The sequence below is a fragment of the Diadema setosum genome, chromosome 18 (genome assembly GCF_964275005.1).
Source record: "Diadema setosum chromosome 18, eeDiaSeto1, whole genome shotgun sequence".
In the NCBI taxonomy this organism is placed as follows: domain Eukaryota; kingdom Metazoa; phylum Echinodermata; class Echinoidea; order Diadematoida; family Diadematidae; genus Diadema; species Diadema setosum.
Window position 1 is genome coordinate 21,508,595 of NC_092702.1, and position 72,089 is coordinate 21,580,683.

A 72,089-nucleotide genomic window follows, 5' to 3' on the forward strand; every position below is an offset into this window, starting at 1 on the left:
CAGGCCAGAGGTGTCGATTTATGAAATTAATATTGAAATAATCCTCCCCAGTAAAATGGAACAAGGAATATAATGTTACAGGAAGTACTCTTGTGGTTCAAAAATTAGCAGGCATTTTGGGACAGCTGCACCAAACTTGGAAGTAAAATATTTTGGAATAGAAAATCTGTGTATTTCACTGTTCAACATGGCTTAAAAGCCCTAATTGGTGGCATTGCGTGCAACTGTGGGTCTTGCATGGCAGACTACACAAGTACTACATCCATGTGTGATATTTGCTTGTATCCCTCGGGGGCGCTGTTCGTCATACAGGTGTGCACACACTCCGCATTGGCTCTGCTTCAATTAAAGGGGTCGCCGCCGCTGTCCGGAAAGTGGGGAGATATTTGGGAAGGGGGGGGGGGGTTGGGTAATGAAGAAGGAGAGGAGAGCAACATAGGAAGGGTTTGATTGCCAACTGGGATTATTACAGAAGAGATGTTAAGAAAACCCAAAATATCACTTTTGATGCTTCCTTTCTGGATGTCCTGATGGTGTCTGTATAATCTTGTATAAATTAACAGTAGAATGGAAACAAACACAAAAACTTGTCCCTTTCATTCATAATATTACATCCATTCAGTGTCCCTCAGAATACTGTAAAACCAGTAATATTCGTGGCATTAATTTTTTGTGAATTGCCACTGGCATGCAATGCATACTCTGGTAATGTAGACAAGAACTTTTGTGTGCATTCTGACTTTGTGAATCTTTGCTTACTAAATTTGTGAAAATTTTGTGCATACCAAAATTTCTGGTTTTGAAATAAGAGGCTGATGCTAAGAAAGTTGGACGAGTTTCAACCTTGCAGAATTTGTTGTAATTATGTTCCTGGAACATCACGTATTTGGAGCTATGGATTGTTCAGACATTGATGGGACTCTTGACATGAACGTATTGCATATGACATACCATAAAAGAGCTGTGTCACAAATTCCACTGTCTGTCAATCAATTATGCAAATCTGTATATTTTCTTCTTCCATACGAGAGCATTTATATGCACACACACATCCGATCGCATAAGTGAGCACATGGTCAAGTTATATAAGCTCCACCCCCTTGATCTTGTTTTTTAGGTCAGATCATTCGGATAACTAAGTGTTGAGCCAGAAACAAGCAGCACTCAAGTGGAAAAAACGACTGTAGACTGCAACGGACCAGTCTTGATCTATGAAACATGATTCAAGCTTGCTTTTAGCCTAACTGAAGATGGATTAGATTGGTATGAAATGCATCTCTGATGAACACATTTACCATCGAGCTTGTTTTTGTTTTTTGTGTGTGTGTGTTTGGTTTGGTTTGGTTTGGGTCTTTTTTTTTTTTTTTGAAGTCTGAAACTTTTCTGTGATAACAATATGGCTGCTGGCTGTTCCTTTTCACTCCAACCTGTAGCTTTCAAAAGCTAGATCAATGTGTCCACTTTGCCGAACACACATCGCATTACGCAGGTTGGGCATGAAGTTGTGTTCGTAACCTTTTGTGAGCGACTTCTTTGGGCCGACTGGATGCATTCATTCCACCCCAGTAATGCCTTCCAATAATCGGAAGAAACCAACATGGTCAGTCCTCGATCGGCCTTTTTCCAATTTGAGTCCGATGTCCTCTCGCATCGCTGAACCCAATCTTTTCATTTAGTGGAGAGAAATGTCGGTCAGTAATCAACTGAACGGGGAAACTCGAGTATGAAGGAATGCTGTGTCAATCATGGATGTGTTGGAGGTGATAGTTCCATCACTCGGCTTCCTCCTGGCGGGCGGTTAACTGTGAGGAGGCATCCATGCGGGACTAATGCGAGTGCTAACTGTGGACTTGATGTTGCATTTGTTTGCATTTTCTTTTTGTACCTATGCCTGAGCGCACATGTGTTGAGAGAGGCTTGTTTCTCTTTCTCTCCTCTCTCTGCTTCTTTATTTTCATTTCCTGTTTCTTAAAAAAAGGCCAAACATTCGTCGCTTTTGACTGACGCAATGAATGACAACATTTACATGTCGCATATATCCTCCCCCCCCCCCAACAATTCTCAAAGGGGTGTAATGTGCTGAATTTGTCCAAAGTCAGTTCATTAGACAACTCTTGTGATTCTTTATCTTGAGGGGTACAAATTACATAGTAATGTTTGTGTTTAAGTTAAATCCTTTTTTTTTCTAGTGCTGGCTTATCAAGCAGGACTACAATGCCATTATGATTCACAGTGTTCCATAGGCATCAGTTTTCATAAATACCTAGATATGCCCTTGATTTCTTTTGTGTGTATTATGTCATTATGGTACTGAGTACTGTGAGGTTGTCCTATTACATAATAGCAGGCACTTTATAAGTTCACTATTGTTGCTGCAGTCAAACAGAAACAATTAAATGAGACATCTCACAATCAATATAATGTGTGAAAGAAGCAAGAGGAAAAATTTTCAAAGCATGCTTATTCATTGTTGTCATTTTTTCTTTAATGGATTGTAGTGAGCTTGGGTAAATGGGCCTCAGTAAAGAAGTGCTCTAAGAAAATAATGATAATTATCATTCTTACGACTGATTAACAAATCATCCTACATTTTAAACGTAGATAAATACTGAATTGATCAGTGTTTTAGTAGTAGCCAAGACAAAAGAATTCATGGGCATACACATACTCGGGCAGGATTCGAACCTATGACCTCCTGATCTCCGAACAGGCATCTTATCCACTGGACCACGGAGCGTCCGCCTGACAGCCAGTGCTGGTTCTAGTCCTTGTGGTTTGCCGCGGGTACTATGTACTGAGTTTGAATTATCATTCTGTCCCATTATGTCAAGTCTGATGAAGAGAAAGAGTCCAATATGTCCCTCCAAGTTCTTACCACTAAGAGTAACACAGGTACATCTTCCCCTCTCCCGCGTCTGTTATCTTTCAGAACTTAAAGGGTGTGTACAGTTCTGGTTGAGGTGAGGATTTAGCTCGTAACATTTTGCGAGATATTCAGAAACCACTCTATGAGATGTCAAAGAGCATGCAATTCTAAGGGGTATCAAAAGTTTATTTGACAAAAAACGTTTTGAAATGGCTGAGATATCCAAAAACAAGGTGAAACAAAGAGATCCTAATAAAAGGCGTGGTCTGTAGTCTTTTATTATTATCACTTTTTTGGATATCTCAGCCATTTGAAAACCAATTTTCATCAAATAAATGTAGAATCCTTCTTAAAATTACATGCTCTTTCATATTTCATAAGAGGTTTCTCAGTATCTCACTTAGGAATGTTCAAAACATGAATCCCTACCTAAACCAGTACTGTACAGCCCCTTTAAGGTGTACCATCTTGTTTGTCAGTCCCACTTTCTGTCCATTCTATCCTCTCCACCTTCTCCTCCTCCTCATTATTCTCCTTCCTTCCTTGCTTCCTTTAATCCTTCTCCTCCTTTTCCCTCTCCATTTCTTTACAGAAGAAAAAAATCACATGAAATTACAGTGAGAAATGAAGAGTTTGGTGTAAGAAATCAACGGAGTTTTTATATTTCATTCCATTTTATGCTCTCCCTCTCCCCCTCTCTTCCTCTCTTTTCCTCCCTGCATTAGTATCCCCCCCCCCTTTTTTTTTTTTTCATTCCAGGAGAATGTTGGATTTCAAAATTAGCCCAGGGTGCAGGAAGTGCCCTTTGCGAGTGTGATGTTGGGCATGAAATCGTAAAATGTTAATGAGAAAGTGGCGTGTTTAGATAACACTTTTGTTCGACTGAGTGTGCCCCGTTGCCATCACTCACTGGAAACACCTGACCATGAGCAAGGGAAGTAGGATCTGAATATATATATATAAAAGAGACAATAGAACACCAGAAAGCAAAGTGTTGTGTCATTGAAGTGGCTTGTTATATTTCAAGCAGTATTATGTGGCTGAATGTATGGTCTGTCTATTTTTCTTCACTCATCACAGGCTTTTTTTTCTCTCTCTCTTTTTCCCTTCCTCACTCTCTCCCTCCCTCTCTCTCTCTCTCTCTATCTCTATGATTTACATATCTGTCTATAGCTATTTATCCATCTAGACTACATAATATCTCCCCATCTCCATCTGCAGTCCTATCTATCTCTCTCTTGAGTTTAGATATATACACTATCTTTATCTGTGTATCTCTATCTGTCTGTCTAGATGTCTGTCTAGATATTTATCTATCTATCTCTCTATCCATTTTCTATCTACATTTCTACCTACCTGTCTATCTATCTATCTCCGTATTTGTATCTGTCTATCCATCTATCTATCTATCTATCTGTCTGTCTATTTATCTATCTATCTATCTATCTATCTATCTATCTATCTATCTATCTATCTATCTAGATGATCTGTTCTTTCTCGAGTCTTATGCCTTGCGTGCTCTATAAGGTCATGAACTCAAGGCTCTTTGGCCCTATTGGTTTCACACCTGTATATGAAACGGACTAGCTCAAGCACTATCACATATTTTATACCTAAGATACTGAAATGAATCTGAAAAATGATATGAAGAAAAAAAAAATACATATGCTTGTTTAAACTGTTGAGGTGTGTTCAAAAAGGGGAAATCCCTTTCTCACAGTATACCTCATTTGTTCGGTATAGATTCAGAAAAACCATGAAATTTTTGAGTGGTAAAACTGTAGTCTTTTTGTAGAGACTTTTGAGTGGAGTTTGAGCTGAGAAACCTGTCTTGCAAAGTTCAGATCTGGAGCGAAATTTAAGCTCATCTACATGGATATGAAACACAAGAAACATTAAATATCTTGTATCTTTTATATGATCTTTTGATTTTTTTGTCTGTTTATTGGCAATTTATTTACAAGTGTGAGACCTACAGTGTCCCACCACCTTGCTAGATGCATCTAAAAGCCCTCTTGTGTTCAATGTGATACAGGTTATGGCAGCATCTGGTACCACCAATTGTGTGCCAAGCAAACAGTGGACCCTGTTGCGAAGATTGGAATAGTTTGCTTGGATGAACAATAGGCAAGAACTGTAGAGGTAAGATACTAATTATTGTTAACACAAAACAGTATAGGATGGAACAGATATCAGCTGACAAGAGAGTACTGAAAAGTTGATGGTCTTTGTGAAGGCCTATCTTAGTGATACTTTGTGTTGCCTTTTATTTTTACCCTTACTAACTTCACCACTGACTTGTTGCTGCTAGGTCAGGCAAGGCCCATCTCGTCCAGCCTTGGGCATGTCCCCATGAGAGAACTCCAGGTTGAATAATTGCCAGAGGCTATTTCTTCCTTTCTTCCTTGAGGGCTCAGTTTCATAAAGCTGTTTGTAAAGTTAGGCATGACTTTACAAACAACCTGCGTATGGCAAGCCAAGTGGCTTTCCTAATCATTGTTAATTTCAAATCTGAAATTGAAATTTGCAGATGATAATGATTACTCTTATATTTATACACACGTTTTAAGTTGAAAGTGTATTTTTGCCCCAACGTCAATGCAATATTAACATACAGTTGTCCTTTATCAAAACGTAAGAAAAAAATGGGCACTCATATTGGTACTCCATATTCCAGTTGTTTGTAAAAATCATGCATAACTTTACGAACAGCTTTATGAAACGGGGCCTAGATGTAATTCTAAAGTTGTGCCAGATACAGTTGATAGCATGGTTTCCATGCCGACTGTCTTGTGTGACATTTTGTATGCCACACATTTATGTTACAGAAGAGATCTGGGGGGTATTTCATTAAGTTTTTTGTCAGTTTTTTTTTTTTTCTGACAAACAGTTTTAAGCTACTGATATTCTTGCATCTAATTGGCTGAGAGCCAATTTGTCAGAGAAAAAAAAATAAGTGACAAAATGCTTGAGGAAATGCCCCCTGATGTAGCAACCAACCATGTCAATGATGAGCAAATACAATGTATAGGCATGGCCCAACCTCTGAATGTTTAGTAGCAAATTTTGGACAGGTGCAAACATAGTTTGAATTGCACTCAAATCCACAAGTTATTATTGGGGAAAGAGGGTTTAAATACATTTACAGGAAGTTGATGTTTTCCTTGAACTATTGTCAAAAAGGTAAGGTTGAAGGAATAATAAAAAAAAAAATGGGTTTCCTGGTTAAATGTAAAATCCTTGCTGTACATTTCATTCCACTGCCTCCGCAATTCTGCTCATTTTTAAAGCAAGCCTTTTTATAATCCATTGCTCTTTTTTTCCTCCCTTCTGCCAGTAAGCAAGAAGTATAAATGCCAATCAAAAGGAGGAAAGGTGTTAACTTCCATAGAAAGTGACATTTTTGCTCAAGGCCCTGTATAAGTCCCGCCTTAGAAAAGAATAGAAGAAAAGCATAGAAAAGAAGAAGGAAAATCCCCACCCTTACTAACTTGGTATCCCATTCTTTGGGGCATGTCAATAAAGCTATTTTTCATTCATTCTAATTTGTTAGATCTGTCATTTTTTCAGCCCAAACAGGAATGGAAGTTTTTCTCCTTTCTCAGCATTCTGGAAGTGTACAGTTTGTATAACCAGAGAAAACATAGAAATAGAGAGAGAGGGGGGGGGGGGGGGGTTGGAGAGAATACCATCGCTTGTTATTTTGTTTGAACATGAAAAGGCCTTTTGTGTACATTTCAGGCAGAAATGAACAATGTAATGGCATGCAGTCTGTCTCGGAGACTTATTTTTTTCTTCCTCTCGAGTCAAAACCAACAGTTTAATGTGGGAGGGCTACTCGAGTAAACTTTATGATGGAATCAATGGCCAGGCCTCATATGTGTGCAAGAAGGCATGTTGTAATCACACAGCCAAGCGGAATTCCAGATGAATGAATGAATAGAAAGCATCCCGTTCTTCAATCCATGCACCCACGGCACATGATGTTTTACAGTGACAAAGAAATTATGCAAGGATGCCAACACAGTGTGAATGGCCATGAAGAGAAAAATCTGAGACTACCATCCAAAGCTATGGATGACAAAACATTTACCCCCAAGAGAGTTTACAAAGGTGTTCAATTACATGCAATAACTGTACTTGAATGCTATTCCTTCAAAGTTTATCACAGCTGTTGGAGAAGAGTTTGAGAGAAAAGCAGAAAAGGAAAATCAGGTGTCTACCTAGTGAATTGTTTTGTTTATCCTTACCAGCACTTTACTTTGCAAAATGTTCTAGAACAACACTGACAGAATCAAGGCATCCCAGACCCTATTCAACTAGTAGGCAGTAGTTAAGAATATACATTCTCTTGCTGGAGCACTGAAGTGTAGTGGACAAGCCTATGGACTTGTAACACAGGAAGTCAGGGTAAAAACTCATGCTGTGTCATATATTATCATCTAATTTATCCAGGGTAGCCTCGTCATTGTTAACACTGCTATCCAAGACCCCTATTCAACTAGTAGGCAGTAGTTAAGAATATACATTCTCTTGTTGGAGCACTGAAGTGTAGTGGACAAGCCTATGGACTTGTAACACAGGAAGTCAGGGTAAAAACTCATGCTGTGTCATATATTATCATCTAATTTATCCAGGGTAGCCTCGTCATTGTTAACACTGCTATCCAAGACCCCGTTTACAGTGCGGGGCTGGGCCGCGGCTGGGCCGTGGCCGAGCGCTCCTTCAATTCGGTGTAAACGCGCAAAAGGCCAAATGCGGGGCCAAAATTGGCCACGCATTTGGCCACGCTCTGGAGGTGGTCTCGGCCACGGCCGAGCCGCGGCCGGGCCCGGCCTTTTCTCATTGTAAACTCAAACTGCGCCAAATGCACGGCCAATTTTAGTCTGGCTTCCAGACCCTCTGCCCGTACTATTTCGCTATTCAGGATATTAACCCCTTCAACGTCGAAAACTAGTATAGTTTAAGGTGGTTTTGTCCTGCAAATGATTTTTTCTGCGGCAAAGGCCTTTGCCCGAACGGAGACTTCTTCACCAGGGAATCCAGTTGGCAAAGGATCTGAAAATCAGACTATGCCAAATTGCGTTTGTTTACAAGCAGAGTGCCACTGCGACAAAATATTGATAGGTTTGAATTAAACGCGCGGCCGAGCCCGGCAGTGTTAACGGATAAAATTGCGGGGCTCGGCCCCGCAATTGAAGCTGGGCTCGGCCATGGCTCGGCCCAGCCCCGCACTGTAAACGGGGTCTTAGAGGACCCTGCTATTATCTGATCATTACCCAAGCATTGCCTGGTACCCATGATATTCATGTGTACACCTGGATCAAAAAGGACATTGTGGGCAAAACATCTTGTTACAAGATGAACATGATGAGGGGGGGGGGGGGAGATTTGAACCCCAAGACCACCTGCCAGAGCATTGCTCACTATACCACAGTGCTCCTACTTGGACAAGATGTTTTAGCCATTACTGTAAAATGAGGAATGTTCGCATGCATTTTAATTCCGCGAATTTCGCAAGAGCCAAGATTCGTGAAATTAATATGCATGTGAGAGTTCTTGTCTACGCTATACGCATTGAATGTACGAGGCAACTCACAAACATTTCATGCCGTGAAAAAGGCCGTCAGCTCCAATTTGCAAAAATTTCATGCCCCTAAAATATTGTGTGTTACAGTATACTACCTTTCTCCACCAGGGGGGCGTTTCATGAAGGAACTTGTCGGATAAAATATCTGACAAGTCAATTATATCCGACAAGTTTTGAGAAATTCTTTAGTGTGATTGGCTGATTTCTCTGAACTTGTCGGATATAATTGACTTGTCGGACATTTTATCCGACAAGTTCCTTCGTGAAACGCCCCCCAGGTGTAAGAGTTTCAACAATTCTGGGATGATGAAAATTGCAGGGCCCACAGGACAAACTGTGCTAACATGTGAGGTTACCATGGGTAAATAAGGCTGTGTTGTTTTTGCATATTGTGTGTCAATTTCTCAGAATTCCATGAATGTGTTCATGTTGGCATAGAATAAATACTGTTCTTTGATTCATTAGGTATAGGTGTGACATTTGAACCATGAATGCTAAATGCCCCACTGTGGTATGGGTATGGCATGAATGCTCAAGTCACTCACTCTTCTGGTGACAAGAAGTCTACTTCTGTTTAAACGGTAGTGCCATCTATGTATATGTCTTGCCAATATTCTGTGCATCTCTGTGTATTCATGTGATTCCAAGAATACATATCCTGTTGCTTTCCACTCCTCTGTAGAGGAAAAAGACACTGGTTCTGCCAGTAGACATATGTACATTGTAGCTTGAAAATAAAAGTATGTTGCTCCACGTGCTTGTATTGGCGAGCAGGTGGAGATCTGTACACTTTTTCCTCCCTCCTGCGATATGTTGTCATGGAAATGCTAATCATGTGAAGGCAATCATGGCGAATTGCACAATTGAAATCTGCAAGAGTGCGTCCGACACCACTGCATGCTGCTTATGCTTTCCTGTGTGCCATCTCACACATTGCAAGCATTTTGGTTGAAAAGTCCACACATCATGCTCTGTAATACGTTAGTTGTGAATTCCTTGTCCAAAATTGCACTGAGTCTTGAATAAGTCCGACGCCAGAATTCATTGATGTACCTCATTGTTTCCTTAGGACCAAATTTAACTTTAAATTGATCATAATATGAAATATCTCATCGCCAATTCACACTTTAAACATTGTCTAGTAGTATCCATGGAAACTCTGCATTACCCAAGGTTCTTGTGATCCCTAAATATACCATCTCCTCCATCGTGGCAAGAAAAGCAAAATCAGACTCCAATATAAACCATTCGACGGCGACATGCAGCCACTTTATTTGTGTCTGATTTGATCATAAATAGATTTTAGAAAAATCGTGATTTTTCCAAGCAAGTGTAAATGGGCCTAATGAGATGATTTCAATCACAGCGCAGATACACCAGTCCTCAAACCTAATCACTGTAAACATGCGACCAAGTATTTCTGCAAATCACTGTGCAGATGGAAAATCACAAAACAGTCATTCATGCTTGATTATTGATAAAAGACTCCCAAAGGAAGGGTTTTTTTTTTTTTTTTTAAGGTGAATGCTAAAACCTTAATAGTAAAAATTCAACTCTTCTGTTCTGAACTGAAACTATCTCTTTATGTAATTCCTATTTTGACACCAGTGATTTGTCTCTTTTCCTACTCATTTTCTATTCTTTTCCTTTTTGCCCAATGAACTTTTTCTCCTGATAAACTTTTTCTCTTCCTCCCAGATCAGCACCAGTCACTGTCAGTGATATCATGTGCACATGGGTATGGGCTGTTCTCACCTGTTTTGAAACCAAACAGTTTCCCTGGTATGATATGCTGGCCATGTTCATGGGTGTTCCTCGACGAAAGCCAAATCTCACGTACGCCCAAATAACCTGAATATCTGTCCGCATCAGATGCTTGGCCGAACGTGCAAAACCCTGTTTGACAGTTAAAGGTATCGTTTACCATTGAGAGCAGTGCTTTCAAAAGTGTTGGAGTTATCACATTTGATGCATATGTGTAGGTCAGTTGTATCACAAAACGTCCTACCATGGAAAAATTTTGCAATAAAGCCTCAATTATATGGAGATATAACTATTTTTCTCAATAAGCCATAACTGTAGATGGTTTATTCTAGAAACAATTTTATTATACCTATTGTTCAAATTTGATATATTCAACAATACTTAAAGGTAGGGGATACCTTTTACAGACCTCCCAAAATGCAGCAAAACATTAAATATGAACCTCAGGGGACTTGTTTAGGCCACTGCTTAGAAATTTGGAAGTCAACAGTTATCTACAATTTGAATAATGCACAAAACTCAACTACTCAGTAGTTCTGTGTGTCAGCCACACTTAAGCCTTTTTGTTGCAGTCTTCTGTATTTTTTATCTATAAACACAAATCTAAAAGTATAAGAGCTGATGTAATAACATATAGAGTGTGTGGCAAGAATGTATATAGAAATGTTTGTAAGTTTTGATGAACTTTATTCACAAAATATACATGATGGACACACATGCAGTGCATGGGTCTGCAAAGGTAGCCTAGTAATGTACTCGAATTTACGGTGAGCCCCGAAAAGAATTAAATTCAAAATCTAACGGTCAATAAAAGTGTACTAAATGTTACCTTCCACTTTCAATACTTTATGGGAGTTTCTGAAATGATACTCTCTTCAACATACCACTGTGTTTATACAACTCTTCATTTAAGGCACGCAAATGGGATTCCCTACCTTTAATATTGATATACTGATCAACATTTTTTTCACTGGCTGTTTATATCCCTGATTCACATTTCAGAGCTATTTTGAAGCACTAACAGTGGGTATTTGTTTCATCTGCAAATGGTAAATAATGCCTGTAAATGCAATGTGTCACCCTCCTGGAGAAGTTTTGATTTGAATTGATTCACTTTAATTTGATTCAGTTACAATTCAATTCAATTCTCCAATTCAAATCAGTTCAATTCAATCAAATTCAGTTCAATTCAATTCAGTTCAGTCCAATTCAATTCAATTCAATTCAATTCAATTCAATTCAATTCAATTCAGTTCAGTTCAATTCAGTTCAATTCAATTCAATTCAATTCAATTCAGTTATATCTCATTTAAAACGGGAAGGACATTTGGTTTCAGCGGAACATTATTTTTTTTTTCAAGCAGCAACAGCAGTAACAGCAGCATCAGTGGTAAACAAAGGAACAGATAGATGTAATGTAGCAAAAGTCAAAATAACTGAAATGAAGTTACTTTGAATGAGAGCAAAAACACAGAGAGCTACGAATCAAAGAAAGATGGACTAAAATGATCCATGACTTGGAGTTGTGATGTTTTCATGTCATGATGCCATTCCATTGATCACATTTATTCATCAACATCGAAGAAGTAGGTAGGTGAAGTACTTGTGTATAGATTATTATTTTCCTTCAGTGGGTTCTTAAAGGGCATTGCTCACAGAAGGATGGAAAAACTTCGACAAAGTTGTAGTGTAGCATCACTGAGGTTTGTTTATAGGGGCTGAAGACAAAAAAAAAAAGAGAAGAAAACTGCAAACAAACAGGAGCAGAATCATCACAACATTGCTCTGTAAACTATGCACAACCCCCTTGCAGGGTCTCTTAGGAGGTTGTAGAATGCCCCCCCCCCCCCCCTACACACACACACACACACATTCTCACTGTGTATGAATTTTTTTTTTTTTAAAGACCAAATAAAAGTAATTTTACTGCATATGATGTCAAACAAATGCCTGTGCTGTATTAGTACTGCACGTCTTGTTGAAGGAATGATGAGGGTGGGGTGGAGAGTGGAATTAAAGACATTGACATTCATTTTTATCTCTCATTACACCAGGGGGTGGATTGGTGTTTAGACTGGATAGAAGTGATGAATCAAAACTTGTTCACCTCTAGGTCAGGGCCATGTCTACAGTTGAAATAGTTTCATGTTTGGGGGTACTGCCTCACGTGGCCTATATGTGGAGAAAGTCATTATTATTATTCATGGGGAATTTAAAGAGAATCCATGTTCAATGCATGATGTGAATATGCCCTCAGATACAATTTTTGTGTTGTCCATCACATCATTTAGTTTATATCATGCCACAAAGTCCCTAATGTCAAATTTCCAATACATTTTCTTTTATTTCATGATAGATACAGTTCTAACTTGATTTTTTTTTTTTTTTTTTTTTTTTTTTACAGCATAGGGGCTTCAAACTTTTTTGTTTGTTTATTGATCCCAACAGGCCACTGTTGCTTAATTTTCTTTTCAGAGCTGTCAACATGACTGTTAAAAGAATAGTTTTTAACTTTTTTCTTTGATATGGAGCAGGGCGAGTAAGACACAGTAGGCCTATATCAAATTGCAATTCGTCCCACCAACTTGATATGGGTTGAGCTGTGGCGGATCCAGAGGGGGGCACACCGGGCGCGTGCCCCCTCTTTATTTTTGGTTAAAACAAAAGAAATAAAAAGAAAAAAATGGGGGGTGCATGTGCCCCCTTTAATTTTGCAAAGACACCTCCCCTTACATACAGAATTCCTGGATCCACCCCTGCTAAGGTTTCTTTTTCCCCAAGCCAGTAAAGATATATTTAAAAAAGAGTGGGTGTCAATGTGTGGTGGCAAAGTAAATGTACTGTCATCTACTCAGTCATATGAATGTATACATGTATATAGAAAAAAAAAATAGATACTAACATTATTTATCACAGGCTTGCTGAATTTGGAGTCAATTACCTCCCCATTGGGCAGTGCATTAGAAAAGTAACAACAATGCCAATTTCTTCAATTGGTGCCCTTTAAAGTGAATAGCTTCAGCACATTTAGAAATTTATTGCTGTGAATGACGGGGAAAGATTTAAAAGTTTGACCTCTCCGTTTACAGCACTGAGACTGATACTTATGGAAAATGTTGCCAAATTTATCAGTAAGGTGTACGTGCAAAATTATATGAGGCCGAGTATTTTAATCTTGTAGCAGCAATAGAATAGTGGATAGAATTTCATGGCACAAGTAGGACATACATAACCACTGGATTTGTATTTCATATCTTTATGTTTGATGTGTTTTTATTTGGTTGTTGTAATATTGTTGTTGTTTTTGTTGTTGTTGGTGGGGTTTTTTGTGTTTTTTTTTTTGGGGGGGGGGGATTCAAGACTTTATAATTTGCCTGGATCTGTAGAAAATCACCTTTCATCAATCTTTGTATAATGCCAGTTTCTAAGGCTTGAATAACCAATCTTTCATTTCTTTTTATCATATTTATTTTTCCATATCCAGGAAGTACAAAATCAATTACAGAGTAACAGTAATCATTTGTACAAACAGGTGAATATATTTGTGCATCGAACATTAAATCTGAGTGCGGTAAAAATATCACAAAGACTTTTGCAATCCTTTCACAACTTGTCCTATCTTCATCATCCCCTACTTACAGAAATTCCCAAAGCATAGACTTTGAGTGCATTTCCATGTTGCCCATTAAACACAATCATATACACCTAACATAAGCAGATATGACTTTGTGGCTCTTGAAACTGAATGCAAACAGTCAAACAAACAAACAAACAAATAAAAAAAGAGACAGATTTAGACAACATTACATTGATTTGATTGTTTTGGTTTGTTTTTCCTTCCTTTTTTTGACAGGTATAACCTAAATGATTATGATGAAGAAGTTATCGACCTTTCTTCATAAAGCATAGTTATTGTGATGTCTTGCTAATGGGGAGTTGAGTATCACTAATGCCATTTTTTCCCTACTTGACCTCCACAATCAATGTTGATTTTAGTCGTGAAAGCAGAGCATTCCTCACTTACGGATTTATGACACGTCACAAGATCATTTTCTCTCGCTGCACTTGATTGATTATTCCTCGCAGATGCCGACAATAATTGCCGCTTTGTTTCCACGGCACAGCTTACGCAGGTGAGGACGAGTTTGAAACATTAGCAAACATGGTTACCTGGGTTTACGATGTTGAGGTCGTGCCATGTTGTGAAGGAATGCATTTCTGTGAAGAAGATCATTGTCGCTGATGAAGTTGGCCATTGTTCGGAGGTAAACTTGTTCATCGCTTTTTATAGAGGTGTCAATTTAACATCTTCTTAAGTTCAATGGCCATTACAGGTTTAATGGACCGTCGCCTGTTTTCTCTCAAGCATAATTGTGGTATGCTTGCAAACCCAAGTTGTATAATTTTATCCTTTTTGCCCCTTATTACAATTTCTACAGCTCTTTATGTCCTTCCTGATTTTAGTATTTCACTCATTTGTGTGACAATATTCACTTTAGATGATTGCAGTGTCCACACCTGTCTTTATTCAATATTTTTGTATCTTTCATGCCTGTATGATAATTGCTTTCATAATTTGGAATGATTTTGTAACTGATATTCAACAAAAAGGGTTTTGCATAGAGCAGGTGGCACGGCATTATTGTGTGATGAGGAAGGAGAGGTAAGGGGGGGGGGGGGGGAGTTATTGAGCAAAGATGCATGGCAGTCTGTACTTTAGGGACAGATGGATGAATCCCTCAGTACATTCCTCCTCGGGTATGCAGGGGGTTGATTAAAATTAAGAGTGGAATCAAACAAATTTTATTGAAAATTAAGATTTCAATTTAGCTTTATTCGATATCATACATCCACCAAAGGAAAGCAACAGCATACGGTGCAGAAATCATAACCAAGTCATTAACGCCTTACAAGTGGAAAAAAGGGGGAGGGCTATGGTAGGTCATCAAGATGATCATTGAGGTCATGTGATTTTAAGGTCATGTGACAGTGTTGTCAGGTGGGCAATTACACAACTAATTTATTTTGTAAGAGTTAATTATTGCACAATTTTGTTATCAATATCAAATCAAAGGAACTTTTCTGCCTGACTGAGGGAGCAGTACAGTGGGCTTTATGTATTCTCTACATCTGCCAAAATAACTCCTTTCCCTTCAAACAAATAAAAAGAAAGAAAAAAAAAGTCAGAGAAATAAATTTCCAGTTAGTTTGTATGTAATATAAATAAGGAGTTATCATTCTCAAGGGACAGGATGGTCATGTGACCAAGGGGAGGAATGCTGTCATGTGACTGTTCAATGACTTTTGTGCTGTTTCACTGACCTGCAAAAGGTCACGACTCCTTCTCATATTGGCATGTAAGATCTGATTTCATATCACCACCGCTGCTCATGTCAACAATTCCTCTTCTGTTCTGGGATAAATCTCTCCTTCCCTCTGTAGAGTTGTGCCAGGTATAGTGGCAAACACTGAAAATCATCACACCCCGTGCCACTTACCTTTGGGAACAGTGATTTAAAAAATTTTCAAGATATGACATTGAATGCATATTAGGTCTGTTGTACCACAAAACATCCTATCATATAAAATTTTCGCGATAAAACCAAAAATATAAGGAGATATCTGTAGTTTTCTCAATAAACCGTAACTGTTTACGGTTTAGTCTGGAAACATTTTATTATAATTATTGTTCACATTTTGTATATCTAACAATACTTGACATCGATTTTACCTATTCAGATTTTTACAGTGGTTGTTTCTATCCCTAACTCACATTTTAGAACTATTTTAATGCACTAATGCTGGGGTTTTGTTTCATCTGAAAATGGTAAATTTTGCCTTTAAAGAAGAAATCTGGACCAGTTAAAAAAAAAAAAAAAACTTTCTGAAAAGAAAGAGTAAAATTTTCTCAGCAAATCAGTGATAATTTGATCAAAATTAGATGAACATAAAGGAAGTTGTGAAATTGAGCAGTTTTGATCATTTTCACAAAGACAGTTCTTGAACAGTCAATGTGAATCGCCAATGTTACTTTTCAATAATTTTGTATTGTTTGGATATGGAATATGAATAAAATAAAATGAAAATGAAAAAAAAAATATGCAAATAGTGAATCAATGATGTCATTCCCTCACAACTTGCCATACAGTTTGTACATAAACTTTGGACATTTCCAGTTTTTTGTTCCAATGCAATTATGCCCCAGTCTCTAATCCTGATATTTCTGACTGAGCATTATTTTAAAGTTATGCAACCAGGAATAAGTTGAATTTTTGATTTTTTTTTTTTTACACAACCAGTGAAAAATTGTGAGGTGATGAGATCAGTAGCTCCCTCATTTACATATTCATATCAACTGTTTACAAAGATTAGTGAATCTATGAAATTTCATAATTTCTTTATTTTTAATCCAATATGGACCAAATTTTCACTGTTGTGCTTGTCATATTTTACTCTTTCTTTTCAGACTAACGTTCTTATGGACTGTAATTCCCCTTTACGATGCCTCACTGGTAAAATGTTGCTCAAAACACTGTATTGCAATGTGACATTGGTTGTATTAAAGGCATAATTTACAATGTACCATTTGCAGATGAAACAAAAGCCCAGCATTAGTGCTTTAAAATATTCTGAAATGGGAGTTAGGGATAGAAACAACCACCTTAAAAAATCTGAATCTGTAAAATCAATGTTAAAGGACAAGTTCACCTTCATAAACATAAGGATTGAGAGAATGCAGCAATATTAGTAGAACGCATTAGTGAAAGTTTGAGGAAAATTGGACAATCAATGCAAAAGTTATGAATTTTTAATTTTTTTTTTGTTGGAACCACTGGATGAGGAGACTACTAAGGCTCGTGATGTCATATGAGTACAACAGTATAAAGAAAATGTAAAGAAAATTCAACATATTTTCACTTTTTTTCACATAATAAAAGAGCACTTGACTTGCCTCTTTCTAAAGGCAATGGGAATAACATTACCCATAACATATGTCAGTAACGAGTCAAGGGAATGTGTTCTTTTTTCAAAAGATGAAATTTTGTTAAATTCTCCTTATATTTTCCTATATTGTTGTACGCATGTGACATCATACACTGCAGTAGTCTTCTCATCCAACGGTGACTGCACAAAAACTTAAAAAATTCATAACTTTTGAACGGATTGTCAGATTTTCCTCAAACTTTCAATGATGTGTTCTACAAATATTGCTACATTCTCTCAATCCTTATGTTAATGAAGGTGAACTCGTCCTTTAAGTATTGTTGAATATACAAAATTTGAACAATAGTTATGATAAAAATGTTTCCAGACTAAACCGTCTACAGATACAGTTTATTGAGAAAAATACAGATATCTCCTTATGTTTTAGGCTTTATCGCTAAAATCTTATGCGATAGGATGTTCTGTGATACAACAGACCTACACATATGCATTAAATATCATATCTTGAAAATTTTTTACGTCACTGTTCCAAAAGGTTAACAGGACCTTTAAGACTCTGTTTTACATTCTGGTGGTTCAGTTTAATGACTTCGCTGTAGGCTACTGACTGAGCAGTGTAGTAATGTCCAACTGCATTTCAAAAAATATTTTTAAAAATGCTCAAGCATGCATTATTTTTTGAAAAGTATGCTGTCATGTCCCAGATTATATGAATAAAATCAGGATGCTGATAAGCCATTTAAAAAATTTTTCCGTGTGCTGCGTATATTTTGCAGGGTTTTTATTTTCATAAATTTCACAAGTCGGGTGCTCTTTGTGAATTTAATGACACACAAAAATATTGATTCTGATCTCAACATCAATGCGACATGCACACATACATATCTATGTTCATTACTGTACTCGACGATCGCAAATTTAATCACTCCCGGAATTGTCGCGAAGTTCCGATTCGTTAAAATTTAGACTCACTAAATGTATGGCAAATTCAGTATTCCAATACTCTTGTTTAGGGATGTAATCCAGAAAAATCAAATCCAGCCACTCACAGATGTTTACTTCCCTACAAGCATTGAGCCATCATTTTTTCAATTTTTCACAGCTTCATGTCTGCACAATATTCTTACACAAGTTTGCTATAGGAGACTGTTGGCGTGTAGGACCATATAACTCATTATTTTCCAAACTAGAAGCATTTTTATGAAATGTCTTTGAAGCAAATTTTAGAGATAAAGAGTTTCACAAATGTGAAAACTCAGTGATGTTACAGACATTTTTCCTTCAAGCCCACTTGTTGCAGGTGGTACTTGAAAAGTTGTTTTTTTTTTTTTTTTACATTTCTTTCTTTCTTTTATATGGTTGTTGAACCGACAACATGCAAGAACACCTGGCAGATTTTTCTCCCTCCTTGCAAAACTCTTGCTTTCTTGCTTATAAGAGTTTGCAGAGCAGTTCTGCTTTTCTGTGGTGTTTACTAAGAAAGACACAGTTTTGGTTCATTTTTTTTTTTTCGATAGCGTACATGCTACCCCAGCTGATTAGCAGCAATTCATAATGGGCTTTGCACGATTGTTGGAAAAATATTTGCTTTTTTAGCTCATTACCGTTACAGCTTTCCCTGGACAGAGTTGCTTTTGTTCGGATTTTTGCGAGGGGAATGGGGACAGAGGAAGAGGCAAAAAACAACTCTCAAGAGCTGCTCTCCCTACAGGACACCTGACTAAATACCTCAATATTTGGTGGCTGCAAAAAAAAAAAGGGGGGGGGGGGCAAAAAAAAGAGAGAAAAATCTGGAGTGATAATTGGTTCTCGTTGGTGGAGTTGTGTTTGTCTGTACCCCAAGCCTATTTGTCTGTTTTTGTCCCGTTTTGTCAGGTTGTGCGAAGTGTGATTGATCTAGTATTTACAGTAGTTTCTTCCAGCAGCGAAGAACAAACTTGAACTCCCTGGCTCTCATCATGGCCTTGCTCTCCTTTGCTTCCTTAGCCCGATTTGCCAGTTCTAATTTTTGCATGTATGTGTTTTTTCTCTCTTCTCTCTCTCTCTCTCTCTTTCTCTCTCTCTCTCTCTCTCTCTCTCTCTTTCCTCTGGAGTTTATATTTCCCATATTTCTCCTAACAATTTCCCTTCCTGTCCTTTCTGAACCTTTTCCCAGCATTTTATTCCCGTTCCCCCCCCCCCTCATTTATTTGTTAACAAACATGGTGTTCTTCCTTCCTTCTACCCTTTATATCCTTTAGGGTATCTTTATCTCCATAATAAACCTGGAATAATATTATGGTCTTCATGGTTTCTTTCTTATACAGCAGAGAAGAAATGCATAGATTGTGCTCAGAGTTTATTGTTTTGTCAAGTTTAATTCTTTTTCCTGTCTTCTCTTCTCTTCTCTCTATCTATTTCTCTCCATTTTGAGGTTTGTTGCTTTGTTGTTTGTTGTTTTTGTTGTTGTTTTATGGTCTCATTTGTTTTATCATAACTTGCATTTTGTACCACTCTCTTCTGTAAGAAATTAATGCATAATTTTTGCTCTGTCTGCATAGACCTTCTTTTTTCCCCCCAGTAATCTACATTTCTGTTTCCATGGAAATAATATTGACACAAATATCACTTCAAGTGTACCAACAAAATAAACAGAGCAGTTATGCAAGATATTTTTTTTTATGTACAAATCAAATAATTACAGTGAAAATAGCTGAGAATATTTTACATATAATTCTGATAAGCCTATTACTGTAAAAGTGGAAATTTTCATGATGTGGAAATTTTCACGCATTTCGTGCAACCAGAAAATAGCACGAAAATAAAAGCACTTAGATATTTTAGCTTGCCATACATTAGAATAGTTAACGCCTTGATTCCGCAGAATCAAAGACATGCGAAATTCACACTACCTGGCCGAGCGTGAAAATATCCACTTTTACAGTAAATTACTGTGATAAGGTATGACTTTTATTATCTAACACAGTGAGCAAATGATTTTGCATAATCTATTATATATATACAAATACAAATACAAATATATTGACAAAGATCATCCCTGCCCACATGTACCCCAACTCTAAATCATACCCATTCCCACATACACATGTTAATCTATCTGAACACAGACAGACATGCTCACACATAACACACACATACACACACACACACACACACACACACACACACACACACACACACACACACGAGTATCGAGGCTTGTGTGTGCAAATGGACATAAAATAGCTCTGTGGATTATGTTGAAATGAAATGAATTTAGACAATATCTAGACATGAAAAAAAAAATCACATTAATGCCCAGCTGTAATAGATGGTTGGGATGAAAGACTGTTGAACAAGATTTCAAACCATGTCTTGTCCGAGCTACTACACAGTAATTCAACATATCTCAAGCCATGTTATGAGGGAGTTCACAGTTAGCATGGTTAGTGTATGTCTCATTTGACCCGGCCCTAAAATGCACACTTTTAAGTGAACATGGAGAGGTCTTGTGATGAACCATTTTTTGTTGAAGCATGCCATCTTTGTGATCAATGTAAATGAAATGCATGAAGAGCTTTTGTTAAAGGAAACCAAAACATAAAGGGCAATGTGGATTGAGTAAAAGCAGCAAAACTAGTAGAACACATCAGTGAAAGTTTGAGGAAAATTGGGCAATTGATGCGAAAGCTATGAATTTTAAAGTTTTGGTGTTTGAACCACTGGATCAGGAGACTACTAGAGTTCATGATGTCATGTGTGGACAACAATGTAAAGAAAATATAAAAAGAATTCCACAAAAATTTTTCATGAAAATTACACATTCCATCAACTTGATACTGACTTATGTTAAGGTTAGTAATTATTCCCCCTGCTTTCTGAAAGTGGTTAGTCAAGTGCTGTTTTAATAGGGGGGGTTCACACGTACACCAATTAGCGGGATACAAATCTTGAGATTTGCATCGCGATCGGTATCTCGAGTTTTTTGCACATGTGGACAGAAAAAACCCGAAAATTAGCGGGATAAGCATCGCGATGCTAATCCCAAGAAATCTTGCACTAGTTCCTCAATTAGCGGGATAAATCGCCCCGCGCTGGTACATGTGAAGGGTCGGGATTAGAATCTCGAGTTTTTATATCCCATCATGCAATGCGCACATCACAACAGCGAAGCCTCTGCGAAGAGGTCCTTCACCTCATTAGCACACCACAACAACCGCGCGCGAACCACACTAACGCGCAAAACACAATGGACAAAGGGAAGTGCGCGCAGGCAGTGATAGAGAAGGGCACTGTATGACCCAGTTTGCAGGTTTGGCTGTTATCTCAATCGGCAATTAGCGGGATAACTCTGTACGTGTGAACGGTTGCAAAAAACTCGAGATTCTGAGCGCGATCACTATCCCGCTAATTTGGAGCATGTGAACCAAAAAAAACTCGAGATATGGAGCGCGATCGTCATCCCGCTATTTTGTACGTGTGTACCCGGCTATTATGATAGAAAAGTGAAAACATTGCTGATGAATCATTTTCACCTGTACATTCTAGTAAGTGTAAAACACATAACTTAATATTACAGATCCATTTTTGCCTGAGGATTCATTTTGTTTTAAAAATCAATGGAGAATACACAAACATTTTCATGTGACCTTTATTTTGCTCATCTGTCAATCACAACAGTCAACTCCCTTATTGTTCTTGATACTCATGATGATGCCCTTGGTATCTACAGGACAATTTTGAACACAGCAGGAATGAAGTCACCGGACTATTAGTCCGTCCGAGCATGCAATGCATCGGCTCCTCACCGAGAGACGAATTAGAGACGCTTTATGTGCGCCAATGGATGGGGCAGATTTGAAATTCAACTTGACTCTGATTGCATGAGTGTGCTTGACGCTGACGATGACGTGAAGCGGACGATGTCCACCTCCCTAACAGCCACACACACCGGTAGCCCAGACACTTAAGCTCTAATGACTGCTGCTTGCTAACATTCATCATCACTCATTGAGTGGAGGTGTAAATAAAAGAATTGTGCAGCAGAAGGAGATATGAACCATGTCTCTCATTTTAGGGTGTTTTGGGGTTCTTTTATGTATCCTTGTTCCTCGCATGAGGCTGTGATGATTGGAAGTGTAGTGAAGACAATGCCACAATCGAATGCACCCACACAATTCAGGTTATGAAGTTTCTGTGCTAAAGAATCTGCCCAAACATATATTTTGGATGGTTTACTTTACAAATTCCCATTATTATCAATTGCATTGAAAGGCAGAACCAAAGCAAATCTAAAAATAGTGCTAAAACAATCAAATTTGCTGATGCTTATGCATACATTGTTATGTGCGACGAGGGTTATCATTACCATTATTTTGTAATGGTGATTGCTCTTTAATCCAACTTTTCCCAGAGAAGTATTATTATTAAGCAAGAATTTTATACTTGTTTCCATCTTGATAGACTTCTTACATCATATCATCAGATAAGAAAACAAAGGAACATTTGTGATTGTTATTTCTTGTGGTTTTTCAAGCAGTGGACTTGAAATGCACAACTATGAAATAGAACTGACTAAAGGCTCTCAAGAGTGGAGGAGACATCGGTCCACAATGATTTCTTACATTGCTTCTTATCTGGCAGGTAGCAGTATTTCCTGTTCTTACTTGTTTTGGTCTTGTTTTCCAATATGAAAAGAAGACAATGTCAGAAGCTTGATGTACAGTTCTCATTTTCATTTTTGTTTAATTAATTATTCATTTTTTAATGATTTTTTTTTTTTTTTGTAAGGAAAAAGTCCTGTGAGTCTGCATGTATATATGAAATGGTTCCTGTATGGAGCTGTCTGCTCTAAATAATGATATATGTGCTCAATGCTACCCCTTTTTTTCTCAGAATGAATGAAGTGGGAGATGCGCCCTTCTGCAGGTCAGAGGAGCCTGCCGTCAAATACACTAGGTGTCCACAATCAGGAGATGAGGGCATTTGTAATTGTCGGCTCATTTGTCACTGGGGCGCTGCTCTACGCCTCTCCAAAGGCAATCGCAGATCAAATCATGTACCAGTAGAGTCGCTGTGGACCACGCAGCTCGTTTGGATGGGATTGGGGTTGGAGGGGTAGGGGGTGAGGGTGGGGGGTGGGGATATAGATAGGGGTTGGTAAGGATGAGCTGTGGAGTGGGATTGATTGAACGTGGCATGATGCTGGACCTCAGTCACGGGGAAAGAGTTAAAGGCACTAATCATGTTTCCATTTGAGAAAAAGTTGGCCTATTCTTGCTGTATGATACCGTACCAGCATTTCTGATATTGTGTTAACCCATTGAGGACTAGATGATTTTGCTATAACACATGTTTCTCATAGACACCTGCCCGAGAATACTTGGGACTAGTCTTCAACGGGTTAAGGTAATAAAGGTTCACAAAAGAAAAATTCCAGTTGAAAATTACACGAACTGCTTCGAAAGATCGTTGTTCATGATACGCAGCCCATCCCATCTATTCATTGACACGGGCTTGGTCTTTTGTTTCAGAGAGAGTAATCCCCCCATCCTCCCATCTCTCTGCACCTGATTGAGTTGGTCTCGGTTGACACCTTTGCACCCCAGGAGACCTGTTGGGTGAGGATGGAACAGGGAGGGGATGACCCCAGGAGCTCCACATGTGGAAGATGTCAGCCAACACACAACAGAGTCCTTCAGTGGCATGGTACACAGGCTCATGCCCCCTAGTCCCACCAACAGCAATTTATGAAGAGGTCAGTTTCACCCTAAATACTGAGGTACTTTTCTTTCTCCTTATGAAGGCAGTTTTTCCCTTGTCAACTTATGTGAATGTACATATATTTGTAAGTATCCCCATTCTTCTGAAAGAAAGTTAAAGTAGTAAAGTTTTTATTCTTAGTTTGTGTAATTTGTTTTGTAATTCCAGTTTTAGGTACAAAAAATAGTAGACCAATGTCTACTATGTTTGTGGGGAATGCACCCTATGAGCATTTTTCTTAAGCATTTCTCCCCATCTCCTGCATTTTTCAAAACTTCAGAATGCCTTTTGGGTTTTTCCTTTTTTACTCTGTCCATGGTGTATCCATAAATTTCATTTATTATACTTTATAATGTTGGCATAATGTATGCACTTATATCCTATGTAAAAAAAAAGAAATGTATTTTCAGGTTTTGTTGCAGATGGGAAAAATGAATGAATGAATGAATGAATGAATGAATGAATGAATGAATGAATGAATTAAAGAATGAATGGATGAATGAATGAAAATGTTTAGGGTGAGAGCACAGTTACAGGAGAGCGGCAGTCAAAATGCCCATCATATTTTACGAGAAGGGTATGCGGGGGAGATGGGATGGGGTAATTGCTAAGGGGGTTGGTTGCTTTAACGACACAGCTCCTTACTGCGTGATGAATGACAGGCTGTTAAAGTCTGCCAGGGTACATCCTCACCAGTTCTCTTCAAACTTTATTGTTGAAGTAACACACTCTTGTCACGCTGGAGCATCTGAAATAAAGTGGTCTCCACTTCATGGGGGCAGGTAAAGTGGGGATTAAAACCTTGCTTTAGTAAAGAGTTTTGTCTAATCAGCTGTTCACTTGAAATGAAGTCTGTAATGCTTCTAACAAATACAAGATCGTAGTTTCCTTAAAAGCAATTTGTAAACATGCTTATGAACTGCTCATGTTAAAAGAATGCAGTATAATCTACCTTTCACACATCTGTTAGCTCCTTTTCCAACATACCTTCATTCTCTGCCCCTCCCGTTCTCCTCCTCGCAACCCTCCCCTCCCCCTCCCCTTCCCCCTGCCCTTGTGGCTTGTAGTTTCTGTCTATTTTGTAATAATTATCTGTTACATTTTCAATATGCATTTTATTAATTCTTCAGTTAAGAGTTTCGTCCATTGACAACCTCCACAGCACCCTGCAATATGTGAACAGATAGATCGATAGCTAGCTAGCTAGATAGATGGGTAGATAGATTGATAGATAGATAGATAGATAGATTGATAGATAGATAGATTGATGGATAGATAGATGGATAGATAGATTGATAGATAGATAGATGGATAGATAGATTGATAGATAGATAGATGGGTAGATAGATAGATGGGTAGATAGATTGATAGATAGATAGATAGATAGATAGATGGATAGATAGATAGATAAATAGATGGATTTGTCTCTTCTCTATCTATCTACAGTATCTCTTTATTTTTCTGCCTGATTCTTTCTCCATCTTTGTTTCTTTTTTCCTGGAAACTTCTTTCAGTCCTTACATCTATCTTCTATCTTGTATATGACTGTAATTGATAGAAGTTTCTTCTCTCTACTCATTATTTCATCTCTGCCCTTGTTATCTATTTTTTTAGACTCCCCCCCCCCTTTCAGCATTTTCACCATCATTCTGTGCCTGTCTGCCTTTCTTCCATCCATCCATTCACGTGTATTTCTTTCCTCTACCCCTCACACTCCATCATCTGAAGGTGTATTCTCACTGTGTAAATCTTTCTATCTGTCAATCTGTCTATGATATATCTTTCATATCATCTTCATGTCTGTCTTCCCTCCTATCTTCCTTTCTATCTTTCTTCTCTTGAATGTACCAGTGTGCCTTTTTTTTCTCTCTCCTTCGGTCTCTTTGTCTGGTTTTATGTCTGTCTGTCTCTATTCCTTTCTCTCTTCCATCTCTCTCTCTCTGTTTCTTTCTATCTTTCCATCTATCTCTCTATTTATCTATCTATCTATCTATCTATCTATCTATCTATCTATCTATCTATCTATCTATCTATACATCCATACATCTATATGATTCCCCCTCTCAGGCCCCCGTGGGAGATAAGCTAGCCCCTGCTGTAACCTCGTCTGTTCCAACTGTGAAGCTCAGATGTGCCTAGCGGCTGTTCAAATAGCAGCCAATTATCAGTCTCTTGAGTTCTTTTCTTGTGCCGCTTCTCTGCAAGAGAGGAAGAAAAAAAGAGGGGTAATCCCTGACAAGAGAAAAAAGAACATGAACATGAGAGAGAGAAAAAAAAATGATGGCCCAGCAGCCATCGTTTTTGTCCAACAGTTTTCTGGGGAATATGATGCTTTCTTAATAATTTGTCATGCTGGTTCAAAAATCTGCTTGTGCAGCAGGAGACAAATTTGATGAAAAATTGTCATCTCTGGTACCATCAATGATCTCTCCAATTGATTCCATGCCAAATAGACCTCCCCATCTCTCTCTCTCTCTCTCCCTCTCTCCCTCTCTCTCTCTCTTTTCTGCCCCACCATTTCATCAAAAATGTTTGACAACAGACCATTTCATAATTCCACTATGCGAATGAACAGAAAAAAATGTCTTTTGTACCAACAGGCATTTTGGGTTTGTGAATTCACTGAGATAAGCATCTGTGATGTGATGATTATTCATGTGATTCTTATCTTAATGGTGCTTGCCAGCACATCCACCTGATCACAGCAAGCCTGGTATTTGGCAATATCAAAAAAAAAAAAAAAGTTGTTATTGTATTTAGTACAAAACAATGAAATGGTGCGGGCTAAAACATCAACTGACGGACTGTTCTGGTCACCTGGTCTAAATGCAAGTTCACTCTTTGTTTGAACACGAATTCCATAAAGTCGGGCAAGCTTATGCATTATGCCGCTTTGACGAGTGAAGTGCCTAACCAATTGAGAAAAACAGAAAGGTCATTTGTATCAATGTAGGCCTATACGTGAGCTAATTACAAACTGGCTTGTTGTACCTGCATCTCGGCACCTCCTTGGAGGCTACTTAAAGGGAACACAAACCCAAGAGCAACGTGGATTGAGTGAAAGCAGAAACATTAGTAGAACACATCAGTGAAAGTTTGAGGAAAATCCGGCAATCGATGCAAAAGTTATGAATTTTTTTAAATTTTGGTGTTGGAACCGCTTGATGAGGAGACTACTAGAGGCTATGACGTATGAGTGGACAACAATTTAAAGAAAATATGAAGATAATTCAACAAAGATTCACTTTTCTAGCATTATGAAAGAGCACTTGACTAACCGCTTTCAGAAAGCAGGGGGAATAATTGCTACCCTTAACATATGTCAGTATCAAGTTGATGGAATTTGTAATTTTCGTGAAAAAGGATTTTTTGTGGAATTTTCTTTATATCTTTATAGTAAATATTATAAATGGTACTGATAGTGAATGACAAGTAGCAGTATTAGTGGTAAAACTGATCACAATCTCTTTCACAAAAAAAAAACTCTCCCCCCCCCTTCCTCTCTTTATCTTCATCTTCACCATCATTCTCCACCCTGTTGCACTCTCTATACATGTAAACCCATTTCCCCAGAGTAGAAAGCACATCACAGCCCAGACTTCCAAAATTGCCTCTATATCTAAGGCAAGCCTCTTGTGCGCCCGTCGCGTCTCGTTCAGTGCACCCCCCTCTGGAGTACTTGACGATCTTACCCGTGTTTCCAACCCTCCAGCCCTAACCATGAAATCTTCACCGAATCCACTTCTCCTCATCATATCCAAGCAAATGAGAGAAAAAGAGAGGGGGAAAAAGCAAACAAACAAACAACAGAAATGAACGACGAGAAGAAAGATGATTTTAATACCCTCGATGTGATGATGATGTTCGCCAAGCGGCAATTAACCGCCGCACAATCATTTTGCAAAGCGTATTGCTGACAGCATTTAGAGCGAATTCTCCCTCGAGAGTTGGCTTGGGGAAGGCGGAACGAACAAGTGCGGTAAGAAGAATGACATGCCGGTCAATGGGTTCTGAATTGGGAGATGAACTGTGCCGAAAAATAAGTATGACTCTGACATCTATATCACAACGGTGGCACAGAAAGCAAGATTTGATCCTGTCTGAGTTATTCTTTTTCTTTTTAAATATTTACTGTAAAGGAAATCTTTTCGCGGCATGAAATTTTTGCGAACTGCCACTGGCATTCAATGCATATAGATAGTGGAGGCAAGAATTTTCACATGCATTTTAATTTTGCGAATCTTGGTTCTTGCAAAATTTGCAAGATTAAAACGCACAAGAACATTGCTCGCTTTACAGTAGGCTGAAGCAAATGAGAGGGAGATCAAGATAGCCACAAAAAACAGTAACCCCCCCCCCCCCCATGTCATTACATTTCTTGAAAATAGCCTGGAATTTGCAGTAAAAATCCTCACTTTATTGAGGTGGAGTGAGAACTTAACAAGAGGCACAGAAAATCATTGAGGAACATATATGGAGTGCAAGACAGGGGCACCATCTGATTTCTGTGCATCCCTCATATTTCTCTTTCATCTCTTGTTGGTGCAGCCACATTGAAAAGAGCATGCTCCCAGTGAGTTTTCTGATATGCAAATTTGACTCTATCTCTCTTGGTGTATTTATAGCCAACTGATGAGTTCAATGTCAAGATCTAATGGCACATTTCTGAATATTCTGTAACTCTGATTTCTGTTGTCAGTAGTTGAAGACAAGTCCAGAGTGTACTCAGGCAAGTGTCCGTGGAAAATGTGTGTTGTAGCAAAGCCAACTTGTCCTCAACAGGTTAAGAAAAAGAGATGGCAGATTTGTCAATTGGTCATCTGTATGCCACACCAGAGATTTCAGCATTAAAAGCTCTGTGTATTGTGGTATAAGAGATCTATTTTTGTCAAAGCCCCAGATATTCTTGATGGTTTGTTCTGCTCTTCTACGATGAGTTTGAAAGATGTTCTGTGATGCCATCCCAGAGAGGATACCTGTTACAAACCTGTCTGACCTTTAGACACCTCAGATCATGCGCTAGCGCCCGCAGGGGACGAACATTGTCCTCTTTTTTTTTTTTTTTTTTTTTTCCACCCATCAAGCAGTTCGCCGTGGATCAGTTTTCCTCCTCTGGTCATGTGAAGGCGGTGTGATGTTACGCAAAGTAATATCGCATGCAGAGTCATGTAGCGGGTCATGAGTGATATGCGATCGGATGGTTGAGTTATTGTTAAGCATGTTGAGCATCGAAAGTCGGATAAAATGGACTATGTTACACACACACACACACACACACACAGACAAAAGAATCAAACCCATCATGATTTGTAACCGTAGCATGTATTTCATCCCAGAGCCCAAAGGTGAGATACCCTTCAGTTACTATCCCATCCACAGCCAGCACTTTGATATATTATATATATATAAATCAGTGTATTTTGTCTGACTTGGAGACTAACACAATGAAAAAAAAAAACTAGAAAAGCACTCTGAGAGCGCAGACCTCCGCCAAGCAGCTACTTTCCACCGATGATCTTGCTCTTCCCAAAGAGATTTTAAAAGCTCTTTCGGCTCTTCCATAGAGGTCAGTGATTTCCACCCATAGGTATACATGCTGAAAAATCGCCCGATTTCCCAATATAGAAGCCTTTGGTACATCATTAACCCTCAGCTGCGTGGTGCGCCTCGCCCTAAAAGAAACTAGAGCACGCACTTTAGTGTGCGTTTGAAAACCTCAAAAAATGTGCAGCTGGAACATCCAAGTTCACTGACCCTACCTGTCAAAATATCAAAAAATCCTTCATAAATTCCCCAAAAATTCTTGGATCACTACCAAAATGTAATCGTTTGTTACTTGTGTCATTCTCAACCTATCCTGTAAGTTTCCTCTAAATCCGTTCACTGCTTTTTGAGTTATTTTGCACACGGACAAACAAACAAACTAACTAACAAACAAACAAACCAATGGTAACGAAAACATAACCTCCTCCCTCGGCGGAGGTAATGAGGTCTGCAAAGACAGACTAACAGAGTTTATACAACAACTTGTGGATATGTATGCTCTGTAAAATTGCAGTATGTTAAAGGGACTGTACAGTAGTGGTTGAGGTGGGGATTCATGTTTTGAACATTCCTAAGTGAGATAATGAGAAACCTCTTATGGAATATGAAAGAGCATGTGATTTTAAGAAGGATTCTACGTTTATTTGATGAAAATTGGTTTTCAAATGGCTGAGATATCCCCAAAAGTGATAATAATAAAAGGCGACATGTCCCACCTTTATTAGAATCTCTTTGTTTCACGTTGTTTTTGGATATCTCACACATTTCAAAACCGATTTTCATCAAATAAATTTTTGATACCCCTTAGAATTGCATGCTCTTTGACATCTCAAAGAGTGGTTTCTGAATATCTCGCAAAACGTGAAAAGCTAAATCCTTACCCCAACCAGAACTGTACACACCCTTTAATAGTAGGGCCTATGATGAAAGTGAAAAGAGCAGGAGTCACTACCTTCTCTCATAGATATGATGTGGAGGAGATGAATGAATTTTGTTGAGACATACTGGAAATATAAAAAAGCAGAGTAAGTTGAGAATCAAACCAAACTAAGCAGAGAAATGCGACTTCTCATAAGTACAATAGTGTCATTGGAGCCTTATCAATAAGGCAACAATTTACCGGCTCAGCAGCAAGCACTAGCTTTCCTGAAACTGCAGAAAATTGGCAAGATATTCGAGGGCCACAATGGCTGATATTATCTGACACGGATGGAGATATAGGTGATAATGATGAGAATATATGCCTGTCACACAAGCATCATGTATCATATAGTTATATATACCACACTGCAGACTGAAACAGCAGTGAAGAAAGGAGTTGAGAACCACTCAAAGTTTGGACTTGACACATAAACCTATATATTCGTCAATTAGCAGTTTGACTCCATAGTCATAATCATTTATCAATTATGGACTCAAACACAGCATGGATGTTTGAATAAATGTGTGTGGCATGTGTATGTGTGTGTATATGTTTATAATTATCTTAATTTGCTTTGATCTATCCCCATCTGTAAACACCCACCATGCCTTTTCCTATTGCTGGTTACTGTCACACTTTGAAGATATCAGCATATGGCTGCACAGGCCTTGATCCACAATGCAGAAGATTGAATGATAATAAAATCAACCATACTTACTGGATTAGAACCCTCCCCCACCCCCCATTAAAACACACACATACAGAGACACACACACAGACACACACACACAGACACACACACACACACACACACACACACACACACGCACCACACACACACACAACAAACCAACAAGATATTGTGAAGAGACATGATATAATGGCTCATTGTGTCAGGTTGAGGATTTCTTCACCAGCACCTGAATATCCACATCTTCTGAAGATAGCAACCACGGCAAAGTATCACACGTCTTAACCCTTACTGTGCCAATTAGCAAACGTGCTGGGGTGTTTTCTTCACAAAATGGCACAGATGTCTGGAAACTGGTTAATAATGAATAGAGACTACATGTACTTAATCCCACTAATCCATAATGTGTCACTATTGCCTTCCTCTTGGACCGAGGCTTGGTAAGTTAAGTTAAGCGCTTGGTACATAAAGGGCTAAACCACAATAATTTATATACCACAGCAACATGTCATGAACTCACCTGTCTGTTTCTCAGGGCAAGAAGAGCTTCAATATTGGTCGATGAAACGTAAGAGCATGCATGTGTTACTTCATGCAGTATTATTGAATGCTCACCCTCCAAGTGAATGATCTTGCAAGTGGAGAAAACTTCATGCTTTCGTTTACTTATCCATTTAAACATTTTAATGCTAACCATCAAGTAAGAAGAATTGTCGTTTTATTAGCAATCTGCATAGAGAGAGAAATTATGTTGTTATGAATAAAGAGGAAAGCCCTCTGAATTTCTCAAAGTATCCCTAAATACATGAAGAGAAGCATACTGACATTATGACAATGATCAACTGAAAATCAGTGAATTTTCCATCTTTGTGGTGGGAACATGAAACATTCCCCACTTTCTGCTTGGAAGATCTCTTACATGCCGTCTTTCAGTTTCACTTCAACGAAAACATCCACATCCTGTTCTAAATGCGATTGTATGCAAATTTCACTACATTGCATGGCATATAAATGTTTGAGAAGGTTGCGCCATGACTACATCAGCCTCCTTAGATGTGAGTCGAAGGATTCAGTATCCTGGTGATCATTCATCTGCTTGGTTCCGATGAAATGTTGAAAATCCCTGCTCAGGCATTTTTTCCCCGGCATATTCGGATTGACCGTTCATCGACTGCTAGGCATGACCTTCCCTCCAGACGAGAAGACATGAAATACCCCCCAAGGACTGATGAATAGAGGAAAGACAGATGAACAATGGTGATACAGCTGAAATGCTGCATCATCATTATTTCCGATATGAGATTGAAAGGAGAGGGGAAAATGCACATATCATATTCCATGAATAGTATGTATTTGCTGTTTCAGGCTAATACCATGACACCTAGATTGATTCACCTGAGAGTTGTGTGTAATGACATGACTAAGTAGAGGTATAAGCACTGAAAGAAAGCAATGACTTAAAAAACAGGAGATCTAAATTTGAACACCTTAAACCAGAGTTTGCTAATTTCAGGGGCGAAATCGTGCCAAGGTTCTCCCATGACTCAGGTATATCGGATTGCGGACCCACAGCCCGTCACTGTCCCCCGCCCGCTAAAAAAAAAAAAAAAAAAAAGGATAGAAAGAAAAAAGGCGATTCATTTTGAGTCACCCCAGAAGAACATATTTACCTAGGATGCCGTGGATTCTCTTTCGAATGACCATGCGGTCTTGAGCAGAATAGGAAGAGGGTAAAGATGATGCATTCATATCACCTTGAAGAAGAAAAAAATTCTCTATTAAGGGAGCTGACGGAGCATGATCCAAAATGCAAGCATATTTAATTTCACGCGTGGAAATTGTGAGGCACAGCGGCCCCCCCAAAAAAAGGCTTAAAAACATTAAAAAATCCAGTTTTTGCAGAGCATTGTGGGAGCATTGTTGAATCATGGAGCTACCTCCGTGGTTGCATAGAGGAGACAAACGGATTATCGTGCTGGGGAACATCGAAAGCTTCAATGCAAATACCTCCAGGATGTTTCACTAATTGAAAATGTCCCCTGCATAAGAGCTGCTGGATGTTTATGAAAAGCGCTGAAATAAAAAGAGATGAAATGTGTGAGGGGAACCAGGTTTATACCATCTGGCATACAGGAAAAAGACAGTTGTCTTCATTTGCATCGCTTTTTCATTGGTGTGGACGGAAGAAAGTGCTGTATTAAAGAATGCGCTACCTTGGCAGTTCAGATCTTAGATGCCATAGAGAATTTGGTGTTAAGTCACAAAAATAGCTCTGATATGAAACATTTCTTCATTTCTCTCCAACTCTTGTGGGGGGCACTTTGGCACAGTGGATACGACTTCTGACTCCCGCTATTAACCACCAAGTAAGAAGGAGGTCATCTTATTAGCAGTCTGTATGGAAATATAAATTATGTTGCTGTGGATGGAGTGAAAAGCCCTCTGAATTCCTCAAAGTTTTCCCAAAATGCAAGACTAGAAGCATACTGATATTATGTTGAAGTGAAATTCGTATCAAAGCTCAAGAGATTATACCTGAGGAAAGTCTATAGACAATATAGCAAACCTAGTTCAAGGAAAGTGAACATTCAACACATTTGTGACAAACCTGTCATGTCAATATTTTGCCAGTTATGTGAAACTGTCACACACATTGTCAAGACATTGTACTATAGACCTATTAGGAGAACCATGCATTATTGTGGAGGCATACCAGTCACCATAGTGACATTTCTAGTTTATATTTTTTTTATACCCCCGCCACACGTAGTGTGAAGGAATCACCGTGATGTTGGTCGGGCGGTCGGTCGATCTGTTGCAAAATCTTGTATCGCAAACTCCTCCTACCGTTTTGAAGCAATTTAAATGAAACTTAGGGTAAATGATGATATTGAGGTATAGATGTGCAAGACATGTTTTTTGTGTTTGTCGGACAATGCGTTGCCATGGTAACCATAATTTACCAAAACCTTGTGGATTGAATAACTTCCATAGTATTTAAGCAATCAATTTCAAAATTGGTATCTATGATGATCTATAGGTGTAGTTATGCAAGACACTCTTTGTATTTGTACTTGACAAAGCGTTGCCATGGTAACCGCATGTTTTTTTCGAAATCTTGGGGAGTGAACAACTTCCACAGTTTTGAAGCAATTGAAATCAGATTTGGTAGGCATTATGGCCTTGAGGCATAGATTTGGAACACATAATTTTTGTGTTTGTCAGACAAAGCGTTGCCATGGTAACCATAATTTTACCAAAACCTTGTGGATTGAATGACTTCCACATCATTCAAGCAATTAAAGGACAAGTTCACCTTCATAAACATTTAGGATTGAGAGAATGCAGCAATATTAGTAGAACACATCGGTGAAAGTTTGAGGAAAATTGGACAATCGATGCAAAAGTTATGAATTTTTAAAATTTTTGTGTTGGAACCGCTGGATGAGGAGACTACTAGTGCTCGTGATGTCATGTGAGTACAACAGTATAAAGAAAATGTGAAGAAAATTCAACATATTTTCACTTTTTTTGCATAATAAAAGAGCACTTGACTTGCCTCTTTCTAAAGGCAATGGGAATAATATCACCCATAACATATGAAGAGTTTGTTTGCAAAAACCGATAAGTCCATATTTATACCCCCGCCAAACGAAGTTTGAAGGGGGTATATAGGAATCAGCGGACGGTCGGTCGGGCGGTCGGGCGGTCGGTCCGTTGCAAATCTTGCGTCGCGAACTACTTCCTCAGTTTTCAACCGATTCCCATAAAACTTGGCACAGATGTGTGCCTTGGGTTGTAGATGTGCAAGACGTATTTTTTGACAGTACCCAAAAGTATGTTGCCATGGTAACGGCATATTATGGGCAAAAATGGGTACAAATCTTGCGACGCGAACTACTTCCTCAGTTTTCAACCGATTCCAAAAAAACTTGGCACAGATGTGTGCCTTGGGTTGTAGATGTGCGAGACGTATTTTTTGACAGTACCCAAAAGTACGTTGCCATGGTAACGGCATATTATGGGCAAAAATGGGTACAAATCTTGCGTCGCGAACTACTTCCTCAGTTTTCAACCGATTCCCATAAAACTTGGCACAGATGTGTGCCTTGGGTTGTAGATGTGCAAGACGTATTTTTTGACAGTACCCAAAAGTATGTTGCCATGGTAACGGCATATTATGGGCAAAAATGGGTACAAATCTTGCGACGCGAACTACTTCCTCAGTTTTCAACCGATTCCCAAAAAACTTGGCACAGATGTGTGCCTTGGGTTGTAGATGTGCAAGACGTATTTTTTGACAGTACCAAAAAGTACGTTGCGATGGTAACGGCATATTATGGGCAAAAATGGGTACAAATCTTGCGTCGCGAACTACTTCCTCAGTTTTCAACCGATTCCCATAAAACTTGGCACAGATGTGTGCCTTGGGTTGTAGATGTGCAAGACGTATTTTTTGACAGTACCCAAAAGTACGTTGCCATGGTAACGGCATATTATGGGCAAAAATGGGTACAAATCTTGCGTCGCAAACTCCTCCCACAGTTTTTGATCAATTTTTATGAAATTAGGTACAGATGTTCATCTGAATATGTTAATGTGCAAGACACATATTTCCGCAGTGGCAAAAAGTGCGTTGCCATGGTAACGGCATGTTATTGGTAAAATATAGGGCAAAATGCTTCATGGCAAAACTGCTTCATCAGTGTTCTTCCAATTCTCATGGAATTCATATTGAATGTTTGTCTTAGGATATAGGTCAGCATGACACATTTCTTGACAGTGACAAAAAGTATGTTGCCATGGTAACAACTCACATATTATGAGCCAAAATGATGGAAAATTTTGTGTTGCAAACTACTTCCTCAGTTTTTGCCCAATTTCCATGAAACTTGGTACAGATGTGTGCCTTTGGTTGTAGATGTGCAAGACGCATTTTTCGACAGTACCCGAAAGTACGTTGCCATGGTAACGGCATATTAATGGCAGAAGATCAAGGAAAGATCTTGCGGATTTAACTACTTCCTCAGTTTTTTGACCAAAGCTTATCAAATGTTGTTTTGACCAAAGCTTATGAAATGTTGTTTGGCGGGGGTATAACCAGTCGCTGTAGCGACATTTCTAGTTGCCAAATGGAGATATTTGCGATTAAATGTCAAGAAAAATAAAGAGAATAATAAGAAAATTTGTGCTTCTTTTGACCATAACTTCAAAAATATACCTCTATATGTAGTGACCAATATATCATTTAAAAAGTATTATTTTGTACTTTATGACAGAGATCGTACTTCAAAATCTTCAAAAATGGACTTATCGGTTTTTGCAAACAAACCCTTCATATATATGTCAGTAACGAGTCAAGGGAATGGGTACTTTTTTCAAAAGATGAAATTTTGTGAAATTCTCTTTATATTTTCCTTATATTGTTGTATGCATATGACATCATACACTGCAGTAGTCTTCTCATCCAGCGGTGACTGCACAAAAACTTCAAAAATTCATAACTTTTGAACGGATTGTCCGATTTTCCTCAAACTTTCAATGATGTGTTCTACTAATATTGCTACATTCTCTCAATCCTTATGTTAATGAAGGTGAACTTGTCCTTTAAGGTCAAATTTAGTATGTATGATGAGCGGGATGTGTAGTTATGCAAGACACCAATGTGTTAATATAAGGAAAATGTATTGCCATGGTAACCACTCATTTTTGTATCAAATTGAACCATTCAATCTATGAAGGTGAAATTTGGTGTGTATGATGCTCTTTAATTGTAGTTTTGCAAAATGTCCTTTGTATTTGTATCGGACAATGCATTGCCATGGTAACCGCATTTTTTTTTTAATCCTGTGGAGTGAACTTCTTCCACAATTTTCAAGCAATTGAAACCAAATTTGGTAGGCATTATGGCCCTGAGGTATAGATGTGGAACACATAATTTTTGTGTTTGTCACACAAACCGTTGCCATGGTAACCACAATTTTACCAAAACCTTGCAGATCGAATAACTTTTCCATCATTCAAGCAATTAAAGTCAAATTTAGTATGTATCATGATCTAGAAGTGTAGATTTGCAAGACACCAATGTGTTAGTTTAAGGAAAATGTGTTGCCATGGTAACCACTCATTTTTGTATCAAAATAAACTATTCAAGCTATGAAGGTCAAATTTGGTGTGTATGATGGTCTTTAAGTGTAGTTATGCAAAATGTCCCTTGTGTTTGTATCAGACAATGCATTGCCATGGTAACCACACTTTTTACCTAAACCTTGTGGAACTCAGTGTCAACTCTGTAATTGTACAGTAAACTAAAATTATTCTGTTTCCAATTCGACAAGTGCACAAACTTGGTATTAACGTCATTGCCCTCATGACATCACATACTATAAAGCGACACTAGGGGCGGGGGTATTAATCACCTTCAGTGATAATTCTAGTTTTAATTGTAAGCAGCCAGGAACCAGGCCCCAGTTTTGAAACTGCTCTTATTCAAGTGAGCTCTGGCCCATCAACAGGGTATTTTGGTATCACCGATGATCAGAGTAGAACATCCTCACTGCCATACTTGGGCAAACACTGATGTAGCTGGGAATTCACCTGCCTCAGTGTCCTCCTCCTCCTCCTCTTCCTCCATCAGACCTTCTGCTCCTTCATCCTCCTCCACCTCCTCTTTTTTCTTCTTTGTCTTCTTCTTCTTTGTTTTCATCATCATCTTCTTTGTCTTCCCTTTCGTTTTCTTCGTCATTTGTTTAACTTTTCCTTCATTTTTGATGTCTCCTGCATGTGTATGATTCTGTTTCTATAGAACAGAACTAACTCAAATATGGCAGAGTTGTGAGCATCATGTCGTGTTGCTTGTTAGACATTCATTAGAAGTAGGTCTGAGTACCAAGGCTACAAGTGCCCTTCCCATCCCCCCCCCCCCCTCTCAAGTAATAAGCTTGAGCTTGTAGAAGCAAGGAGCTTGAAGCTCCTTGGTAGAAGTGAGCATGGGAGAAGAAAAAGCACAAATTAGGAGGATAAATGGGTCCTCGAGACACCTACGAGAGGTGAGTTAGCTACCAGTCTTCCATCTCTCTCTATCTTTCTCTCTCTCTCCGTCTCCACCCCCCCCCCCCCTTTATCTTCCTTCTGCTCTTTATATACATGTCTCGCTATCTCCCCTGTGCCCTCATCTCTGCCGTGGAAGAACACACCGGAGACCGATGACAGAAACCCACCACCAAGCAAGAATGCGATAATCACCCCTGACAGTCTGTTTATCTGCGACTTGGCCAAGGAATGGAAATCATAACAGATTTACCGATGAAGATTAGGAGAAGAGGAGGAGGTTGAAGAGGAGGAGGAGGAGGAGGAGGAGGAGGAGGTTGCGGGCAGAGATGCACTGGAAGAAGAAGAGGGGGAGGAGAGGGATGGGGGAAGGCGAAGGAGGAGGAGGGTGGGAGGGGGAAGGGGTATACTCTAGCATATTGAAATAGCATCATTCAGGAAAATTTCATTCATGACATCTCTGACTTTCCTTTGCTATTTACTCTTGCTAGAGCAGATTTAACAAAATGTTTGGGTGTGATGGTGGAATATGAAGTCATCAATTGCATGAACCAGAGGCACTGTGATATCTGGATGTCATGAAGATTCATGTCATCTTTGAGCTGACTTTAGTAAATGGAGAGAGGTCAAAATGAACACAACGGGACATTTTTGATAGAGATTAGACACGAGTCGAAGAAGTTATGGAATTCTAAAGTTTTACATGCTTTTGCACAAAGTAGTGACACTATTAGCAGCAACAAATTACATGAGATGATCTGTCATGCCTCACAAATCTCCAATTTGTTTTGCACTGAAAAATTTTTTAGTTATCCTTCCCCATCTTCATCATCTCTGTTTCATAAAACAACTGGCATAATTCAAAAAGATGTAATCTTCCTTTTCTAATTCAACCAACAACAACAAAAATGAAAAATTAGCATTGTGTACATGTTAATAGGAAACTTGTGTGCAATGAGATCATCACCTCCTTATCAATTTCAGTATATGGTTATCACATGAACCTTTGCATGTCACAACTTCTTTATGTCCAACAGAAATTTCCACAGTTCTGCTTATTTGGATTCACCCTATTTATCAAACTGAATTTGAGCAGGGCATGGAGTTTTCCTAAGGAGGAGTGTATCAAGTGAAATCTGTTGCCTCAATTGGCCTACATTTTCTCTTGAAATTCATCCCTCCTTCTCTTTCTCTCCATTTTCCTCTCCCTCTCTCCATCTCTCTGTCATACCCACACAGTGCATGGAGCATCAGCGATTAACTCTGATGAATATTAATAAATTTTATATGACAAGCTAAGATCGCCTCTCAACCATTCAAGACAGGATCTTGAAATTTCCACAGATGGTATCTGATACAGGAAACATGCTATGTGTATGCAGGGAGGTCGTCTCACCTCCCTGATTAAAGGTACAGTGATGAAGATATTGTGATCACTTGGTCAAAGGTCGCATGACAAGATCAAGTTGTGAAATGAAATATGACATTGCAGCCAATAATACAATGGGTCATTGAGTGTATTTGAAAGCTGGTACAAGGAGGTGGTGTGGCAGCTAGGTCTTTTTCTTATAACCACGTTTGACTTTCAAGTTTGAAAACCTACAATTATCCCCTAGCACATGAAAAACAAAAACAAAAATTATTCCAACTTTCAGACACCATATTAAAACATGTCACGACAGTATTTCACAATGTAACCTGGCTACATTTGCCAAGTGTCTCGAGTTGAAAGGACACGGGTCAAATGCTGAATTTTTAAACTCTAATGCAAGCAACCTTCAGCAAGGTCCAATTGCTCTCGGAACACTAAAGTAACAAAAGATGGGGGCTTTGCCGCTTAAATCTTTGAATCGGTTTCCCCTCGAAGATTGGAGCTTCAGGGTCAAAAAGAAGACCGGGTATGTGAGACTCTGCCATCATTAGTGGGGAATTGTCAAACACAGAGGCACATAGATCAGACACATCAAACAAAAAGGAATTAGAGTGAAGGACAGTAGGTGAGAGAACATCTTGGGGCATCAGGATGCGGAAAGTTTCCCCAGTTTCAGATCAGATGTTTGAGAACATCTTTTACTCTGGAGAATAACTGTGTAGGGCCATCTGTGCTCACTCTCCACTCTCTGATAATCTAATCATGTGGGTAATGAATTTGCCAAGAGATTGAAATCAGGAAAACGCTTGAAGTTCAGAAGAAATGACTGCATGAAAATAGAAGGTGAATGCTGGTGGAGAGAACTCCTAATCATAATAATTTTTATCTCTCCCCCTCTTCAGCGCCACAACACAGACTCCTCACAAAAGCGGAATTTCCATGATGTCCACCTTAACCCCCAACCCCGCCCTGCCCCACCCCTACTTCATTGTCCATGTCTGGTAGTGGTGGTGGTGCTGGGTGCCCCCTCACTACCAGGATGATGATATCTGGGTTATATATACACGCTGTATGTATGCCTTGCTTATAAACAGTAGGCTTTTAAATGACAGACATATCTGGACGGATCAAGTCATGGTGTGAAGGTAGGTTTACCCAGGGTAACCTATTTCCACTCCTTCACTCAGACATCCAACAAAAAAGACCCTAGCTTCCCCCCCCCCCCAAAAAAAAAAATATATATATAAAAAATTGTGTGATATCCCTTAAACTTTCTAGTTTTATAACACCTCTTGTTTCTCTTCTCTGTGTGTGTTGTTAGTTCATCTTTTTCACATTTAGAGAAGAAGAGAAAACAAGATGAAACATTTTTATGCCTCCGCCAACGAAGTGGCCGGAGGCATTATGTTTTCGGGTCGTCCGTCCGTCCGTCCGTCCGTCCGTTCGTCCGTATGTACGTCCGTCGCGTTTTGTTTTTGTCGATATCTCAAGAACCGTGTGGTGGTTTTACATCAAACTTGGTATGAGGGTATATCCTGGGGGATAATACTTTGTTTGGATTTTAGGGTCACGGGGTCAAAGGTCAAAGGTCACAGGTTATTTTGTTGGAAAAAAAGGTTGAAAATTCATATTTTTCTCCATATCTCGCAAATGGTTCAAGGTATCTTCATGGAACTTAGTATATATGCTTGTTCCAATGGGCAGTGATTATCTAGGGAAGTTGGGGGTCATGGTTCAAAGGTCTGAGGGTCAAAGGTCAAGGTCAACTCTTCAAAATATCACTACTTTCCTTATATTTATGCAATGCCTAAAGGTTTTTGGTTTTTTTAACTTGATGTATGCATGTATTACCCAGTATATATTCTGTGGGAAGTTTCTTGCCAAAAGGTCAAAGGTCAAGTGAAAGTGCTGAATTGCACTTTTTCCTCCATATCTCAAAAGTAACTCAAGGTATCATCATGAAACTTACATATTTATGCATGTTCTACCTAACAGTGATTCTCTTTGGAACTGTGAGGTCAAAGGTCAAAGGCCAGGTTTAGATAATGCTATTTTCCCATTTGATACTGAAATTATACTTTTTCTCAATACCTTGAAAATTACTCAATGCATAAACTTATAAAAGGGTCAAAAGTCAAGTAAAAATCATCAGTTCCCCAAATACCTGCACTCTGACATTTTAATCATTCATCCAATTGAACCTAGTTCTAGGAAAGTGAACATTCAGCACATTTGTGGCAAACCTGTCATTTTAATATTTTGCCAATTGTGTGAAACTGTCATCACACATTGACAAGACATTGTACTATAGACCTATTAGGAGAACCATGCATTATGGCGGAGGCATATCAGTCGCCGTAGCGATATATCTAGTTATCTTATTTCTTTCATCGAACTTATCATCACCGCTCCTTCTGTTTTTTCTCCTCAGGCTCTTCAATTTTTGTATTCTTCATATTTGATATTCAGTTTAGTTTGTATTTTTCACATGTATTCTTTTCAGAGGCCATATATGGCGGTCCCCTGCATTTATTCAAAATCATTTGATTGATTTATCAATGACTTTCCAATTGTTCATGTATTGCTACAATTCATTCATACTTGGTATACCCTTTATTTTTCCAATGCATAATAATTTTTGAACATTTTTTTTTTTTTTTTTTGGGGGGGGGGGGGTAATGTTATAATATACTTTGTGAATATAGTCAAAAGAAATTAACTCAAATCATCTTCTTTCCTGCAGAGTGTCCTCCTTGTTCCTGCAGAGTGTCCTCCTTGTTCCCCGCATTGTGTGTGAAAAAAAAAAAATCCACTGTGCCAGTTTTGTGTATCACCTTCTTTTCTGATATGTGACAATAAGTCGGTGACTAACTGTTCTTCCTGACTGAAAGTTCATCCTGACTGAAAGTTCTTATAAGCATATTTGTCGCTTGCCCCCCACCCCATGTTGAATTGAGGCTTAAAGTTATTTTTACCATTGGGAGCACTGATTTTAAAATCATTTTAAAAAAATTTTTAAATCACATTTGATGCATATGTGTAGGTCAGTTGTATCACAAAACATCTACCATATAAAAATTTTGCAATAAAGCCTAGAATATAAGGAGATATCACTATTTTTCTCACTAAACCACGACTGTACACGGTTTATTTTAGAAACAATTTTATTACAACTATTGTGCACATTTTGTATATCTAACAATACATTTTGTGCTTAACATTGATTATTCTGATAAACATATTTGCATTGGTTTTTGCTATCCCTAATTCACATTTTATAGCTATCTTGAAGCACTAAAGCTGGGTATTTGTTTAATCTGCAAATGGGAAATAATGCCTTTAAAGGACATAAATGCTGTTGTGATAACTAGGCATGAGGAGAGCATGCACATTACTGATGCCTGTTTTTGAGTACCAGCACATAAGAACAAAAATGAAATGATTGTATCTAAGCAAACATGCAGAAGAAGGAGGTTGTTCAGAGATGCTTAGTATAACTTTTCATGGGAGCCATTTTTTGTAGGGGGAGGTCTAACAAGGATTTACACATTGGCAGAATCTTCTTCACTTAACCTTTTTCCTTGTTTCAGCTGTGTTAATTCTTTCTCTTTGCATATTTGCAGGTCCCTTCATCAGGGAAAGATGTTGCCAATTTCGAGGACAGATGATGTCTGATGCAGAGCGTGCGGAATGAACATTCCATCGCATCATGGATGACACCAAACCAGAATCACCTCCTTCTATCCCCAGTATTCTGTGTCTATTGACATCAGCAAACAGAACTCAAAGCATCTACCTCCTACTCCACCCAACCAGCCTCTCTGCCTACTTTGCCGCCCGCCAGCTCGCCAGCTCACCAGCTCGCCATCTTCAGCCCAAATCTGATTAGGCCGGTGTATGAGGAGGAGACTAATCTGTCATCTTCCTGCAATGATGTCTCTCTTTTGGATGCAGCGTCCTCCAGGAGGAGCGAAGATAGCCTCATCTGAGGCCGCTCCGAGAAATTGGTGCGAAAACTGCGCCCCGTAATGTACACATGTTTGCAGCGTAGGAGCACCGTGATGAAGGGGTGTAAATTTGCAGTGATTTAGAACCTGTCATCCAAGTTTTTTGTTTTCTCTCTCTCTGCCACACCAAGCACTGTGAAAAGGAGGACGGAGCGCTTCGAAACTGGAGATGCCTGAAATTTGTCGTTCATACGGCATCACCGTCACCTCCACTTCTCTCTAGCCTTCTGTGAAAAAGAAGAGAGGGTGAAGAAAAAAAAAATGAAGAGAAAATTGGTGGCAGGCGTGATGAGGGAGCAGAACCCCTTAATTGGCCGGACTCTGCCGGCATTCTCCTTGGTCTTTGTTTGAACTGGATGCGAATCTGCCAAGCAAACAGAATAGTAGATCAGGAAGGAGTTGTCCGATGTGGCTTGGAAGGAGGTGGGGATGAGGGGGGAGGGAGGGGGGTGAGCGATGGAGGAGGGGAAGAGAAATTATTGATGGGACAAAGCATCTGCTATTGGCGATTTATCTTTTTGGGGCGTGTTGAGAAAAAAAAAAAAATGATTGGCCGGCCCATGAGATGAATGGAGACTTAACCTGGCATGAGATTGGGAAGAAGAATGGGTGAATATTTAGAGAATGTTGAATCACACTATGGGTCAAATGATTTCCCTCCTCCTCCCCTTTACCCCTGAAAAAAAAAAGACAGAATGTACAGACTACGCGAGACAATTTGTCATCACCGTAGCGTGATTCCACACATGTCAAGTTTGTTTAATTCAATTCATTTCAATTCATTTATTTTCATTCCTTTTTTCCAACAAAACGTAACACAGAATAAATCAGGAATTATATCGTAGGCATACATTCGACTGTGCAAAGGATCAATGATAGTTGACAAATAAAGATATACATGCATACTGACAAAATATAAAGTTATGTTTGTTTTAATGAATAGAGAAGAAAATCAGATAAACAGCTTTCAGTGGAACCTTGTTATAAAGAGGTTGGATATAACAAAACCCTCTTATAACAAGGTGAATTTGCAGGTCCCAACTCTCTCTATATAGATAGGCCTATCTGTGTTTTTGTACCCTGGTATAGTGAGAAACCTGATATAGCAAGGTAATTGTCATGGTTTTTAGGTCCTCCTCCATAATGAGGTTCCCCCGTAGCAGAATAGTTATTGTCTTCAGTCATACCTTGATGAAAAGAAAGTGTGGAAGTTACAAGGTTTCTCCAAATAGTGGTATTTAGTTGCAACCACATATAATACAAATCAGTAGGGATGATGATCATGTACTCACAAATCTTCCAGTGGCTTGCATGTGACAAAGAATTGATACATAATGTTTCTTTGTCAATAATTGGCAACTACACGTCTTTCCCTTTAAGGGATGGTGTGGGGGATTCAGTTTTTACTATTTGCAAGGTAATTAGGAACTACTTCTATAAAAATATATCAAAGAGCATACAATTCTAAGAGGAATTAGAAGTTTATGTGATGAAAATCAGTTTTGAAATGGCTGAGATATCCAAAAACAAAGCAAAACAAAGTGGTCCTCATAAAAGGTGGGTCCCACCATTTATTTTACTGTGTTTTGGGATATCTCACCCATTTCAAAACTGATTTTCATCAAAGAAACTTTCAGTTCCTCTTAGAATTGTATGCTCTTCAATATGTCATATAAATGGTTTCTAATTATCTCACAAAAAGTTCGTATCTGAATCACCATCTCATCCAAAACTATATACCAGGGTTTTGCAAGACAGCAAAGGTTGACGCCAAAGGCCATTTATTTTCGTTTTGATTCATATACAGGAAGTAAATGCAGTGATTCTGTGTCAGTCACTGCGAAAGTTGAGGGGTCACAACATCTTCACCCCATCAGATATGGTATGCATGGTGTTTATTAAATTCATGAAAGACTTTCATGTTTCATGACACAGGGATTGAAGACATTATACCAGATATTTTGTAAGATATTATTTGTGGGGAATCCTTTGGGTATTGCACGGTGTATTAAAGCAAGTGTTGTCGTGCACCCTTAGCAATTCTGTATTTCCAGGGATTTGTACAACAGAATTCAACTATTGGAGCACAATTTTTGCAAGAATCTTTAGAAGGTTTTATCCAAACCCAAACCCAGTCTCTGTATTTTGTGAATGATTTGTCTGCATGATGAATGTAGAGCTTGCTGCAGATGTGTTTTTTTTTTATGCCCTTTCATGGAATAAAAAAGGAGTGAGAATAAATGTGTACATGTCAGCATCAAAAGTGTAATGTTTATTTTGCAAGCTTCCAGAAGTAGGTCAGAAAGATTGTTTGACTCTGTTTTCTTTTGAGCAGGGGAGAGAAAGATAAAAAAGGAGGTTGAATGAATCCCTTTCAAAGCAAGGTGTGTGGAGTTGAACACACAAGTTGAATGAACTCTTTTGAACATCCCAAATAGAAGTTGTGTGCACAGAAATATTTATCCAAGAGTTCTGTATTATGCCTGTATGAATAACTTTATGTGTTCATGTGTAGGTATCACCCTGTAGTGTACATACACTCACATAGATTTCATTGACTGAAGGTTCCTGAAATTGTGAGAAAACTTCTTCTTTTTTTCTTTTTTTTGATAAGCTCAAATGTCGAGCCTTTTTTTCGAGTACATATTTATGTAGGTGATGCAAAATAGGTTTCCTAGTAAGCATGATCTCCGATGAGGAGACTGTTTATGAGCTCTGCTAATTGGAGACATTAATTCACACTATGAGTGGAAACTATCTCATAATGTAATTTGCTTTGTTATAGTATGAGCTCCCTCATGGAGACATTTTACTAGTGTAGTAATTAATACTTTGGGACCTGATTTCTTGCCTAAATAGATATATTTCACAACATCCTAAAATCGACATCAAAATCAAGATCAGCCATTCATTTTACTCTCTCATTTAACATGTTTAAAGGGATGGTATAGTTCTGGTTGAGATGCGGGATTCAGGTTTAACTTTTTGTGAGATACTAGTAATATGAAACCTCTGGGAAACCTCTTATGAAATAATATAAAAGAGCATGCAATTTTAAGAGGAAAATTGATTTTGAAATGGCTGAGATATCTAAAACAACGTGATCCTGATAAAAGGTGGGTCCCAGGCCACACCTTTTATTAGGACCCTGTTTTATTTTTATTTTTTGATATCTCAGCCGTTTCAAAACCAATTTTCATCAAATAAACTTTGAATTGCACTTAGAATCATGTGCGCTCTTTAATATTTCATATAAGTGTTTTCTAGTCAGTCACAAAAGTTAAAACCTGAACCCCCATCTCAACCAAAACTATACCATTCCTTTAATGTGCTTTACTCTGGATATCAATGAAAAGTATAAACTTTTTTATCCAGAATTTCATCAAATGCTTAAGATTCCCTTCTCCTCAGATCAATTTTCAGTATTAAAGAGATTGAGAATATGGTGGAAGCAATTCATTACTTCTGTAATACAACCAAGATCGGCAATGACGTGCTGAAAATAATGAGATGACTCGAACCCAAGTAATAATCGGGAATTCATCCTCTCCTGGAGGATAAAGTGAACAAGCACATCTGGTAAGTTAGGCAGACCATAGAACAATATCCACCGAAGTGGGGTGTGACCATTTCGACGGTGTGTTATTTTCTGTCCCTTCGCACATCACTCATCTGTCAGTTACGCCACACTTTTCATCACGTCGATGACCCGTGCTCGCACTCCGCAGCGCGGCAGCCCTAACGCGGCCCGACGCGACGGTGTCGGTAGGGTCGCAGGACATCCAGGCCCTTAATGGTGTCCCGTGTATTGTCGAGTGAATCCTTTGGTGCCTTTGGTGTTTGGAGTTCCCTCCTCCTCTCTCTTCTGTCTGTTTGTTCGTCTGTCTGTCTGTCTGTCAGTTTCTTATCCCTCCCTCCCTTTCTGTTCCCCGCCTCTCTCTCTCTTTCTCCTTTCTCTTTCTCTCTCTTTCTTTCTGTCTCCTATCGGTGGACATGTTTGAAATTATGAACACACATAATGTACACGCACATCTGTACATAATACATACGAACGTACGCAAGTAATATACATAAACATACATAATGCATACATCATACGTACATACATACACCCATACATACACATAATCGGCAAGTATAGACCTACATGAAGGGATGCGTGTTATACATGCAAGTCTCCAATTAGTTCTTTGTCATGATGTCAAATATAGGTGCAAACTTTAACACAGAAGTGAAAGAATTCACCCTCTTCACTACAATGCTTTTTATTACTTTTTTGTTATGCCTCCGCCACGAAGTGGCGCCGGAGGCATTATGTTTTCGGGTTGTCCGTCCGTCCGTCCGTCCTTCCGTCCGTCCTTCCGTCCGTCCGTAATGAATTTTGTGGACAGGGTAACTATCAAAACCTTTCGAGGTACCCTAATGAAACTTGGCATGTATGTGTATTAGGGGGTGAAGTTGTGCCTATCAACTTTTGGGTGCACATGCTCAGGGTCAAAGGTCAAAAGGTCAAGGTCAAATGCATAAGATTTCACTATTTCCACCATATCTATGCAATGGCTGAAAATATTTTCTTGAAACTTAGTGTATACATGTATTACCCATTTATGATTATCTGATGAAAAGTTTGGGTCATGAGGTCAAAGGTCAAAAGGTCAAGTAAAAATATTAAAACTTCACTTTTTTCTCTGTACCTTGGAAATTGTTCAAGGTATCTTTATGGAACATACTATATATACATGTACTGACTGGCAGTGATTACCTAGAGAATTTAGGGTTCATGGGGTCAAAGGTCAAGGGCAACACTTCAAAATTTTACTATTTCCCCCATGTTTATGCAATGCCAGCAGGATTATTGTTTTTTATTTTACACTTGGTGTATGCATGTATAACCTAACAGAGATTCCCTTGAAAGTTTTTTTTTCTTTTTCTTTTTTTCTTTTGCCTCAAAGGTAAAAGGTCAAAGATCAAGTAAAAGTGCTAAACTTACTTTTTCCTCCATATCTCGGAAGTGGCTCAAGTTATCTTGAAACTTATCACATATTTATGCATGTTCTTCCTGACAGTGATTATCTTATGAATTTTAGGGTCAAAGGCCAGATGAAAATGGTAACAATTTACTATTCAATACAGAAATTGCACTTTTTCTCCATACCTTGAAAATTACTCAGTGCATAAATGTATGAATGTTTCAAAGTCAAGTTAAAGTCCTTAAATCCCCAAATACATGCTCTCCTATTCATCCAATTAAACCTAGGTCAAGGAAGGTGAACATTCAACACATTTGTGACAAACGTCATTTAAATATTTTGCCAATTTTATGAAAATGTAATCACACATTGTCCACATGTACTATCTAGACCTATTACAAGAATCATGCATTATGGCGGAGGCATACCAGTCGCCATAGCGACATTTCTAGTTTTATCTGTAATTGGGTTAAATTTGCTCAAACGCAACGGTTCTTATGTCACTGTAATACTGGTAGTTCAGTCGTGCTTGCCATGTAAACTGTTCCTCTTACAAGCGGTATTTGATCATGACTATCGTATGATGTGTTATTGCCAGTTAGCAGAACCTTTGTATTCCTGCTCAATTCTGTAGGGATCCATCACATTATTTACATCTTTTCCTTTTCTTTTACTCGTGAACTCTTGTCGTTTGACTTATGAGTCGCCCGTCACTCTATATCAAATGTTTGAATTGCCGCTAAGTAAAGTTCGCTGTCTTGTCAAGAGAACCGTATGAACCCATTTCGATTACCTCCTCGCAAGCATGATTGATCTCTCACGATTAAAGTTAATGCTTTATGGGGAACATTCGATTAAACATATTGGCCTATACCCCTTCAGTCATCGACCCAAATATGAGCTGTCCTCGTTGGCGGCGCTTCAGTTTCTTTTACAAAACATTGAATTGTCTAACAAAATCATGCATGCTCTGCTTCCTAGCTGGTATACATTATGCTTTCAAAATAATGACACGCTTTCTAATACCTCAGTAATATTTTGTGAATGACCAAAAACCGCGGTGAGATTTACTCGAGAACTGTCAGTTCCGGCAAAATTTCTTGCACGCATGCACATTACACAAATGTATGGATGCATGGTGGGGATCAGGTGTAATTATGTATTTGCTATGTTCTTCATTGATATACACTGTATTAACATGTACATGTGTATTTTATTTGGGCTAAAAAGAAAAAAAATACTAGTCAACGATTTGATACATAATGATTACGTATAAAGAGTTATCTACTTAATACTTCATATTGTATTCTTCAGTGTACATTGCATGTTGACTGAAAATAACGAGTTTATAATTTACCCATTCGATAATAAGCGGGCCTTGAATTTTGACACCATCGCTTGCTGCCACCGTTCGAGTACTCAAAACATCATGAAGCACAGTTTTCATCAGTGTATACAAAACAGACTCGATCTGTATAACTGTATCAGTTTGTGCAAGGGCACATTGTTGATATAGTAAATGGAGGTTGTACAAAGTGAGCGTTGACGTATATGTTCTGACTATAACATCGGCACAGTTTGTGGAGTTGCTGATGTAAATTTAGAAGCAGTGCAACAGTTACTAGCAGACAGCAATGTTTGTAATATCCTCGGTGTAATATTTTGCTTGTACAGAGAATGAAAGTAAACTGATTGGGTAGTTGTCCTCCAATTTCATCGTACTTTCGAAATGCAATATTTTTTGTTCGCCCGTAATACGATGTCATTTTCTGATGATAGATATGTGATCTTTGACTCGACAAATATGACAAACGGGGTTATGATTTCATAAATAAGACTGTTGTACAGGAGCTTCGGGATATGAATGGGAACGGCGAGACAGCCCAGAAGTTGTTGACACAAACTTTGGCATTTGATATTATATACTCGCTCCTTGTTCAAGCGTTGTTATGAAAAACATTCATCAAAACGAACATGTGTGACTGTATGATGCGAGGAGTCAGGGGTTCAATTCCCGATAAGACTTGGAAGGAAAAGAACTCCTTCTGACACCAACTACCGCCGGACATGTGATTATGATCATGTGATTCGTGGATGTGTAGATCATTATTAGTTCTTAGACACATTCAAAGATACGAGCTAGGGTGACAGGCCTGTTAGATGTAATCCTGTATTTCAAATAGTCTCGTTAACGTCTCTTTCTTCTGGCAGAAGATGCAGTGATGTGGATTCAGAGTTATGTTTTGGGCAAGTGATAGAGGTTTGGACGAGCGGCGGAGTGTTTGAGCTATGTGGCAGAGTAGTGATGGTACGTTTCATGACTGCAGTTGAACTTATGGGGGTTGGATTTGGGACTGGGTTTTGGACTAACTAGTTCGTTCTAACACAGATGTGTTATGGTTACAGACGAGTCATTATCTTTGAGGTTAAAGGTTGGGCACGAAACCAGTGATAGTGTTCGAAACTAGTGTAGCGAAGTTTTTTTTAGTGACGGAGTATAAAACCATGCAGTGGCATTATGATGTGCATGGGAAAAAGGGCTCTGAGAATGTCTCGTGAAAAGTAGACCAGGGCCTCCTAGGTTTATTGAAGAAAAGCTGGATAGGTCCAATATCTGTGTCAGGTCTGTGTTTAAGTAAACATTTGAGATTTAACTTCGAAACGAACAGGTGACATGCAACTGAGAGACAGAATATCTGAGTGAAGTCCTTTCATGCGAATCACCGTAGGACATCAAACCAGGAGTAGGCTAACTTTCACTATAGAACCACTTGTTACAATGACATGGTCACAGAAATACGATATATAGGAAGTTAAACGTCTTTGTCTTGTGGCTATAACGGGATGCACACGTTTAAAGGGATCGTACAGTTTTGGTTGAGACCTAATTTCAGATTTCTAACATTTTTTGGTGAGATAATGAGAAACCTCTTGTGAAATATGAAACAGCATGTAATTCTATGAGGAATTCAACGTTTATTTGATGAAAACTGATATTGAAATGGCTGAGATATCAAACAAAAAAAGAGCGATTCTAAAAGTGTGGGACCCACACTTTATTATGATCACTTTGTTTTACTTTGTTTTTGGATGTTTCGGTCATCCCAAACCCGATTTTCATCAAACAAACTTTGAATTCCTCTTAAAACGGTATGCTCTGTACTAATCATAAGTGTTTTCTTGGTATCTCGCAAAAAGTTAAAAGCCCATTTCTCATCTCCACCAATACTGTACCATCCCTTTAAATAAGCTTACACAAGAAACAGTTTCTGTCTTTCGGTACTTTTATTTTATCTGTCCGCTTTTCCTTCTCATTGTAGGACGAATGGAAAGCCCAAACATTGTATTTTCCTTTCCTAACACCTTACACCAACCCTGATGTCAACTTTAAGACTTGGAAGCATAGGCCTACTGCGAAATTCTGATACGTATTTTGTAGTAACGCAAAAGTTGAAGCACGTACTTGAGAGGGATACACAACCTCAAAGGACGAATTATAACTAGAAGCAGACTACTCTTTTACCAACAGACATAACTTACAGAGATTATACACGCACTGCCTGGTTCCGTGGATGAATTGGATGGCATATTATTCCCCCTCCCCCTTCTTTCTTTATTTTGATAAGCAACCATACTCGAGTCGTATTGAGCTCTGTGTAAATGTCATGGGGTCCAGGCTGCACTGACGCTGAAGAGGTGTGGCACAACTTCTACGTGCTCATATAGGGCAGATGGCAATGACCCTAATTCTTTTAGTGACTTTCATATCAAAGGAAAAGAAAACGACTCAAAACATTATTACGGAGGTATACGAGTTCGAACTGTAGATGTACAATGTATATACAGTTGACTCATTAAGGGGTAAAAGTCTCGATACGCTCCATTCACAATATAACGGCATGTTTGAAAACTCCTATTTCTATTCTTTTCGTTTATTAACTCGTCCCGTTGTCTTCTGCTTTGCAGACACAAACCCTTGTTGGTCGCAAAGGAGTCTACGCCGAAAACCAAGGACATGCTCCATTGGTCCTGTCCCACAGGCCGGGCGTTTACATTAGCTGCTCTGTCGGGAGCAGCTAGAATGCAGGGAATATAATGGTACATGCAAAGACCCTGAAAGGTATGCTTTGGCACAGACTCGTTTCCGATCGACAGTTGGGTTTGTGCTGGCAAACTAGTCGTCTTCTTGCTCTATCAAAATCAGGGGTCTCCTCACACCTCGATCCTTGGTCAAAAAAGTCGCCTTCGAGTAGTCCTCTCGTGTGCTTGGCCCCATTACGTGCAGCAGCAATAAGATCAGGCGCACCGGAACATTCACCGTTTGTCCATCAAGATCCGAAATGCACCATTGCCCCACTGTGCCAACTCGTTAGCAGTGGTGGATATGAAACTGTTGAACGGCAAGCGGAACAAATTGAGTAGACTCTTTAAAGAAGAAAAAAAGAAAGCATTGTTGATGTGAGCATTTATTTCAGCCTTGATTAGCGCATAAGGAAAATGTTTAGCTGTGTGCATGGGTAATAGTGATTTTACGGCTGTATCATGGCATTAGTAGGAAATATAGTCTCGAGGATGCGGTTAACGTCCATTTGTTTATTTGTTTTTTTTTTTTCCAAAGGCGACTGTGCCCCAGTCAAAAATTCTAATATATCTGACTGATCATTAGTTTGAAGTTACTCAGCCATGCACGGATGATATTGTTTTACAAGTTATTGGCAGAAATATTGTTTGTCTGTTGTTGTTGCTTTTTTTTTACACAATCAATTGATAATTGTAAGGAGGCGACATCAACAACTCGCTCATTTTGCATAGTCATGACATCAACAACTCGCTCATTTTGCATAGTCATGACATCAACATACTGTTTGAGAACTGTCATGCTAAAAGTAGCGAAACTTCACAATTTGAAAACTTCCCTAATTTTCATCCGATTTTAATAAAACTGACACCGTTGTCTTTGTCAAATATAAATCTTCTCTTTTTCTTAAGACTAACTCTTATCTTTTATGTGTTGGGGCTAAGAGGAACTAGTCTCTTGGACTTCCAGACATACGAATGACACCTGCTGCGTAAAAAATGAGCGGAAATTAATTCAGATCTTGCGATATAAAGTTAATCATTGCAACACTTCCCAGCATATCTTTTTTTCTTTCTTTCTTTTTTTTTTTTGGTACCACCAGTCTTTCATTACCTAAAAATTTATTACTTCCCAGCATGTCCCTTTCACAGTTTTATAGTCTTGTCTACGTTTTACCAATCCCATTTTCATTTTCTATAGCCTTCCTTCACTTCTCTCGATTCTTTCAACATCAATTTTGTTTTTTGTTTTTCTTTTCCGTCCTATCTTTCTTTCCTTTGAAATAAAGGATTCAAATCATACCTTTTGTTCTTTCCTGCGTCGCCGTCTGTTCGGGTGCGGTCATTATAACAAGAGAGAAAGGGAAGGAGAAAGAGAGGGAGAATATAGAAAGAGAGTGAGAGAGGAGAGAGAGAAAGAGTAGAAAGAGGGGGAGAGAGAGAAAGAAAGAAAGAAAGAGTAGAAAGGGAGAGAGGGGAGAAAAAAAGAGATAGAAAGAGAAAGATGAATGTGGTTCGACATGTCGGCAAATAGCGGCCGACCTTGCGCTCCAAGTCAAACAGCCATTCTGTTTGACAAGTCTGCCACTAAAATTAAAGACGAAAATTTGAATATGCAGTGAGACATAGAAAAAAAAGTAATATGCTTTTAAAAAAGAAAAGAAGAAAAAGGGGTAAAAGGATATCGACGATTATTATGAGCTGAAGCTATATGAGCAGTCTTTATTGTATAAATCTTCGATTTTCTTTTGGCAGTACGTGTTTGGGATGACCTCAAATGGTACAATGCCCTTCGCAACCAGGTAACAGTACTTCAGTATATAGAGACACGTAAGTTGATATTACTTTGGTTGCCATTTTTATCAACTATTCTATAGAGAAGGTCGAATGATGTATTACAATCACAGCTTATATCGCCACTTCCTATTTCACGTTTTGTTTTGTTTTGTTTGTTTTAAGGGGCATAATTTGTTGCTAGATACACCTTTACTTCTCGGGAAAAGGGACACTCGTATTAGCACCAGCACAAAATGTCCCTCTTCCGTCATGTCCAAACTTGCACGATCGAATTAGGCCACTTTTTTGATGGTGGTGGTGGTGGTGGTGGTGGTGGTGGTGGGGGGGGGGGGTGATACTACTTTACTGTGGATTTAAATCCGTGCTCCTTCGATTTCCGCAAATTTCTATCCCATACTAATACCAGGAGGTGAATATACATGTATACCCGTTTGTACCCCTAAAAATGATGTTCCCGTCATAGCCATAATAGCAGGGGTGCGAATATGGAGAAAAGTAGGCTTTGGTAGGTAAAGCTGGAGTTTATAAAAGTGGTATTGCTTGACATCAAGAGTGCTATTTAACACCATGTTTGAATTTACTTCCAGGGGGCAAAAATAGACAAACGTTATGGTAGAAGATTCCAAATTTGACATAATATAAGAATGTTTCGGAACACTGAAATTTCATGTGTATTCACTATTGAAACCACAAAATGATTATTATGCAAATAAGCTGAGCTAAATGATGTTATAGCCACCGTGAATCTTCTTGTGGTTTTTACAACAGATTTATAGCAAAGCGTTCTTCCGTAATTCTTGAACTAAAAAGAATTGCCCTTAAATCAATAATATTTGTATGTATGTATGTATGTATATATGTAACTATATGTAAGTAAGTATGTATTTTGTATTTGTCTTTCTTTTTTATTTCATGTCAAAGAAGGAAAGTTAGTCAAGAATTGAGGTTTAGCCCTGGATAACTTACAAGGCAATGACAACTTACACCTGATATTAACTATCTGCGAACTATGTTATTGCTCCTAATGTCACCGTTTCAGGATATGATATGTGAAACTCTAAATTCTCCATATCTTCCTGATCTTGTGTCAGACTTCTATGAAACATCCTATTTCTGTTTGCCTCTTTATAAAGCCCACATCATGAACATGCTGTGGAATTATACCTCGAGAGAACCACTTCAGAAGTGTATCGACCTGTGTCAGGTTGGGATGGCTCATGAGAGCAAATTCTGACGGGAGGGACCCGGGTCCTCCGTACTATATCTTGTCGGTTAACTCGCTCAGAACCAGTTCCTCGAAATGCCATTGGCATTACATGCAGACAGACTGGCGACGGCAATGAGAGTGTTCATTCTTTACTTCTTGCTCTATGTGTCAAGCACTCCGCCAAAATAAAAATTAAATACTGAATGATAGGCTCGAATATAGACCATCATGCTGTCAGAAAGACGACCATTCATACGGTCACGTGATGAAAGTGATAATATATTGGTTACTAATAATAGATGCTTGGCGCCGTATGTGAAATAATAATTGTGCGGACGTTCAAAGGTCCTAAAAACCTTTTAATTCGCTATGATAGTGCGATTTCACTCAGAAACAAACTGTGCCGCTGGAGCCTGGATGTACACATGTCACATGAATGTGAACAATTGGAGAAGATAAGTGCAGACGCCAGCACTTCACCTTTGATTGCAGGAACATTTCGTGGGGAGAAAACTAATGATCGTTTGATGGATTGAGCATCAGCTTGGACTTTTTTTCTCTCTTTTTTTTTTTTCAAGGGTATGCAGAAGCGGCGTGGCATAAGGGGATAGCTTAGACTGATCGGAGTACAAATGTTTGCCAGTTCTCTCGAGAAGAAGGCATGTGTTCCGGAGGGGAACAGCCGGGAGGGTCTCCTCAGAGATTTCCCCTTTACACTGTGATACGGACCCCCGTATTATGGACTCTACAGCCTGTAATTTGAGGGAAATCATCTTTCAAGGGTCCGCGAGAACACCACGAGATTCGGTGTTCTTGAGGGGATGGACGAGATCGAAGTCGAAAAATTATGCATCGTTGATAGTGACTAATCACATATCATGGTCGAGTTAAAATTCACTTGGTTTTGCCAGGCAGTGAAACCTGCAGATTTCTACCCCGCTACGGGGACTACTTTGATAAAATGGAAGAAGTTCTACCGATTGACTCGGCAGAGAAGATCATGTACATTTGAATCAAGCGTGGTTGGTTTAAATACACGCCCTCGGACGAGATGTCCTCTCTGAACATTCGATTTTAAATTTGGCCCATGTATCTGAAAGGAGCATAAAAAATGTCACACACGCACGAACACACACACGCACATACATACATACAAACATACACATAATATATCTATTTATGCCCCCACACGCACACCAACAATATCAATGAACTTAGGCAGTTACATAAAGTGACTAAAACAATGGATTATGATTCAAGTTTTCAATAATAATCGTGTGATTGTGATGCGTGTGTGTGTGCTGATGTATGTTGGTTGGTGTGTGTGTGTAGATGTTGTATATGCATTGTATATCTTTATGTATGCAAGTACGAGTGTCGTCATGGATGTGTGACTATTATGTATGTATGTATGTATGTATGTATGTATGTATGTATGTATATATGTATGTATGTATGTATTTATGTATGAAGACTGTGCGTAAGTATTTAATCGTCATGTGTGATTCAATAAACGTTATTACATTCATCACGCAAGAACGCCTCTTTGGTTCCCAGAGGCTTCTAATTTTCCCCCCGTCCTCTTGAAATATATTCATAGAGTCATTCTTTGTCTGGTGTTTATAAATAAGAGTCGCCATAATCTCGGAAATGATTAAATTTGTCCTTCGCCGTCTCTAGACATTTTATAACAAAGAAAAAAAGGAAAATCATTTTTCGCCGCACAAGATGAAGAGGTCAAGAGGTATTATTCCGTGAGGCTCTCCCTCTCCCTCCTCTTCTCTCTCATTCTTGATATCACTCCTTTTTTTGCCACGATCAAAATAATGAAGTCGTCTGAAGTTAGCTCTAGCCCGTGTCCAGTTTGCCAAACCTTAAAGGAGGAGGGGGGGGGGGGGGGCAAAGAGATGACAACACACTTGAGCAAGCCTTTAGGTTCATTTCGGCGCAGCTGCCAAAATTGATTGTCGCTCAAAACTGTCCTTACGGTGTCCTGTCTATCAACATTTACATTTTTTGACATTGTTGATGACTCAGTGTGATATATTTCGCTTTTAATGAGTTAACAGGATTGGAGATGACTTTCCCCTCATTTAATGTTGATATTCGGTCAAACGTTTACTCTACTTGACATGTCAGAAAACTCAATATGAAATGTTGACTTCTTTAAAACAAACCCCACGAAAACACGAGAAGAGGATTAGAGATGGGTTTACCACATTTTGCTTTTGTTTTGTTTGTTTTTTCTTTAATTTTCAAGGCACCTTGAACAAACTCTTAACAGGCCACGTCCCAGTGGGGACAATTAGCAAAGCGTTTGCTTTGCGATTTTCTTTGTTTTTATTTTGATTGGGCCTAGGGCGCCCTCAACAACAAAAAAAGTAGCCTTCTTTTACCAGCACTCCCCAAAATGATGATGGCATAATCAAGACTTGGTGCGCGCACGTGCAGATGTAAGAGAAAGATATTCGTTATTCCGAATGTTCAACAGTCCAAAAATCAAATTAGATCCGCTATTCCGAAACACACAAATTCCCGACACCAATACCACATATTCCTTAATCTGAAAACAAAATTAGGTAAGTTATTTCAATATTTCGTTGACCCGAAGATGAAAAATAAATAAGGTTCCTTATTCCGAAGATTCGTTAATCAAAAAATGAAATAAGGTCCATTAATCCGAAGATGAAAAAGGTGCGTAGGCCTACATACGAATCTTCGGAATTACGAACCTTATATCGTTTTCGGATTAACGAACCTTCGGAATAACGAACTTTTTTTCATTTTCAGATTAACGATCTTTCAGAATAACGAATTGCAACCATTATGCGTCACAGCAAGTATATTAATGTGATATAAAATGATAACTCTGTGTAGGCCTAAGGTTCAGTTTACTATCTTTATTATTACCAATATCATCATTTGACTTATTGTTATTAATATTATTGTTAACCCAGATAGTTTACTGTTTTATTTACGAGAATAACGATGATGAAAAAAATCTTGTTTACCGCACGAACATTCTAATTCTAATTTTCTCTTGACCGATCAGGCGCTTTGTAAGGCCTACACAATCCACTGTGCCGAGTAATCAGCGGATGTAAGCTTGGGGTCTCCTCAAAGTTATGTGTATGATTACGTATTCTTTGAAACTCATACAAAACATTGAATCAGGTACATCTTTGTTCGTATAATAATATGTAGATCTAGTAACTTGCTTTGTTTGTTAATTGATCCCTGTATAAGCCACCACGGCATAATGACCTGTTTCGGCGACTAACAATAGCCGCCATGAATTATGCCGAGCTGTGAACCTTCAAATTTCCACACGATTATTATAATAAAGGCGTCATGGGCTTTATCAGCGTAATCACAAAGCTTTATCAACGTATAATCATAAAGCACATGCCAAAGCGTAACCCCGACTACCAGCCAATATCGGTCAGTTAGAATTGAAATAATCTTTGAAGTTCATTTTACTTTCCACAGTATATAATCTGTTTTGGGGGGTCCCTCTCGACGAAAGACAATAACTCATCAGATAAGTATTTCGTTGTGACTCTGGCTAACTTGTTCTGATACACTTTCCCTTCAGATGACACTGCATATTAAATACCATCGAACCACAATAATTTATCAATCTAACATTATGCATCTGTCACATCATTGTAAATTATATTATATAAATGGATCATGGCAAACTTGAAACAATGCTCCGAAAAGCTGAGGTATTGAGGAAACTGTAGGTTTTGATTGTGTGAGATATTATAGGAATTATTCATGTGAGATTCTCATAGACATCAGGTTGCAGAATTAAAGTTGACACTGGAATAATTAATGGAGTATATAGCGTAGGACCAAACAGCAGACCGCTCCGAAGAAAAAAAAAAGTAGTAATAATAATAACAAAATGCTGTCAAGTAGAACTGACATAAGATGAGACAAATTATCATCATCATCATTCAGGGCATCATCATCATCATCATCATCATCATCATCATCATGTCGACAGTGTCATATGATAGGGTCGATCAGACGTATTATGCGTTGTCAGAACCGTCTCGTGCTATTTCTCGGGGTGCTAAAGGACAAGAAATCACGCGCGAACCATAGGAATTCGTGACGAAGACAAAAGGTTGGCGTTTTATAGAAATACGAACGAGCCGGGTCATTACCACATTACGACGCGGAGGCAGCAGCCCTAAGGGCTTTTTACACTTGTGTTTCTTAACCCCGGACTTTCTCTGACCCAGGACTATCGTTAGTCCCGTACCAATTTTTTCAGCTTTTTACACTCGCCAATTAGTCCCGTACTATCTCTTGTCCGGGGCTAAGGAGAAAACTGACCTTTTTACACTCGTATTTCTTAGCCCCGGACTTTCCAAACCACATGAATATTCATAATTACGCTGTGTACTGTACACGTACACGCACGCACCGGCAGCACTTGATTACCTCGTTTCTGATTGGTCAGTGAGGGTCGGACTTCGTCTCCGTTGCTTAGCCCAGGATTATTTTTTCGTTCTGTTTACACTCACTTGCTTGGCACCGCAATTGCGGTGCTAGCACCGCAATTGCGGTGCTAACCCCTGCTATTTTGCAGGGCCAGATAGTACCGTACTATCGGTGGGGCTAGCCCACTTTGGCAAAAACGAGTGTAAACAGAAAGTGGGCTAAGGATAGTCCCGTACCAACGGTGGGGCTAAGGCCCCCCCTTAGCCCCACCGATAGTCCGGGGCTAAGCAAAAATTTACAAGTGTAAAAAGCCCTCTACTTCCCCCGGTCAGCGCGAAGTTCAAGTTTCTTCAGCCGTGAATCTCGCCTGTCCCAAAGGCGGCGCGAGTGGGTGATCGAATAAAAACCGACGGGCTGCAGCCCGTTTCGCGGGGGAAAAAAAGAAAGAAAGAAAAAAGAGAAGAAGGCTTTAAGCGACAATTCGCACGTAACGTGAGACTGTTTGTTTCTTCGTCCCAATTTTAGCGTCTGGGCTCAGACGTAATAATAACTGGATAACCCCGAGACTAAAAGGGATGTTCGAGCCACGTATTGTGGTTGCTGTCGTGTAAGTGATGATTTCATATTATAATCTTGCGAGCTAATTCTGGTGCACCCGCTGCGTAAGTAGGTTTAGGTCCAGAAATACTTCGCAATGAAATATAACACCCAACCCTTGATATGGACGCGCCTCTACTTTGGTTGTTGTTTTCCTCTCTTTTATTTTCTTTAAGTCACAACTGAAACGGAGTAGAGTTGTTGTTTTCATACTTAGTACCCTTTTGTCTCCATTAACATCAATTTTCTATGTTTGTCGTTGTTTTCAGTGGAAAATGAACTGAATTTTCTAGAAATTTCTCACACACGTATCAGAGGAGGATTTCAAGATGAATTTGACCCCTATAAAAACATCTTTAACATGACATTATACATCGTTTTTATAACCAAATGTTTGTAAGTCCGTTAGCACTTTGGAATTAGAAATTTCGTAATTCAAATATTTTTCTTAAAAAAAGAAATATTTATGCAAGATAATAGCCATATACTGTATATTACAGACTGATATCCTTTTGTCTCATTCCAGGTCAATTCCTTGAAAGTCAAGGAAGGCATTGTTTTATTCAAAATCAATAAGAAGTATCTGAAAAGAAGTTCATTCGTGGTCACATGAGCAAGATCGTCCGATGAAGGAGCTTAGTTCGCCATCTGACGCCATTTCCAGTCGCAAATCCAGTCAGTGTCGTAAAAGTGTCGAGTCAGTCCGATAAGACACCAGTGTCGAGTCAATGCGATGTGTGTTAGACTTGTGCTGTGCAACGATCGGGCGTGTCCTGCCGACGTCCCATGACAGTCTGTTGAGTTTCTGATTTAAACAGTCATCTGACAAGTTAATTTTGCTACATGTATCGATTCTTTTTTTTTTCTTTCTTGAAAACGTCAAGACACTTTGAATTCTTGCAAATTTTTTATTCTATGTCTGATGTCTACCTCTCTATCTCTCTGTTTGATTTAATCGATTAATTAGGCCTTTTGAGACCAACTTAAAGGGGATGGCTAGCAACTGATCAGTGGGAATCAGTGGCGATCAGTGGGAATGCTAGGGGATGATTGTTCCAATCCTGGTGGAATTCATTTAAGAGTACATTATATATCTATTGTTGTGTGAAAATTATTTGCTTCAGAATGGTCTCATATTCAATTAATGTGCAGTTTAATGTTTCCAGGTTAGCATGCCTGTACAGTGACGGGGCATTAAGCCGCACATTACTTGAATCACCTCCCTGCTTGAATATGAGACCGTTCTGAAGCAATAATTTTCACACAACAATAGATATGTAATGTACTCTTAAATGAATCCCACAAGAATTGGAACAATCATCCCCCAGCAGTCCCACTGATTCCCACTTATCAGTTACTAGCCATCCCTTTAAATCCGAAATTGTAGTTTCGCATCTTCTTTCCTGATCGTTTTCTTTAATTTCTCTCCTTTCATAACATTATTTTTCATGTCTTGTTTTGGAATGAATACACCTGCGACTAATAGCATCAAATAGTGTCCGTGAATCGCTATTCTGGATAAGCCCACAAACTCTCATATCTTGCAGATACAGACGTCCTTCGTGATGATTCTTCGATTTAGATGGAGAGTTCGTCCGCTTCGACGCCTTCACCACTGTCCTCTTCTCTGGGACGAACCGGTGTGTGCCGAAGATGACCTGCGCCGCTCTAGCCCACGTCATCGCACGAGCCGTGTCCCGTGTCGGATGGTTACTAGTATATGATGATAAATCGCCCACGACCAAAGCGACACTGCTGGCGTTATGATTTGCAAAATGCGCAAAAACAAACGCATGGAATCCAGACTAATTTGAACGATAAACTAAGCGATAAGGCACATATGGCGCGCATGCGTGGTGCCACGCTTTCTGATTTCTCGGCGGGTGGCTTATGTAGGACTCGTCAACATGATCGATTTAGATGAATCCAGCGGCTTTTTATCAACGCGGAGGGAGCCGACGGTGTTTGGATAACTGTGCTGACAAGAAAACTAGCGGTCGCGGTGAGAGAAAGCGCCCGTGAGCGTCACTCCTGCAGCAATAAAATTCGCGAAGAATTTATTTGAAGAGGGCACAGACGACAAAAAATCGTACTTGCACTTCCTCACTTCTTAAATTACGCGCGCCATTTCCATGTTTCAGAATTTGATTTCGCATACGAGCAAGAAAAAAAAGTCTCGAATCCTTTGGAACATTGGGTATGATCCTTTTGTAATTTCACCTTATTGCTATTGTATTGGAATTTAGTCGACGTCATTTCCATCGACGAATGTGACAGCGAACTATTAGATGAAAATAAACACATTTTCATTTCCGGATGGGCGAGGGGTTGGGTTGATTTCCAACTCCAGAACATGTTGACATGCTCCCTTTTTTCTTTCCCTCTCTCCCTCTCTCTCTCTCTTAAGTCTCTTTCCCTCATTAGTTTGCTCTTTTACCATTAGTTATGTTGGTGTATTTTTTTCTTGTATTTTTTTAGATATTTTTAGAAATTTCAATATATTTTTGAAATTATTGTAAGCCTCTTGCTGATCACTTTGTGTTTTGTTTTAGAGCAGACACTTCAGAACCATTAGGCTTGTTCGTAGTCACTTACAGAAGTAGCTAAGGATTAAAATGTCTACGTCCTTGTTAATCGCAGTGTATTCCACTCATCTGAGCAACCCTCTCATAGAATGTAAAGACAAATTTCTCTGCTTACCCGAAATATAGTAAGATTTACAAAGGTCTCATTTAAACGGCATTACTCTAGAGATGACCAAAAAAAAAAAAATCTAAAAGGAAATCCTTGTGAAGAGCCTAGCTTGAGCTGTGGCGGGTTGTCGATCGCTTATCTGCCTTACCGCCTGCACCGTTGTGTTTATAAATTGCATCAGCACTAATTAATCGCTATCTCTTGAGAAGACAGGATTCACGGGAACATGTCAACAATCGTCACGTGACTAATCACGGCGAAGACTCGATCTCGTCTTCAGTCTTCTTCGTCTCCCGTCCCGTTTTTAAAGGGAAAATCGCCACAACGATATCAATTGATTCTCATACGAAAAGAAAGAGCCTCAGGGCGATAAGACAACTTACATGATGGTAGGATATATCATATATTATGTACATGATAAGAAAGCGGGGACAGATATGTTGCCCTATCAGAATGTTCTATGACGTTATCGCACTAACGATCCCGTTTTACTTTTAATTTCGAAATCTATTATCAAAGTTTCCAGAAACGAACGCTGAAAACTTCAGGTTAGTTATGCAAAATTTAACTTCGCATTAGTTATCCAAGACGCTCAAAAACATGAGCCGTCACTCAATAGGGATATATAGACCTGTGTATCGGTATCGTTTTAGTTCTGTACTTGAAGATCAAGAATACTGGGCGTACTCAAATCATCTAAAGAAATCACCATATTATATTACAGTGTCCAAGAACCCAGTGAGACCACGAATGCCTGAATTATGAGGATCACTCTTAAAAGTATGATATGTGAAGCTTCCCTCTCCCTTCCTTTTCTCCCTTATACCATTGAATACCCATAAATAGCAATCCTGACATAATTTAAAGTAGACATGTGAGGTATCCCCAATACCTCACATGTCTCAATACCTTCTCCGTCTCTTCATCCGTCAATGTTTGCTCGAAAGGCCACAACGCTTGAGTAGGAAGCGTCTCAGCCAGGGAATCAGTATATTATGGAGGAGACGAAGTGAAAAGAATTTTTCCGACATCATTTTTTTTTCCCTTCTCCCTCTCCCTTTCCAAGCTCCTTTTCACTCGGGCAAATTTCACCTCTCCGCATTGATGACCGAACTGACGCTTTACAAACAAGCCTGATGTCTTGAGGTCAGCGCAGGTCAACCTTTAGCCGGTCAAGTTCTCCCCATCACGTCTGTCAAGAACAAAAAGGAAGATAGTAAACAAAAATTGATGCCGTTAGGACGGAGACAAAAAAATCGGATATGCCAACCACCATCTAAACTTTTGATTTTTTCCCCCTGTTCTTGTCCTACCCTCTCTTTCTTTCTTTCTTTGGGTAAATTTCTCGAGTGCCGCGCGGCTTGTCAATCGGCTTTTGGGAAGTCGATTCCCATCTAAGCCATGTTATTTTAGTCATATACAGCAAGACTGGAGTCCACGTCATGATGATAGAATTTCAGGGACCAACGAGGTCATCACCAACCCCCTTTACAGCAACCAAGGAGGTACACCAACCAGGGAGGTGGGAAGAGACTGCACCAACTGGGAACTCTTCCTTACCCTTTGCTCCTGAGATAGTGTCCTGTTCCTCTGTGAACATCCTCGTCCGAGCATTGTCCAAAGGGGAAACTAGAGTACAAGAAGAGGGAAAAGAAGATACACAATATCATTTGATTACCCGAATGTTATAGTCCAGACAAATTAGTAATCCTAATATCGGGAGGAGCAAGGATATATATACACACAAGAAAGTTAAGAAACGTCAGGCGGAAGAGGACGAAAACAGAGATGAGAGATGAGGAGGAGGAGGTGGAGAAGGAGAAGGAGGAAGAGGAGGAAGAGGAGGAATATCTGCCTCTACTTGACCAGTCTAGAGACATTAACTTTAGCCAGGCCTTCCGGCTAGGTCGAGAGAAGTTACGTTCAGACGAGAGAGTCTGCCCTCTTGACATGAATGTCCCTCCGACAAACAGTGGGATGAAGACATGCCATACGTTGTCCTCCACCTCTTTCAGCATTTATTGTTTTTCTTATTAACTTTTCTCTTTTCTCTAACGGATCTTATCGCGAGAAGAAACGAATAACATTCGGTTCCTGGCGACTTGTCTGGAATGTTCAAGACTTGATCGAGGTCCGATTATGACCATGCAGTCTCTTCTAAAGACAGATAAGAATGTACACTGGTGGTCTTTAGGCACAACGAGGTGAAATAATGATCCTTATTATAAAGGAGGTAATAGGTGAACTCGTCGAGTACCTTCTTGATCCTTACTGAGATTGGAGGAGGAGGAGGAGGAGGAGGCGGAGGCATGGTTCCATGCAGTACAGGAGAGCCGTAGGAGAGCTTCGTACATATACCAAATCTAGTACTGAGCTCAGGTATTTTGAAGTGTCGCGCAATAGCTAAGGAATTGAATTCGAGTCTTCATTTGTATCTCTAATCCAGATTTCAAACAGATGCATTCTGTCTCCGGATATGCTCGCAAGATGTTCCGATACTGTCTAAAATTAGGAACGAGCAGTCATAAAAGCATCCAAATTTGGCCTTCTCAGAGCAATATTTTTCACTGGTCTTATATTATATATATATATATATATATATATATATATATATATATATATATATATATATATATATATATATATATATACATATATATATATACATACACCTTTTACAAAGAGCAATGACTGGTTGTTTTGGTTTGGTTTTTATTACTTTTCCTTTAAAAAGATGTATAATTTTGCGATACGTAACGCGTGGTCACAGATTGGCTAGACACCACAGCGTGTACAGTATATCACAAAAGGATGAGCCATCACAGACAGAGGCATCAGGCACGTCCAAGTGAATGACCATGTCAGTGCGAGGATTAGCTCATCTCTCTACAAGTCGACATCGCACCTCTATGAAGTAAATGATGTAGTGATGTAGTACGTGTAGATCCAAATTTTTCTTCCGCGGAATACAGGCTATTAGTTCGTCTCGCGCGTCGCGAGACCTTTTGATAGTGATGTCGGAGCCGCCGATCAGGTCAGGTGTTTACAAAATTCTGACCGATATTCCCCCATGCTCCCCCGACTATTCATCATACGAGATAAGCCGGGGTTTCATATTTTCGTTCTTTCTTGTCATTTTGAACATTACCGTAAGTAATGACGATGAATAGCCCAGGTTTACCAGACTGTGGAAGAAACTCCGACATTCTCGTTTGTCGGGCACAGTGCATGATGCCGACAGAAATATGATCACTTGTCACTGACGAAATTACTCACGAAGAAGTCACCCCCCCCCCCCCACCAAATAAAATGATGAATACAGCACTTTCGTGCCAATTAAGTAAAGAAATTGCAGAAAATTATGAGAATGTATGATTACAATACTTCTATTCACCTTGAGTGTTCATAAATAAGCCGCAGCACTGAATTTATAGCCACATGCAACATCTGGTTCATAAATCAGGCTCCCATATCTAAAGGCAACTGAAAGATGGCTTAAATGCGCTTTCACAAAACATACAATGAATCTCGGAGAAATTATTAATGTCTCTCAGCTTCCGCCGAACGGCTATTGTGCTGAAATTCTGATACATGATAGCCATGAAAGTTAGTAGGGAGCCTACATCATAACATGTATACAGCCAATTTTTTTACGCACTGTCATGGCGTCACTCGTTAGAAATTTTATGGAGCAACGAGGGTTTAAAAAAAAAGGGGGGAGCTATACAACATTGAACCATCTAGTTTTGATTCATGATTACCATGACATCACCCGTACTGACGTTATTATAAATGTAACAGGTCAAACTTTGATGGGGGAACTGTGGTATAGTGGCTGAGACTCTCGACTTTCAAACGAAGGCCCCGAGTTCGAGTCCTGCAAAGTGCTGACGGCCTTGGACGAGATGTTTTACCCATGATGTCCCTCTCTACCAACGTGAAAAATAAAAAGAGGTACCGGTTAATGCACGGTTGATAATAAAATGACTGCTAGGGCCTTGTGGAAAAGCAGTGCTAACACTGAAGATGATACCCTGGGTAAATGAATCCCTATTGTCATATCACTATCAGACTATAGATCCTCAAGTCAAATAATACATCATAAAATTTCTCATACGATCTGGATGAATTGCCTCCAAGAGATAGTGGATTCGTTGCATGATGAAAATAAGATCGTTTGGTCGTTGACAAGCCATCAACAATCTCGCTCAGTCCAATTCATGTCAAGTCAAGTCAAATTTACAATGTATCAAGTTTTCAACGGAATTTCAACTGCGGGTGCAGATACAGACAACATTGCAAGCACGCATTTTTTTTTCGCGATTTTTAGTAACGTTAACTCTTATCATCTGATCATACCAATAAGAACATACACGAACAATCTTCCCGCTTGCAATAATGCAAGTTTATTGTTAATATGGCGATTAAGGTTTGAAATTCGAGTTCTCACAAAGTCCGTACTCTACTTTGATAACATTGCTTATATCAAAGAGCTATATGCTACACACATATAGCTCTTTTTTTCAATCCACGACTTGTATCCTTTTTACTACATGACATGTACTTGACATTGCTTCGAGGTGAATACGTTTTAGATGCTGAGTCTGGACAAGCAGACTACATACATCTGACGGAGATGAGAGGACAAGGCGAGCTCATTAGGCCGGAGACAGAACGGGTGATGGATCTATCGGAGGGCAAACGTGTGAAGCTAGATTGGGACTTGGGATTTGTGGCGGAGAAGAGAATGCAGAGAAAGAAAGAAAAAGGAAGGTGGGTGGGGTCGAGTGGGTAGGTCTTTTTAATCGTAGTTTGTTGAAAGAACGAGTTGCACAGTATAGAACTGTACCGTGTCTTCTTGCTGAAATCGAAATTCTGCTCCATCTTGAAACTCGCTTAAATGTATGGAGTGAAGTCAAACGATCAGGACTGTATACGTTTCACTGAAATCAGATATCCAATTACAAAGTTTTGGTATTTCAAAAATCCTCGTTATTTTCACGAAACAGTCATACTACACACATCCGCATTAGATGAAGACAAAGTGGTGACGTCATCGTCTCCCGAACACTCCTAGCTTCTCCACAACCGTAACTCGCTCTCCTTTTGCTGAATGTGTTATAGGAAGTAATCAAAACCAAATTTCATTACTTGCATTAAACTATCTGAGAGATGTGATAATAATAATACTGTTGCTGACTGTTTAAAAGGCGAGTTACGATTGCTGAATCAGTGACAGAGAAGCTGATTTGTCATAATTTCTGTGAACACACTTATTGTCGTTGTAGACATTTTTTTTTTTTTTTTTTTTTCAAGAGTGATGGGATCGAAAGAGTGTCTGGGGAGGGGACACAACTATGTCCCATTGCCGGCCTGTGATCAGAAAGCGCGGAAATCTGGATCCGCAGGAGGCGAAGACGCGATGTGTATGAAGCGAAGCCGCCATATCGTGGCGTTCACTTTGATTGATCTGCGCGCCAATTCCCATATCTGCCTGTGTTTAGAATTGAGTAAATGTTCCGAGAAGTTAGACCGCGTTGCAGAGTTCAGTCGGAATAGAGAAGAAAGCATGAGAAAGAAAAAGAGGAAGGTAGATAGAGGGAGAGAAGAGAGAAAAATATGCTCTAGAGATCAAAGAAAGCATGAAAGTCAAGGGAGAAAAGAAAACGTAAATGGGGGTGACGAGAAGAAATGGGGGAAAAAAGAAGGAAGATCGATTCATCATCACGGTCAGTGATAGTGACGGCATGGATGTCGGACCTAACGAACCATGCTTGCCTAGTCCAGGCCTGAGACCTGGGTGGGAAATTGGGGGTCGAGGCATGGATGAATGCACGGATGGAGACAGGGTGGAGACAGACAGAAAAACAAGCAAGCAGAGTAAAGAGAAAGGGGAGAGAGAAGGGAGAGAGAGAGATGACATGAAGAAAACTATACCGCCATTTCTGAAGATGATTATGACGTCATAGAAGAATAATAAGGTAGATTATGCCCTTATGGGTTGGGATTTCTTGATAAAATGATAGCAACAATGACATGTTTTTTTATTGACAAATGATAAAAATATATATGATAAAGCGCAAAACCAACATACATATTCGTCTGCGCAAAATATATACATCTATTCTTCTGTACTGCATAAGCTTCTGATATGCTTGACAATAATGCACGGTTAATGAAAAAATGTGTCTTGAGTCTTGATTTAAAGACTGTTTGATACTGAGAATGAATGTTACGATGATAATAAACGATCACAAAGCACGCAAAAACTGGAGAGAATGGTAAATAAGAATTAATGTTTGTTTGGATACATAGAAGGCAAAATTTCTCTCTCTCAAAATGTTCACACAGGTATTATTTTTCTCTATATTATTTAGGCCTACATTGCCAGAAAAAAAAAATGTGACTGTAAAAAGTGATGAATCCTTAAAATGTGATGATTCAGGGTAACTCAGTGAACTTAACTGTTGTATTATAGTATTCATTCCCAATTCAGTCATCATGCTTAAAAAAAAATCTCTTTTGTTGAGATCATCCTCATCATGTCGTATATATTATAAAAGTATGAAAATGACGGGATTTATTATTTTGGTTGATACAGACGCAGTAATCAAGGAATAGTTGTAGTAATTGTGGAAGTGGTAAGAAAGGGAAGGAGGCGGAGGAGGTGCCGAAGGAGGTGACCCCAAAACCAAACAAACAAACAAATTGGGCCACATGTCTGTGATAACGTGATATATTTAATATTTTGGCCCAAGACGGCTCATCAACATGGGGAGAGAGAGAGAAAAAGGCCCGAATTGAGATTATTGCGCAATATATTCAGTGTTGCTGCGCTAACCAGTTTTAAATTCAATGTCATAGGGGGAACATTTTGAGGTCCTTTGCCATCTGAATCGCGAAAATATAATTTACGGACGAAGGAGGGTTCACCAAACAGGTTAACAGAGAAAATGCAATCATAGTAGAGAAGAGAGAAAAAAACCGGGAAAGAATCGCCAAGTATACTGACAAGAATCGACAGAGGTACCTCGTTAATGATGTCAGTGTTTGCTTGAATGGTCTTTTCACATTCACAACGAAAGCTTGCTCAGTGCTCTTTCTGATTTCGACGCAGCTGTAGGAAACGTCAAGCAATGAATAGATATTAAATGAATTATATTAGTAATGCTGCAATTTCTCACTATGCTGTCTAGACAAGTGGAACAGATTGCACACAATCATGCCTTTGTGATATCAGCGTATATCTCGTCTACAGATAATATTTATTGACGGACATTAAGCGGGACAGCCAAATGAAGTCAACACTAACTTAATGAAAAATAAGTGTTTCGTGATTGGATAAAGATAAAAATGGCTGCTCACGTGCGATTGCATAGTATTACAAGCAAGAAAGCTACCAACGGCTGTAGACCTCCGAACAACTAGGTATGAAGTGAAGTTCGTGTATTCGAAAGTGTGCTAGTGTATGCAAAGAGTTACGGGGTCATCCCACGAGACCGACACCCACGAGTCATACAGCCCATGAGTTCGACACTAAATAGGTAAACACTGCCCACGAGTACGACATTACAACACGGGGCTCAATGTATCGGTCTCATGAGCCTTGTTTGCTTATCGTCGAACTCATGAGCTGTATATGACTCGTGGGATGTATAACTCATGGGCTGTATTATACATGGCTCGTGGGTTGTAGGACTCGTGGGTAGTATCAGTCTCGTGACGTGCACCCATTATTATACCTCCCTGGTGTATACAAAGAAGGAGGTACTAGGCGCTAGTACCTCCTGGATAGGTGTATGATACCTCCTTAGCTATTCCATGGTTATACCGCTGTTGCTCGCGTAGCTGACTCCATAGCCAGGGACCTCATGTCCGTCATTTCATCTCCATGCCTAAGCCACATCAGCTTCTCAAAGCACTAAAAAACAACAACAACCACCCCAAAACAAAACAAAAATGTCTCTTGCATCTGCCATGTGTCTGGGCTGAAATTATACCTACAATATCTGAATCAAACTAGACCCGGAATTTGTCAAGACTGACAAATTAGGTGATCCGATTTTTTTTTTTAATCAATGATTCGAGTCCTGATCACAATAGGCATGACCATAAGGTTTCATCCTTGTTTAGAGACATTGGCCGTGTGATATTTGGATTCTCATTTAGAAAAGGGAGTGAGACCTGCCATCTTTGGTACCGAATTCCGTATACACTAACGGAAATACAGAATGAAGTATATTTGACCTTTGACCTCACCTTGCACACCCAAAATGGCGTCTAAGCAAAAAGTGATTATTTTTTGAAATGATTCTTGTAACATGGTCTTTGCGTGTGCAAAATATGGGAAAGATAGGACATGTATTCACCAAGATACTGGATGAAACATTTATGACCTTTGACCCTAATTTACATACCCAAGATGGTGTCCGATCAAGTAGTTGTTATGTTATGAAATAATGTACGTGACATGTATTAAACATGTGCAAAATATGGGATTGATAGCCATTGTTGTTGTTCATCTATTGCACAGAAAGTAGAAAGAAAGAAAAATAAAGAAAAATTGTTATTTTATAGAAATTTGAAGGAGAAGCATAAAAAAATCAGAAAAAGATAAAGTAAGGGAAGGGAGATTAAGATTAACTAAAGAAAAAGAAGAAAAAAGTGTTTAAAAAAATTTAAAAAAATATTGGCAGGGGTGAGCCTCGAACCAGGGACCTTAGGATTACGAGTCGGATGCGCTACGCAATGACCTATTTCATTCTCCATAGGCCCTGTGTATTAAGCAAAATGACGCTGC

The 72,089-nt window shown here is 39.1% G+C and overlaps 1 long non-coding RNA gene across 2 annotated transcripts; it reads left to right on the forward strand.

Moving 5' to 3' along the window:
* The first annotated feature begins 4,963 nt into the window (after window positions 1-4,963).
* On the forward strand, window positions 4,964-43,907 carry LOC140241853 (uncharacterized). Of its 2 annotated transcripts, none has more exons than XR_011902113.1 (3): window positions 4,964-5,008; window positions 23,678-23,901; window positions 43,109-43,907. It is a non-coding gene; the product is annotated as an uncharacterized lncRNA (long non-coding RNA). The 2 variants fall into 2 exon arrangements; XR_011902112.1 differs by lacking the exon at window positions 4,964-5,008 and adding an exon at window positions 22,684-22,787.
* The last annotated feature ends 28,182 nt before the right edge of the window (window positions 43,908-72,089 follow it).